The 71860-nt window shown below is 44.1% G+C and overlaps 1 protein-coding gene across 1 annotated transcript; it reads right to left on the reverse strand.

The window, feature by feature from the left end:
* Nucleotides 1-10835: 10835 nt before the first annotated feature.
* Nucleotides 10836-35768, reverse strand: RAD21 (RAD21 cohesin complex component). The gene is made up of 14 exons (XM_084507837.1): nucleotides 35634-35768; nucleotides 27233-27406; nucleotides 25275-25404; nucleotides 22948-23047; nucleotides 21891-21997; nucleotides 20761-20964; nucleotides 20030-20155; nucleotides 19710-19832; nucleotides 18237-18460; nucleotides 17760-17925; nucleotides 17260-17411; nucleotides 15725-15874; nucleotides 14776-14859; nucleotides 10836-12662 (listed from the first exon to the last, which is right to left on the reverse strand). The coding sequence occupies exons 2-14, from the start codon at nucleotides 27374-27376 to the stop codon at nucleotides 12471-12473; spliced, it is 1902 nt and encodes a 633-aa protein (XP_084363963.1). The 5' UTR covers nucleotides 27377-27406; nucleotides 35634-35768; the 3' UTR covers nucleotides 10836-12470.
* Nucleotides 35769-71860: the final 36092 nt, after the last annotated feature.

The following is a 71860-nucleotide window of genomic DNA, read 5'->3' on the forward strand; positions in this document are numbered from 1 at the left end:
TAAAAAATAAAAAGAAATAGAGGAAGACAGAGCAACAGCCGAGGAAGCTAGGAGATGTGAAACGAGAAACTCCCGTGGAGATGGGGTATTAGGAAGACAATAGGTAAGAGCTGCACGATGAATTTATCACCAGGCTGTTATTTTTTACAGAGTTGTGTCATCCATCACAGGGGTGTTTCCTCTACATGAGTGAAGTGTATGGCAAGCTCCTCTTACAGTTACAGGCATGGAGAGGAATGAAATACCTTGTCCTAATTTTCACAAGAACTTTCTGAATTTCCTAAGAATGCAATTAGACCTTTTTTTTTTTTTTTCTTTTTTTCTTTTTTTTTTTTCTCTAGGAACATTGTACTGTAGGAACATTTTCCCCCACTTTACAATAACCCCGCTGTGAAGGTGGGACATCAATTGGATTCATTGTACTTCATTTATCAGGTTTGCAGTGATACACAGAAGATATCCCTCGAGGGATAGGAAGTTCTGATACGCACAGAAATAAAATTTAATATCTACTTTGCTGGTGTAATGGAAAATTTTATTACTTTCAGAAATATATTTCAAGCTGGGAGACAAAGGTTTTAGGCAGATCTTTTGGAGAAAATTGTGTTTTATTGAAAATGGATATAAAAGTAGATTAAGCCTCTTCCCATACACTAATGCAACATTCTTTGGGCTGCTTGAAGAAGTCTGGCCAGCTGGTGAGAAATCTGAGCTTGTATAACTGACAGTCACGTTTATCAGGAGACATCCTACAGGTAAGCTCAATATTTACATTAAAGCATCCTGAACCCTGGGAAGCATCTGTAATGCCAGACAAAAGAAAATAAAACTAAACAATTAGAAAATCCGTAGTAACTGAAAAAAAAATGCGTATGACAGACATCTGGGCAAACACTCAACTGCTGGAAAATAATGTAGCAGCAGTAACGTCAGCAGACAGAGTGGAGCTGGCGTCTTGGATACATAATCACAGTCTTGTCTTCTGCTCTTCTGGCAACACCTCAATAGTCATTTAGGACTTGATACCACTGCCTGAAAGTTAGTTAATGTCTCAGACCAAAATGTCAGCCACGGGTGTTAATGTTCTGACTTGGCAGTAGGCTTGTAAGGCAGAGGGCAAAACGTGCTTAGATGGGACTCTTGCCACCAAGAGTAGTCTGAGATACCAATCTCAGTATCACAAAGGATGCAAAGGTAGGTATGCAGCAGAACCCTGTGGTGGACTGTAACTGGCACCACTGCTAGGCAGGCTGGCCGCCCTGGGAGAGTGACAAGGCATGTCAGGCCTGCTTCAGCCTCCAGTAACAAACAGGTCGGGAGATGACAGCCTCCAGGAGAAGAAAAGAAAATAATTTATATCTGAAGGAAATAAGGATAGATTGTTAGCCTGATGCCATAAAGGAAACAAAAAGGAGAAGAGAAGAAAAAAAAAAAAGAAGAAAAAAAAAGAAAAAAGGAAAGAAAATAAAACCAAAAGAAATTAAAGGAAAAAAAATAAAAAAGGAAAAGGATAAAAAGGAAAAGGAAAAGGAAAAGGAAAAGGAAAAGGAAAAGGAAAAGGAAAAGGAAAAGGAAAAGGAAAAGGAAAAGGAAAAGGAAAAGGAAAAGGAAAAGGAAAAGGAAAAGGAAAAGGAAAAGGAGTGGAAGTGGGAGAGGGAAAGCCTATGAAGCTCCTTGGCTATAGGTAACCTGTTGTTCCTCCCCAAAATTCTCCTGAACAACCCTTTTTTGCCACTTGCTGCCAATACCTACCAATATGAACTCCTCTGTACAATTCTGTCAAACCCTGTTGTGTGTCAGCAACACTGTCTTTGTCGCCACCCTTCAGGTGCATCCCACATTTGATGCATCGACAGCACGAACAGCTCCCTGTGCAGGAGGTGTCCCACAACAGCTGCCTTGCAGTGAGCCATCTTCCTTCCTAACGCTTCTCTTAGGACCTTGGTACCCACCAGCTTCTCCCATATGTCCTGGAGCTCCAGCCACTGGGCAGTCCTTGTAGCAGGCAACAGGCCCTGCAAGCACCTAGATGTAGCACTCATGTACACTTTCAACTTGATGGACAATCTGAGCAGATTCTGGAAAAGTGGGATGTCATTTATATGCTGCCTCCACTGCATCTACAGGAGAAAATTGGAAATAAAGTGATTTATATGGGGAAAATGCAGGAGGGAACTCTTCTGTGCTATTGGAACTGAATTTGTGATACTTTGCTAAGCTGAGCATTGCTGTTGATAGCAGATCTGTGCCAGAAGTGCCCTGGGACGGGAATTTATGGTAGTGGAGAGAGAGCGACTGCCAGAAAGGGTGGGAAAAACAGTCCTCCAAGGATTTTCTTGTAAAGAACATTCCCTGCTGGGCGGTTTCCTAACTGGAGAATTTTAAACGAGATTTTAAATTCTCTGTCTAGGATATTTAGCTTTTATGGGTTGTTTTAGCAGTTGAGGAGTCTGGGTGACTCCCTTTGCCAGCTGTGATTATCTCTGGGGCAGCTTTTTGGCCTTTCCTGGGAGGCTGTGCCCCAGCACTGACCTTCAGCCACCTCCTGAAACCCCCGACACCTCCCCTTGCTCAGGAGCTGTCCTTTTCTGGCCCACCTGGCTGTAAATGCCACCCTGAGAACCACAGCTTCTTCAGGAACAAGCTGGTTACTTTCATCACCAGTGGCTGCTCAAACACATTTTGAGTATGCAGATGACCTTGGCTTTTGAGATTTCAAATGAAGGCTCCAAGAAAAGCTGGTTAACCTAAATCCAAGTCAAGAAGGAAGTGGGCAATTCCTTTCAAAGTTCCGCCACATATCTAAGTTATGTGGGAGCACTTTTAAGATGTGGTCTGGTCCTAACTAGCAGGATGAATGGGCCCACAAAGCCTTTTCTGCATAGAAGACCGCTCAGATTTGAGGGGAGAGGACGAAGGGAATAGAAAGAGTCTCAAAATCTGTTTTCCATACAGCTAAACTTCTCCATGGCAAAGAAAGCATATGGTATGAATGCAGAAACTCATTAGCGCAGACCTTTGGGAGACACCACGATTAAACAAAACAGAGCCAGATGAACATTTGAGAGAAACAACAAATTGCCAGTGCTGGAGAAAAATAACTGAGCGCCAAATGACTACAGTTGCAAACTCATGAAAAGAATATTTAGGAATGTGATTTCTGAGAAAGATGATTTCTGAGGAAGGTTTCTGATCTGTGAGACCAACCCAGGCACAGAAGGAATAGGTTAGGTGCCTCAGAGGTAATGGGAGCTGATATTTGGGCTGAAAGCAGGTAGCTGATCACAGTTTTTTATAGATAGTCTCCATCTCATACTACCTTAAATGTTTCAAGAAGTTAAGATCCTTCCACGGATCACTTAGATTCTTGGTTCTTCTTTTACACCGGGGTCCCCTGAAATTAAAACAGCAGCACGGAAATGCCATGAAGACAAGTTCCCTTCTCCTTCCAGGAGGAAATACAGAGTTGTGATGGAAGATAAATATGTGACCTCATACACAACCTTCAGTCAGCAGGAAATTAACTCCTTTAAATCTTAATTTCTTGGCCTTTTGCCCACCATTACTTGGCTTTCATCAAGCACTCATACCTGCCAGACTATATAGTGCTTCGAAACCATAAGCCTGAAAAAAAAAAAAAAGATCTAATTTAGCTGATTGGGGGAAAAAACATAGAAATTGTAGTTTGCAAGGGGTTGGTTTAAATACTAGCTACTTCTGCTACATTTAACTGAGACCTAGAAGCTCCTTGTAGGAGGACATTTTCAACATGCCGACTATGTATTGTACTGATGACTTGTCAAATTATGAGCCAATTAGTTATGCAAGCAAACTTCATAACCGTAACGCCTCATTGCTACCTGTACTTTTTGGTTAAACTGGATTTCTCTACCCTATTTAGAACAGAATGATTTTGGACAGCATTAATTGGAAACTGAAGCTTTCAAACAGTAGTCATTTTTTTTGTGACAGGCTGGTCCAATGACCTTAAAACCCTTTTTTTTTTTTTTTTTTTGTTTTGTTTTAAATATGAGTATCAAATTTACTGTAACATTTTAAGCTACCTCTTTGCATCTAAAACCTGGTACTGATTTGGTACCTGTTCACTGGAGTAGATGGAGGACATCTGCGTGATGTGCAGATGAAATTGACTGGCATCTTGCACCTCATTCCTCACTTCCAGCTCTGGCAGGTGAAGGGGAACAGAGTATTGCCTTCCCTCTGCAGCTGTGACGTGCTTGAGCTGATGAGACATAGGAGTGAAAGGGCAGAACACCTTCGTGGTGTTCTTCATGTGAGCTTCCCCTGGTTAGCCATAACCTGGCTTTCCAGTAGGACAGGCTGGGAAATTCTTTTACAGGAGAGGAATACCAGTGGGCATTTTGTGTTCCGGGTGAATTGCCAAGTGCAGTTCACAGAGGAGTATTTCCACATGTCCTTGCATAGTGCTTACCAAGAAGAATGTCAGTTCTTACAGAGCCGGCAAACCAAGGCTGTAAGGGAGCTCTTAGCAGCTCACAGGTAAGTACCAAATTTGAGGAATTTGAGGCTGTAGCATAAGAGCATCCATCTTCCATTTTGACAGAAGAAGAGTCAGACCAAACTTTTTCCCTGTGTACTCAGAAATTGTGTGTGAGGTGGTCATGACACTACAGGAATCTAACAGCTGTGATGTACCTCTCTAACAGTGCTGTCTCCTTCAGCCAGACACAGACATCGATACCATGTGCCCATTTCCTTCCCAGATGGCAATCACACACGCTGCACTGCCATGTGTCCAAACACATTGTAACCAAACTCTTCTTGCCATAAGGAAAAAGTGTTAGGTTAAAAATAAAAAATGTTGTTTAGTTGTTAACTAAAACCAGACATTACTACAAAAATGGAAGCACCGTGCTTAGTAGGTAGGAGCATGTAATCACCAGGATCTAAAAAGTTGTCTCCTTTTTCCTTCTAGTACAGTAAACATGTTTTGATTGGGGTTTTCCACTGATGAAGCCTTATTTTCTTGTGAGGTAAATGTGTGCGTTGCTTTCCAGTGCAGAATGATTTTCTTGGGAGTGAGCACATGGAGCCTTGGTTCCAGAAACCTGGTCCTTTGGGAGAAAAAGTCTTGGACCAAAAATTAAGCAGGAAACTTGCTGTTACAGCTGAAAAACTGGGCCCCAGGGATTGCAGAAACAGAGGGAGGCTTTGAGGAAAGACCACCGAGACAACACACATTAATGTTTGCACCTGTGAGTCTTTTGAACAGAGGGGGAACTTTGTCACATCCTGTCCCAGCCCCCGGGAATAATGTTCAGGTAGGTGTTGTGGCTGCAGAAGCAGCCACACTGCAGGCCCTGGCATTCCTCCTGCTGAATTTGTGACGAAAACCTGCAGTCCTCTCAATTTCAGACTAGCCCCAGGGCTTCAGAGTCCTACAGCTCATTTATATGTATGCTGGATGTGGTACCTGCTATATTTCCTGGTCGAGTTAATGTTCTGTATGTTTAAAAATACCTGAAGTGTGGGAGACAAAGGGATTTGGCCAACTTCTTTTCAGGGGCTTGTGGGGACAGGACAAGGGGCAATGGCCATAAAATGGAGCCCAGGAAGCTCCACACCAGCATGCGAAAGAACTTCTTCATGGTGAGGGTGACGGAGCACTGGGACAGGCTGCCCAGGGAGCTTGTGGGGTCTCCTCTGGAGATATTCAAGGCCCATCTGGACGCCTACCTGGGCAGCCTGCTAGGGAACCTGCTTTGGCAGGGGGGTTGGACTGATGATCTCTGGAGGTCTCTTCCAACCCCTGCAATTCTGTTTCTGTGAGCTGCTTCTCACACCAACCCAGAAGGGCCTTTCCATGACAGAACCCGTGCTGACTGAGTCATAAGAACAAAGCCTGCCATAACAGCAAAACAACTTTGGGTAGGGATACGCGTGTACCTATCTAGCCAGATCTAAAGCTCCCATCTGAGGTAGGCTCAGCCTCCTTCCCCCGGGCTCTGCATGTTGGGAGCAATCTGCATCTCCCCGCGAGGGAACAGCTCTTGGCAGCCAGGATGGGGCCTGCTGGCTCCCGGGATGAGCCGCACCAAAACTTCCTCCGCAGTCATGCACCAGAGGTTGAGCTGCTTGCTCAGCTGTGTCTCATCAAAGGAAGCTCATCGGTAATCATTAAGAACTGTCTAACATCTGCAGAGCTCTGATGATCCTATCTCTGCTGCCAAAGAGACAACACAAATGAGACAGGGGGATGGCAGTCGCTCCAGTACAGAGTAGCTAGGAATGGGTTAAGCATTCCCAAGACATTCCTCTCACGTACAGCAGGTATGCTGCTGGTTTTGGGTCTGATTTTAAACCTTTTTAAATAACAGGGCTCCCTCTTCAGCTCTGTACATAGCCACTGTGTAATTCCAGACTTGGGGGTGAAGGCGACAGAGATCCCAGCCCCAATTCACACCGCAGGGAGCTGACTGCCACAATTAACCAACTGGAACCACTTCTGACAGATGTGAAGATGAAACTTAGCACTGGAAGCACCCGGTGTCTTCCGCACTTATTTCAGTCTTGAGAAATGATCGAGAAAACCTGCAGCTTGTGTTGCTAAGTAGCTGCCACCATAACAAATCTTCTTGTTCCTTTTCTGGCTCGTTGCTGCCTCCCTCAGCTTCATCAAGACTATCCACAAGTTTGCATTCACATGATTACAGAACTCAAAGGCGGATATTTATTTTATTTTCCGGATCTCTCATCGGTTATTTGACCAATCAAAGAAACATTCCTATGCTAAGCATTGAATTTGGCTTTTGTATCCAAATGCTAAGCTTCCTCTATTTTTTTTTTTTCCCCTCACAACATTGACTGTGGTTTTTCATTCCTTAAACATCAGCATTTCTTTTGTTTTGGAGATTAGTCCTCTAGTCAAGGAACATGAGAAGCAGTTTAATTTGTACAATAACAGATTTAGCTGAACTTTTCTGTAAAAATGCTCAGCAAGGGAACGGTTTATGCTATCCCTATCCCTTCGTTTCAGAGTCAGCAATCCACTGTGATGTGTAATCCATACTGCCTGTAAAGCGCACGTTGACTCTAATTCTGGCTTACTCTGAATTAATGAGGACTGGATATATTAACTTTTATGAAATGAATAGGAAGCTAGTGCAGACATATTCTCTGGCGCAGGTTGGATTTGAACTCTGTCACAGAAATATCTGATTTGAAGGAGAACATTCAACTTCTGCCTCGAAAATGCAGAATATTAATAGTTGTCCGCAAGTTGATGAAAAACATGCCAATACACCACTTTTGGCCAGTGCTAGGACTCCTGAATTCAAACAGCATTATTATGAATAATTTTCTTAAACTAATATAACACACATGTAAAGTTGGCACACTCATCTAAAAAAGCAGTCCTCATCCCTTCCCTTCTCTATTCTCCTGCCTGGTGCTTCTTGTGTTATGCTGGCACAAGTTTTTGTAAGGCTGCCCAGTGAACAGGATGTAGGAATTGATCCAGCTGGAAAAAATAAATAAATTTGGTGGGTTTTACCCTGAATCATTTCCCACCATCCCCAAACTTAGATAACTAGTACAAATAATTGCCAGCAGTACCTATGCATTGCAAGACAGGGAAAGGGAAAGCATTCCAAGAAGGAAGCAGAGTAGTTTAATTTAGAGAGGAGTCCATTACATAAAGAACGCTACTGGCTTCAAAACCCCATCTGCTCAAGATGAATGTTAAGTGTCAGGAGCAAATTCAGTGTTTCTCATTGCATGCATTCTTGATCAATGTCAAACAACATTTATAAACATCCATGATTAAAGGTCAACCACATAGTCCTCAATTATTCAGCCTAAGTTTCAGGATACATTATGATGTTCAATATTTTTATTGAAAACAAAAGTTGGGCAAGCAAGAAAAGGGGGGATGGGGCGGGGGGGAAGAACATGTAGAGACCTAGCTCATGACAGCCAAACTACTTCTTGCATCCTTCCTGGCTGCTGGGAAATAGCTAGGGCCAAATGAAATTGGAGGGTGTGTTCTCCCAGAAAGTTTCTGGCACTTTACTTATAACACATTAACTTTAGCATTTGGCTAATACAAATATTTTCTCCTAGTTGCGTTTTTGGACTTTTTTGGACTCTATGCATAAAATGTTTTGAACTAAAACAAAAGTAAAAACAGCTCCTGAGAGAATAGCAGGGGAAAACTTTCCTTTTTTCTAGTTCCTGTTCTTGTCTTTCTGGTGGCTTCATTAGACTTTCAGAGTTTAGCAAGAAATGGAGAGAAACGTCTTTTTCCCCTTGAGATGGGACAATCAATTTCCTGGTCCTTCAGTTTTCCAACATACATCGCAGAAGTTCACAACGTATAATCTACCTATTTTTTTCCTATGTTGAATAAAAGAATTGTTAAAAAGCACAGGCAAGATCATCAGATGAACCTGAGGAATTATGCGCCACCAGGAGCAAACACTTGAGAAGTTCCCAAATAAAGACTTACCAGAACCCCTGCTCCCGCTCCCCCCCCCCCCAAGTCATCTCATGTACTGCCACACAGACACATCTGTGGCAATGGGATGACAACAGGGAGTGGAAAATAACCTTCTGAAATTTGACTTTATTTGCAGGTGTAGGAGTATGTTAGCTCAAAAGACCAAAGCTGAAAAGACAATCTAGTGAGCACTTAAAAAGATGGGCACAGCTCAACATACTTCAGGCTCCATGTGACCCTCCAAACAGTGCCTAAAGCAGAATTGCATGGGATGGTGGCCACTCAATAGGATTTCAAACCAACTTAATTAGCAACCTGTATGTGATTTCTAATTATACTTTCAGCCAATACTTTTAACTAAGTTAAAACTTGCCTCATAAGATGTCCTGCCAATTATGAAGTCCTCTATACATATCCTTCCCAGAAAGAAAGGGCTATTTAACCCTACAGATAACATTCCCTGCCTGGCTTCCTTCCTTCCACCCCAGCTAGAGTGATAGATAGCAGAGCTTTCCCAATTGGAGCAGTATGTCTTCAAGGTGGTCAGACACGCAGGGAGAGAATTAATTTCACAGCTGAATCCCCTTCCAGGAATGCTTTCCTCAGATTTACTAACTGCTTTCCCTTTCACCCACCAAGGAGGAACAATTTGGAAAGCAGTGCATGGATAGTAATCAGTGATGTAAATACTTCAGATTTGAAGACAGAACAAACCTGCTACTGATGATGATTGAGCAGTAACAGATTCACAGCAGTTTCTTCCCCTTGCTGGTGTACTATAACACTACAGCCAAACAAGCTGGAGACATTCCAGCCTCAGTGTTAAAGCAGCAAGGAACATCTTAAAGGAAAGGTATCAATCAAGTCTAAATCTCTCACAAGATTGGCTTCTGAGAAGTAGCTGTGTTACTATATTGCTAGGAAGGCAGCTTCTTAGCTAGTAAAAACTAACCAAATGCTTATGGCGAAATCTTTCAAAGTCACAGACATTTATTTGAAGAGTAACTATAATAAAATGCAATTTTTAAAAAAATGCTCCAATATCTGTGTGAAGAGCAGCAATCATAGGATAACAAAATAAATGCTGTGCAACAGATAGCCCTTCTGCACCTCATCATCTGTCAAAGCTAGGGAAATACACTTCTTGTAGGCATATGAAAGATACAGAGAGCAAGTTGTCTATCATCATTCCTTAGACCTTACTCAGTAGCTGATCAGTATATTACTGCAAAGCCTGCTTTCTAATAAACATTTCTCAGTACTACCTACAGGCCATGTTCAAAACTAGTAACAGATTCTGTACGTACAAAGCAGAGCTTGCATAGGTGTCATCAGGAGTATCTATTTGTGTAAAATCAATTTGTCATGAGTGCTGATCACAGCAGTGTAACAGAAAGCAACACTGGTGATAAGTGTCCTAGATCCATCTATATAAGATTTAAGACCCAGAAAAGTTATCTTTCACTGGTCTGAATGTCCCTGAGCAACCTGATCTAGTGGGTGGCATCCCTGCCTATGGCAGGGGTTTGGAACTAGATGGTCTTTAAGGTCCCTTCCAACCTGAGCCATTCTATGATTCTCTGATCTGTTTACAATGTGTTCCCATACTTCTTTCCTTACAGAGAGCTTTAACGAAAGAAATGAAAAACCAACTCCTCACTGTCCAGTGCAGATGAGCTGCACACACGTGCACACACACACAACCTAGCTCAGCACAGGCCAGCCTCAAAGTCTTGCAGCACAAACAAAAACAGCTGAGCTGTTTCCACAGGTAGCTCAAACTCCAGAGCAGCACAGTCACTTCTGTGTGGAGCCCAGATTAAGTTATTGGATCCAGGCTGGTTCTTCAATTTCCAAAGACAGCATGTGTCAAACAGAATTCATTACACTGGGCTCTGTACGAACTCTGCAGGTAACTTAAGTGACTCCATAGGATACCCACTGCTTCTACACACTTGGATCCAAGTGTCTGGATCTATGAGGAGCAGAAAACACTGGCATATCCAAAGAGGCAATTCTAGAAGCAAGAAAACAGCAGAGCTAAAAGAATTAAAGCTGGATATGTTCTGGCATTCAGAAGGGACTGGCATGGAGATGAATCACTTTATAGACAGTCTCCTCTAATTTTCCACACAGACATTCCTAGCATAGAATGCTTCAACAAAACCACAGTACGGCCGCTAAAGTAAATCTTCCTTCCTAATGGCAAGAAATCTATTTACACAGTCAGGCTTTAAATCTCTCAAACAGCTAAATCATTACACTTCCACTTTTAATACTCAAATAAGCAACCTGTAAATACTAGGTCCCTATTACATAAATAAAAGGTGTTCAAAGAAGATACGGAGCTAATACATAACAGCTTATAACACAACTTTTATTAGAAAAGTTATACATAACAGCATCAACTATTTTCAAGAATATTAACCTTGAAAAGCAACAAAAACAGACTAAAAATGTGTAACAAGAAACTAATGACCTTTTCTATAATTAAACATTCAAGTTATCTACAATGTCTCTTTTTACAAAGGGGAAAATCATGGTTTTACAGGCACATCATGTTGAAAATAAAGCTGCAGTAACTTTATACAATTAACTTTTTCAAGGGTTATTAAAACATGGTCATCATGTCATCTCAGATTTTTTTTTTAAACATTCACATAATTTTACACTTGAGTATACACTGAAATTTCAGTCCCAAAATTATATCACAAAAGTGCCAACATTAAAACCAGAACCTTCAGTGTGAATAATTTTGCCCTAAAAAAAAGTTAAGACAGGTTTCCATAATCAACATATTCACATAATTTCTGGTACTACCTGGTCTAACAGTAAAGCTTCATTCTTGATAGTTAAAATCAAATGGGACTTGTTTTTGCAAAAACTGATAAAATGTTTTCAACACAGGAGTGTGCATTATTGGAAAAATTGATACTAAAACCATAAATATATCCAAAGAGTCATTAATACGCTACACAATTAAGTGGAACTGTGCCCGTTCATACTGTATATTCAAGTTTGTTGCCCTTTCAGTACAGGTGGTATCTGAATTTAGCATCTTTACAAAGGCAATCTGTTCAACTTCTTTATTCTTATCTTCATATGCCTGCTTAATAAAAATCAGATAATTTACAATCTAGAAGTCTGTTTTAAAAAGTCTGGAGTTTATATACAGGTCTAACAAACCTAAAGCATTTTGATATCTTAAAAGGTTTAAATGAAATGAGTAGAGTTTTTATTCGATACTTATTAACAGTAATTAGCCATTATCAGTAGTGGACCATAATGAGGTGATAAGTGAAAAGGAATGTTTCATCTAAAATGCTTAACACATGTTCTGTCCTTTCATGTATGTAATAGTATCACTCACAGGAAGTGCTTTCCACAGACACCCGTTTCCCCTTAGCATCAAGGGCTACAAAAATCTGACTGCAAAAATGCAGTGACAAAGCAAGCTGACATATCAGGCACTACCTTTCATATTGGCAGCTGTAAGAGACCCACGGTATGCACAAAGATCTAGGGAAGGGGAAAAAACACTACTATGAGAAGCAGACTGAACATTTTGGACGAGTTTGGCAAAGTTTTCAATCAGACAATAGGTTGGCCATTCAGGTTTACTTGTACAGGTTAAAAATATCACCATTGAATCAACTAGTCAAATTATAGTAAGACATTTTCATTGATACTCAACATTACATGCACCAATATTGCACACATCTGCTCTGCGCTGTTAGAACAATCTTCACCTGGGTCCTTGAGCTGTCTGGTTCCTGCAGCTGGAACTCAAGCCACCCACCCCAGCAGTTTCACTAAAATTTTAAGTGGTAGATTTAAAATACAAAAACCAAAGTAACCCAAAAAGAAAACCAAGGACTTTATACAGACAATAAAATCTAAGTTTTTCTGCAATGGTCTTGTGGGCCCTACAGATGGGGCAATACACATACGCGCTAGTGAAACAAACACTAGGTCTGCTGTATCTAACCATTCAAATAATGTGAAATCTGGGACCAGGTGTTGCGATGATGTCACTGTAAGGCTCCTCCTGTGTCAGCTCTATAGCTTGCTGTTTTTTAAGTACCAGGAAACTGTAGAATTTTGCAGCTGCTTGTTTTCTATTCGTATTCCTGCACAGCTCAAGCAAACTGATAGATTCTGCTCCAGTCTTAGCAAGAGCTCTCTGAAAAACACAAACATCAATACCACAAGTTAAAAAGTTACATGCACACATGAACATCAACTGGCAAGTCTGTCACCCCCAAGACACTGTGAAAGACTGGGAAGGACTCAACACTGGATGGGGACATTATAACACGCCCATAAAAATTCTGCATGGGTCTTATCTAAATGGAACGAAGTAGGTTTCCCAGGAATGTATGAAAAAATTGATCCTGAGGTTTGTCCAAGTTAAGTTACATATTCCAGAAACTCCAAAAATAATCATTATTTATTTAAAAAATCAAGAGCTCAGGTTCTTTAACGAGGCATAATTTTCCCAAGGTGAAAGCCTGTTTATTTCTAAAAATCTTGTTTGTCTGAAACTAAGTACCCAAAAGTTGCTTATGTTTTTTCAGTCTTGGCCAGAATATTAAAAAAAAAAAAAAAAAAATCAGGAAAATACATCTGTTTGCTGGCTAGAGCAACTACTGACGTCTTCAATTTAAAACAGAACCGTCTGCTCTGGAATATCTACGAGATGAAAAGATATTAGGCTGGCCAAACCAAATTACTTTATATTAAACAGATCTTAACTTTGAATCTCATTACAGATTTAATGTTTCTGTTATCCAAGTCTGACCCTTTTTGGGCACATGGAAGAAAGAATCAAAAAGATAGACATGGCCCAAAGAGAATTCTGAAGCTCTTTTCAGAAAATCCATGATGAAACAGAAAAAGAACACATCAGGCAACATTACCAACTAAACATCTGTACAATTTAAAAATAATTTCTAAGTGACAATCACACTGGTTTTAGCTGGGCAGAATTAATTTTCTTCTTAGCAGCTCATCTGGTGTCATGCTTTGAATTTGTGATCCAAACCCTGTTGATAACACACCAATGTTTTAGCTGTTGCTGAGCAGTGCTTGCACAGCACCAAGGCCATCTCTGTTTCTTGTGCTGTCGCACCAGTGAGTAGGCTGAGCAATGAAAAAGAAGCTGGGAAGGGACCCAGACAAAACAGCTGACCCCACTTGCTCCAAGGGATATTCCATACCATATGATGTTGTGCTCAGCAATAAAAGCTGGGGGATAATAGGAATGGGAGGGGGCATAGGACATGTCTTCAGAGTTAGTGTTACTTTCCTGGAAAACGGCTAAACATCTGCTGGCTGATGGGAAGTAGTGAATGAATTCCTTATTCTGCAGTGCCAGTGTGCACAGTTATGCTCCATTTATTACACTGTTTTTACATCAACCCACGAGTTTTCTCACTTTTAAGTTTTCAATATTGTCCCCCATCCTACTGAGAGGAAGGAGGGAGTGACTGTGTGGTGCCTACTGGGGTTAACCCACATGAACACTTTAAAACAACCTTAACACTGGCAGAACTCTTGAAGACATGCAAAAGAACGGACTGACTTCATTCACATTAGCCTTCAATTTAACATATTAGTGTTCCACAATTTTAAAGCTTTTGCTTGATCTTAGAGACATGGGATTGACCCTTCTCAAGATTTGCCAAAACAATTAAGGGGGAGAATGGGGTAGAAACCACAAACCAGACTGAAGAGACTATAGACCTCTATATGTAAGTAGAGGCAAGTTTGCACTTAAGTTTAAGGATATACTACAGGTTTTCAAATTTCTTATCAGAAAAAAATGCCAAGGACATATTCCCACAGTTGTTGCAGATTCAGCTTATCATAGCACAGAGAAGTTTTCAAACCAGCCTATCCAGGAGCAAACATCCTGTGAAATAGTTTTATCCCCAGACCTCAGTGATGTTTTGCCTAGTCTTATAGAATGCAAAGTCAGTGGCCCGATGGTTTCATTACAAGAACACAACCAAACTCCATTATTTTAGAGTTTGCATTTCTGGGAATCTTACTTGCCCACAAAGTGTGTCTGGAAAATACTTCCTAAGTGAAAAGTTTTGCTTCAAATATTCCTTGGAAAAGAGTGGCAATTATATTATGATTTATTCAATTAAACTATTTTTTCCTTCCCTAAGAAAACACTTATTTTAAGTCTAACATCTCCTGACAATAAAGCTCTTAAACTTTTAACTCTGGTTGAAAGCATCAGTGGGCACACTCAAAAGCTACCTTAACAGAAAGTAAATTATGTGTACCTGAAGCCCATGAAGCATTTGTTGAGTCCTCTTATTCCATCTCCGTTCTTCTTGATCCTGATCACCCCCTGTGCCATCTTCTTCCTGCAAGCAGCCAAAACTCACATTTACAAAAACACCAGAAGATCTCATCCACTGAGTTACAAAAGAGATATCTAGATATTTCTAAATATCACTGCAGTTTTTTCATCATGACAGACATGATTTAGCCAGGTTTAGACAACCTGATTCACAGGATACAGCTAGGAGAGGTAGGAAATGGGGTGCAGAGGAAGACACACACAAGCTAATGGATCTTAGTAAAGGTTGCATGCCACTATGGTTATACCTCAGAATGTTATGCTGTCAAGTAGTAAAACAAAGTTGTTCAGTCACGATGGCTGAAAATATCAGTCTACTCTAGGACTGTTAGCATTGAGCATAATATCAATGCTTTTATTTTGTAAACAATAAACACAGCTCTCATTTCACCGTGTAAATCACTTCTTAAAAAGCTAATTTACTATTGTGTATTTTCGGTGTAAATAAAAATGTAAATAAAGTTTGTTTTGATATCCACAAAATACTAAATATTGTGGCTAAGTGGCTAAGAAACAACTTAATTAGATATTGGAAAAAAATAAATTGTAAAGGTGGAATGAACTAGTTAAGTAAGATGAAAACACAGGAGTTCAAAACTTCTTGTGTAAGGCATCAAAACTATAAAGGGTAGTTTAATCAAACTATACCTGAGAAATGAAGCACCCTCTAGTTTTAAGGTGAATGCATATGTGACTTGTGAAGTGGTGATGCAGCAACTTTAAAAATCTCTATTTCCAAAGTTTATCACTTCCCAAGTAAGGAGTAAAGATTTAGTTCTTATGAATCTACTAAATTCAAAGTCAAAACAGTGCCAGAGAACACACAAACCCTTTCTGCATAGCTTGCTTTTAAAGAGCTCAGATCTTACCTCCTCTTCTTCTTCCTCCTCCTTCTCCTTTTCCTTCTCCTTCTCTTTTTCTGGCAGAAGTTCCAGCTCTGGTATTAGCTGGCAGATGTTTTGGGGCTCCTCTGGAGGCATTTCTACAGGTGGTATTTCCAACTGTTGTGATGGTGGATGCTTTAAGAATACACAGTACAGGTGAGCACAGACCATCAGCTTATTGATGCTTTTACCATAGAATACTGATGCTACTTTTTTGTTTTGCTCCCCCCGTACCTGTAATCCTCTAGGTTCTACTCAAACCAGAATTATGGTATTACTACTTTACGAGGGAAAAGACTTTCCAGCAACACCTTTTAGTTAATCACCCAAGCTACCAATCTTATTTCTTGGATCGGCACGTGCAGCTTTAAAACCCCACATAACCAGATGCAGTGCTACATGAACACACTTACTGGAACATGACATATCCAGAGTGTCAAAATACCTTCCTTTGCAATATAAGCAGGAAGGATATATATGTTAGTAGGCACTTTGAGAAGTTTCTGAATATATTGAGTGATTCTGATGCTAGATTTTCAAAGATATTTTTATCAACAGGAAAATCCAGAAAAATGGTTTTAAAAGGTTTATATAGTCCTTTCTAATGAAAAATATACAGTATTCTCCCTTCCCTCCACCCCCCCCCCCCAACTATACACAGTTAAATGTTTGCCTGTAAAGTTATTTCTGCACCAGAAACTGGGGTATATGCATACCCCAAATTAGGTCAAAATAACTTTAATTTGAGCATCATACTGCAGGTATTTTTACAGCTCCATCTGGCTGGCACAATCCAAGATTTCCCAACACACATTGTTTACGTCAGCACAAAGTACAAGCAACTGGTGCAAATTTCATCCAGCGTCTCCCTTTTTGTAAGGCAATTCAGCATTTAGTAGTTTCATTCAACAGGAACCCATTACTCATGAAACACCACATTGGATAAAAAAATTGTACAAATATGAGAAAGACTGCACAATCCAGGACTGTTCTTTCTCACCAGATTAGTATTCAGAAAGAATACACCTTCATTTACCATTGTTCCTCTCCCCCTTGACAAATATGGTTTCATTTCACACTGTATCACATCTTTTACAGAAGGGGAAGATATGAAATAGTTTCCGCGTCCACCAATAACCCATCAAAAAAAGCCTTTCAGAGTTTTTGTTTGAACCCTTAAACCCTTCTTTTCTGAAGGGCAGTCCCAGCGGTCCACTTACACAGCTTGCACTATCCTTTCTGATAGTGAAAGCTGTTCATATACACTTGCCACAACAAGAGATCTTTATATAATTTTCTCCTTGATGACTTCTTTTGGATGGAACAATGACACATCCCTATCCTACTTGACTTCAGGGAAACGCTTAATCATTTAAGAAAAACACCATACAGACTACCCACATAAAAAGAATCTGCTATTCCAGCTTATCTCAGCACGACAAAGACTACCTCAAATATACATCACTTCCTGCTCAAAGACACCTCCCACTTCTAGAGTATATAAGAAAAATCTTACTCACAGGTATCACTGGTTCTGGTTCCACTTGCTGCAGTTTGCGTTTAACACCAGTCTGAGGTGGTGGTGGTGGCATGACAGATTCATCTAGGTTGGTTCTGCTGCCTTCCATCATTGATTCTTGCAAACGACTTGGTTCTTCCAGAATAGGTTCATCTATATTCCATAATAAAACCAGTTTTAGATATGTCAGCAAAGTTTGAAATTACATTTCAAAGTCCAATCTGTTATTTAGAATGAAGCACTCTAACAGTTTGCATAGTTTCTGCAGTGACTTACGGTGCAGATGTGCATACAAACCAATACAATACCTATTTAATCCACTGGATCAAAACAAATTTCTGGTCTTCTGTTTCTAGACAAAAAGCTATTTTAAGTCAGGGACTGTATAGAAAGCTAAGCAAACAAAGTCCTTTGCTTCATTATCTTTGGTGACTTAATATAAAGCACAGAGGAAAACAAAAGCTCTGAGGGAAAGCAGAGCATCCTGGACAAGAAACAAACCAATGACTTCTCGCTGCTGTTGTTGCTGCTGCTGTTGTTGCTCCTCTCTGGGAACCTCTGGGTTTTCAAAGTCTTTAAGGAACTCATCAAGGTTGTCAGCTTCGCCACCTTTCCTCCTCTTTCTTAAGTCTTCTGGTACCAGGGGTGTCAGACAGCGAGTAAAGAGCTATAATGGAAAAGGTTATATTATTCACTATTGTAGCTCAGTGTCCTCGTAATACAGATCAAATAATCATAGGTCATCTTCCCTTCCCATTTTTAAGCTCCTCTCCAAGAGCAACATTAAAAAAAAAGATCAAATGTTCATTCATTTCCATAACTGATAAATATTTAATTAAAATAATTAAAAACAACACTAAACACCAGTACTTATGAATACTCCTATCACTATATTGCTATTCAAATAGTGATGTTTACTATCTGAGGCACAAATCTGAACGAAGCCCATTTAGAAATAAACCTGTACAAAGACATTACCTTCAGTAGCCTGTTATTCCACAAAGGCTGTGCAGGCAGAGAGAAAAGCTTTTCAACTCCTCCAGTTTCTTTCCACATCATCAGTTTCTTTGTAGGAGGTGCCAAGTCCAAAGTAGTAACAATATCAGAGTAGTCACTTAATTGCGCTCGAATGGTCTTGCTGTCCAGTTCTTTCACACTGTCCACAATCAGCTTTCTCTTCCTCTTTGCTTTGGTTTCCTTGACTGTTGAGATTTTTAGAAATTAATGAAGGTTAGCTCAACCAGATATCACACTGTAGTAGGAATCTTATGGGGTCTCTATAGGTCTTCCTTGCCCATGCACAAATCAGCCTCCAGAATAAGGCCATGTTAACAATGGAAGGAATGAAAGCCTTCAAGCACTATCAAAGGCCAAACACTATGAATGCTGTCCCACAGCCTACAAATTCTTCTGTGTACACTCACAGTCCAACTGAATCTCCCTAAGCATCATCAATATCCTCAGCTGTGTATGCCTCCCTCCCTCATGGCTTGCTCATTAGGCTGATGTTCTTCATGAGCAAACCTGAGATGTAAGGTCCCTCTGGCCAAAAAGTCAAAGTACCACATCAATTTTTTTTCCCTTAAGCCCTATCTTAACCTCAGTAATGTTAACATGGGTTGTTATCTTACCTGTGCCTCTCATCCTGCTCTAGAATGACTTTACTGTAAACTGTTAACAGCCTGGCCCTCTGCAGCAGACCCTGAAGCTCTGGCAAACGCTGTCTTTGCTGGTCCCACCTGATCAGCTAGGACCTCTGTTGCTAGCTTGCCACCAGAGGGCAGTGTTAGGGCTTTCTAACTGGCCAAGCAGTAAATCAGAGCCTGGAGTTGAGTCTGAAAATACAGGACAAACTACATTTTTTTCTAGATCTTTTTCTTTTTAAATAAAGCAGGGAACTGTTTCTATTGAGCCAAATACAGTACAAGTTAGAATACAGTGCCTTGCATTAGTGAAATTCCTCATCTTTATTTACAACTTCAATACAAAGACTTACCTGCTGGATTCAGCACTTCACAGAAGTCATGAATTACTAAGAAGTAACACTCATTCTACAGGCAACATTCACAGTGTGAACAGGCACACTTGGCCACCAAAAATACTACACTGAGATCGCTGCTGCACTACAGGCACTGCATTAGAATTGAAGACATGAGGAGGTCTACTCCAATTCATTGTATTTTAACACACACTTTGCTTAAAAGCTACAGAACCATGCTGCTATTCATTTTAGCTGCAAAACCTACAAACCAGTACTGCCCAAGACTATAGAAGCTAGTTACCCTTTTGGAAAGCACTGGAAGGCCACATTAGAATAAAAGGAATTCAGCAGCCAAGTTCTTGGTTTTTCTCTCAGCTGAAGCAGTCAGTAGAAGCACTAGACATTCATCTCCATCCATCAATCTAAGGTAGCCTCTTTTGACCCAAGTAAAATATTCCCAGTTTACTCACCAGTAATGTCAATAGGCTCCAGAGCAAAAGCTTCCTCTTCATTGGGAACGAGCGTTGTCTGATCAGTCATAGTTGGTAATGGCTCTACTGGGTCTACTGAATCTGGGCTATCTGGTCCACCCACTGCCAATAAGAACAAGTATCATGCACTGTACATCGGAACGAACAAACTCTGCTACCATTCCCATCCCCTCCTCCACACCTTAAAGTAGACAACCACATTTCATACTTTTCAGTTCAATGTGCTCCAAAGTAATTAGATTCTTAATCAAATTAATTAAAAACAAGTAATTCTAGACCTAGTCCTAGATCACACTCACTTGAGACATTGTCATCATCATCCATATCATCATGGGGAGGTTGCTCTGGCATCATTACTCCACTTTCTGAGAGTGCAGGTGGATCATCAAAAATGCCACCATCATTATTACTGAGAAGTTTATCATCTGAAAAGATAATATGAAAACATTAATTTTGCATCTACAAATTCATGAAATCTGTACAAGCAAGTTTATGAAGTACAGAAATTTATGACAAGATAGATAAAGACTGTGCAAAAGTTAGTGAAGCCTATACTTTCAATGCTGACATGAAAGCCATCAGGCAAATTTTTCCAAGATGCATTTCAGCTCAAGTTTTGAGCATACACATAACCTTTATTACAATAACATTTGCCACATGTTTGCATCTTGCTAGGTTTCTTAGTACTTCAAAAAGAAACATTCAATAAAAGTCGCAATGTATTAATGAAACCCCACGAGGGGTCAAACAAGCAGCAGAATTGCACATTGATTTTTCTCTAAAGAACGTTATGTACACAAAGGAAAAGCTCTGGATGATTTAGTTTTACTTCATTTAAAAATAAGCAGCACTTAATATGGTACACATCAATGCTGCTGTAGCACTCAAAAAAACAGAATTCCACTCCTGAATGCACAACCTAGAGAGGTGTCTCAGCTACAAAGGAAACAGCCCCTTCCCATCTCCTCCCCAAGAACTAATTATTAAGGCATAACGTAGGAGAGGAAAAAAGTTAATTTCTCAAACATACCCAATATTCCACCATCATTTCCTTCTCCAAAATTATCATCTTTGTATTGGTCTTCATATTCCAGGTGATTAGCTTTCTCATTAAGGTGACTGGTGCTCTGTTCAGGTTCCAGCAGGAGATTGGAAGCACTGGTGCTCACTAGCATGTCATCCTCAAATGCACTACCTTCTCTCATCATCTCACGATCATCCATCCCAAAGTCACCTGGAAGAATATGATTTCATCTCTATAAATGCAAATGAACCAGTATGTGAGAGACCTAGCTCATCAATCAAGAAAGACCCGATTGCAAGACCAAACTTCTTTATTGTTTTAATCTTGCAATTTTTCATGAATTACAAATACCTCTATTGAAACAAATCTTTTCATAGTTATTGATTGCAGAGTTAATGACAAAACAGAAGAAATAATGCCCAGCAATACTACAGCAAATATACTGTCCAATTACAAAAAATAACTATCTCTGCTCCTTAAATCATTTTTATTATAACCTACTTGAAACTGATTTTAGCAAGATCCTATAACCACAGACTACTCTAAAAAAGTTACATTTTATGCCTCAAGGTTGGGCTGCATGTGCAGAGACTGGACCAATAACAAAATCAACAACCTAATCAATACCTAGATTACATTTCCAGTAAGATTTCTAAATTATAGATATTATACTTTGGAAATTATTTATCTTTGGATATTCAAACAACTGCTTTCAGGCTTTGATTCAGATCTTAGAACACTGTCCTTGAACAGATACTGGAAGCAGCAGTAAACCAATCATCACTAACTGCTCCAACTTTAGAAATCTCGTAACAGTACTGAAAATATGCCTAAAACTGAAGTGGCAGCTGATTATTCATACCATATTTTAAGAAGTAATATTGATACCGTATTTCACTAATTCACCTGACTGAATGTTCTTCGGCTTTATATGGGCAGCTAGAAGCTTGCTGAATACTAGAAGACAGACTTCCTGGAAAAACTCAACAATATAAGAATTAAATATATGGAAACACACCACATTTGACTGAATTTGTTTTTAGTACTTAATAATGGGAATTCCATTCCAGAAGCACAAGATTACAGCTTCACAGTTATCAAAATTAACTTAGTAACAACATAACACAAGATTTTACCGAAGTCATTATCCTGGAGGATACTGATGTTGCCTACTTCTTCTCTCATGGTAATTTCTTCCACTCTACTCTGGTTCAAACTGAACTGCTGGGCCACATCAATATCACTTAAACAAACAGAAGGCAATTATTAAAATCTCCATAAGAAGAAGTAACAGATAAAGCCTTAGATAAATGTGACATTAATTCCTAAATAGTACACTATATATATAGTAAGTTAATGAAAAAGTTGACGGTGAACACTGAATAGTAAGCACTACTTGTAACAGTAAGACTATTAAAGGTTAAAATCTAAAATTCAAATTGCGTTAGCTTCTAGAAAACATATCAATAACCTCTCTTACTCCTTGTTATGCTGGGTCACTAACTTAAAGGCCAATTTGGTAAGAACAGCCTCTCCCCTCTTTCAACTCCAAAAGCTATTAATACAATTTATCTAAAAGCATAACTAGTACCAAGTTAATTTCTTAGCAGTGTGTTATCTTAGAAAAGCATTTTTTTTTTTTGCAGTTAAAAATTAGTACATAATCCAAACAAGTATAAACTAAACAGAGCACTGATTAAAGCAAACTGGATCCCACAGATTTCCTTATGAATAATCCCCAAAATGGTAACATCAACTTCTTACAAGTTAAGAACCATTAAAGCTGCATATCATCAGCATGTTTACAGGCAACTCAGCGTTAGGAAGTTTTAAGAAAATGCCACTACATGAGCTTGACTAGGACATTTCCGTAAAACTAATCTTGTCTAATTTGAGGAAGTAAATGTAATGTCAGTTAAAGAAGAAAAACACAAAATAAAGAAACCAGAGTTTTTCCAAAAGTTATGATAATAACAGTTTTAACTTTGGTTAACATCACAGGCTACTATGAACTTAAAATCCCTACAAAGATGACTGCATACTTGCTTGGTGTATTTAAAAGCCTCAGAAGTTATCTGCTGCCCTTTTCTCTTTATGTAACGTGGCAATGACGCTGCTGTTTAAAACCAGATCCTTCTCACATAAAACCAAACAGCATTTGCATAAAAAAAGAAAAAAAAATCATCAACTTACTCCAGGTCAGGAAGTGGTTGATCAAAATCATGAAATTCCTCAGGTAAGGTAATAGCATTGTAAGCAGCCTCTCTGTTTTCCTCAGGCAAATCGACAACCCCTGCAGAGAAGAACACTCAGACATGAGTTCCCATTCCTAAAGGATAGCATTTTTCCCTGTGCTTCCACTGAAGCTGTACCTTCAGCATTACTCTATCTGCATAAACTTGTTGTCTTTAAATTGTTGTGTTGACCTGATGCTAGATATCTATGAAGAAACCTTAGATAATGTCAGTATCGGGAATTCAGCCTAAAATCAAAATACCTACCTCTTAAGCCACTGTACAGCATCGTATAACCCTGCAAGAACCACAAGCCTTCACTCACTAAATAATGTTTGTGTGGCACAATGCTGAGCCATGTGGCTACTACAGGCATTTTATGTCATCACATCACTGTACAGGCATCCAGCAGTGCAGGTACCTGCTAGGAAATAATTTTATCAAGATGCTCCAGATGAGCTAGTTAGTCCTATATTTTGGTTTGGGTACAGCACCAGCAACACAATCACTACACAGCTTCTGCTCATTTAGCCAGCTCAACCAAGCCCTCAAGTCCCAGCACAGTACTGACTGTACTTGGGCCACACATCCAAATCTTCCACTTCAGCATTTAAAATACCTCGATTATCTAAACCACATACATATACATATATATTTAAATCCTCCTGAAACACTTAATCTGTTATTCAATGGGCATCCTCAGAGTAGGACTATCAGATTAGCTATCACACAAAAACAGTGCCAGGTACCTGTTTTATTCAAAAGCTTAAAGGTCAGGACACTCGAAAGTACACAGGAAATGCAAGTTCAGTTCCTGCTGTAACTTGCAGGAGATCTGAGCTTTATGTTCTGCCTCCTGACCCACACAACACAGGCCGTTCTGAGGTACTGATACTTCAGAAGCACTGCCTGCTGTGCTTTCCTCTGCAATGGATAATCAAAGAACCACTGCCCAGAGAGACCACGAACAAGCACAAGTCTGCATTTTACTCATGTTGGTCCTTGGCTAGGAATGAAGAAGCTTAGTCCTCCTTTCAAAGCTATCCAGTCTTTTTACCTGCTAGCTGCTTAAAACAAAATATGTAAACGATCCTCAGAGCAGACATAAACAAGACAGTGCCCAAGCCACAAATGTAGTATCTGTTCTCAGTTTACAAGTGCCTCAACTTGCTTCAGGCCAGCATGCTGCTTTTTCTAAGTCTCATTTTAAGGTCCTTCACCTTCTGCAAGCACTCTGGTGGGAGCAGGAAAACTGGGAAAAAAATTACCTTGTGAAAGTATATGAATTTTTGACATCACCAAAAATTGGGAGCTTTCAGAAATCTACTGCTGAAAACTAAACAGTTTAAAAAGCTGAAAACTAGGAAGTTTAAAACCTTGATCACAATGTGAAGATCAAGAAACAAAAATAAGAACGTTATACCCAGATTGGGAAACGAAGATAAAAACATTATATGCATTAATTATTCTCAAATTTATTGGTGCATTGGCTTTAAAAAGCCGCCTTTTATAAGAGGCTTCCTGAAGTTCAGCTCTACAATCTATTACACTCACACAAAACTAAAGAGGTGATTAAGCAGCTGTGAGTATCCTGCAGTGTCAAAGCAACAGCTACGATCCATCTGCAGAAAATGTTTCCCAGGATAAGGATCTATCAACTAAAAACTATCAACTGTGTGTATAACCCAAGAAATTCCTTGTTGGACAGACTGTCATTTTCAGTATTAATACAGCTCCCCTCCATCTTTATTGTAAGAACTTAACAATAGGGGGAAAAGCTATGTATTGCACCTACAAAAGTGAAAATACCTTTGTTCCGCTGCAGTTCACACTTCTTCCAAAAACTAAAATGCTGAAGAGTCAGAAAAACATACAGCCTATTTCCATTTTCTTTTGTACCTCACAGCAAGACAATCTTTCTCCCTACGGAAAAAAAAGCTCCCTTCTATTCAATACATGCAAATACAACTGGCATTTTTCAGACTTGTGACAGAAGGTAAAAGCCATACAGTATATTCCCATTTAGCACCATATACCAACAACAGAAAGTCATATTTGAGATCATTTTACTGAATCAGCCCTAATGTGAAAAGCTTTGGTTCAGAATTTAATCAAGAGATTTTTCAGCACACAACTCAGTCACATAGCCAGCCTGAAGTTCACACTAACGAAAATAGCTTCTACTGTAATTACCCTAAATAGAAGAACTGCATAAATTTGTAAAGACAAGACAGTAGAATTCTGTATCTGCTTAATACATGTTGTTATAGAACTTAAGACAGGTACCTGGACGAAAAGCCATCTTAATCTTAATGAAGGCCTCATTACAGTCTGCAAGAAGATATTTTGCTTTCCTGTGGTAGATCCTAACAACGCCTAGTAAGAGATGTCCTGAGGTTCGAAGTGCCATCTTCACCTAAAAGCACAGTGTACAACCAGTGAGTTAGATGAAGCCTTACTTTTTTCCTCCCATCAAGTTTCAGTCAGCTTCATATGAGTTTTGCAGTAACATCAAATATCCAAAACATGTATAAAAAACAGTAGAAAACTCTAAACAAAGAAAGAATGCAAACTCTGCAGTTTTAGATGATACTTTATGGATAACTTGCGTAGGAGATGGAAAAACATTAGTAAATTAATAGGAATTTCACTCAAGGAATTTTATAAACACTGCTATGTCTACTAGGAAAAAAAAAGATGACAAGACAAAATTCATTTTACCACATCCTTTCCTGACACATTTTTTAATTCAATTAAAATAACAAAGAATAAAAAAGGACAGCCAGAAATTATGATTTGGTTAAGCAAAAAGTCTAGTTAAAACCAGTATCTTGCTACCTCTCTATCATCCATCCCTCTGTTAAGGAAAGCATAAAAGAACAGCAGAAGATACAGGGTATTCATAAACAGGCACTGTCACATTAAAATAAGCTTCCATTCCCCTCCTCTTTAGCCTCACTGCTTTGCTATGTAATTGAGTACTTCACTAACTGTGGGAACAGAAAACCAATAAAAACAATTTCCAGGGAAGGACTCAAATATTTTATTCCAAAAAGAGCATGAGACTTATGTTGAAGAATATATGGAATAATTAGCTCCTACAAAGATTAAACCATACAGGGTCTAACCTTAAGCTTTGAGAATTCAAAATGACGCATGATGTGTCGTATTTCAGGTAACTGACGAACATCTTACAGAGAATTAAATACATGAAAGAGTGCCTAGCAGTTCCTCCTTTCTCTACAAGTACCCTGCAGCTCATTAGTGAGTCCATGAACATTATCTTCTCTCTAAATCCTTCCAGAGCTGACACTGAAGGAAATCACCCAGTTCTGGAACAGTAAGCATATCTATGATTGTATTATACATACTTTGCTTACAAACAGCAGTTCTTCCAAAATCCATAGCAACACTATTGAAACGCTGTATTGGTTTCAACCAAATAAAAGATAAAAATAAGTCATTTCTTTTTAACATAGTGGCTTTTCTTATACAATATTCAAACATCTGCTAAATGACAAAGTTTACAATGAAATCAGTCCACTAGCTCTTGAATAAGAAGCTTCAGTTTTATAAGTGGTGGTCATAATGTGTGTTTTTTTTCCTCCACTAAGTTCCTCAAATTTTCCCCTTGTTTCACAATAACCATGTACAAGTTTTATATTCTTTTTGTCCCTGTTTGCTTTCTATAAAACCAAGCAAACTAAAAGCTTCAAAAGCAAGGCTTTTACACTACAACATGGTATTTCTATTGCATGGAAAACTATATTCACACCATCAGTAACATTACAAGCTACTGTGATTCTTTGGTTCTTTTTGCTGTGGCTAAGAAGAAACCCGCTTTTACCTAAGTCACAAACATAAACAATTTTAAGTATTATTTCTACAGCTTCCAGTAACAACATCACCTCTGAAAGCCCATCATCATCGTAACGACTTTAGAAGTTACTTTGTAGGAAAGCCCAGGCTTTTTCTCTTCCAAACATTTGCTTCTAAATGATGCGTGATACATCAAGATACAAGTCCTCTATTTAAATAAAGCAAACCATTTTTTTTTTTTATTATAAATTGCGTGATACTGTTATTAGAAAATTGACAGCAAAATACTTTCTTGAATCAAACAGCCTGAACAGACCTTTTCACCCTTTAAAACATCAGCACCAAGCGACCCAAGTAGTAACTACTGAGGCATACACAATTTCTTTTCAGTACAAGATAACATTACATCAGTGTAAAACAGATACCTTTGGTGAAATGATACTCTCCACGCTGCTCTCCAGGTTACATTCAAAAACGTGGGCTTTGGTTAGCTTTTTATCCCAGTGGGCGGCCAGCCATATTTTGGCCAGTGGCCCACGCTTGCTGAGGACGAAGTGGGCATAGAACATGGTCCCAGATGTCTATAACAAAGTGCAAACCTGTAAACAGAAAGGCAAACATACATATATATTTAGAGAATTATTGATGGGTAACATCCTTGTAAACACACTCCTTATATCTGCTTCTCAATCGTTTAGATCAAACTATTGGTATAAGATATTTAAAGAAGCCAACACTTAGAGGTGGTGGGCACGTTATATATACATTTATTACGAAATATGAAGCAGGAAGATCAGTGACCAACCAATGCTCCTTTTACAGATTAAAACCATTTACATAACTTTAAATTGTTTACCATCCCACGAGGCAAAAACCCTTTAAGTATATTAAGCAAAGTTGATGATACTAAGCTGTCATAATGTAAACATACACACCTCTCTTTTCCCTCCCACAGCGGTCTTCTACCACTTCCATTTCTGTCTGCTCTAGCTTTTCCAGTAGCTACTACTATGCTATACCATTAAATATTCAGCACGGTTTCAGTAAACCATTAAGCATTTTAAAATACATAGCTGTAAACTTTTTGGACGGCTCCATGTTTTATTAAAGAGAAAGTACAACTCTCCTCACTTCCAAGCAGACTGCTCTGTTTCAGAATCCTCTTTGTAACACTCCATATATTTTATCCAAGCGTTGATTAAACTTACGAGAAAACTGACTGCATTGTCCCAAACTTCCTGAAGATTTCACTTCCTTCTTCCTCCTCCACTACCAAGCCAAACTTCCTTTGGCTAGTAGCTACCTGACTACCCTCTTACTGCTGGTAATGATGCCAACACAGAAAGCCCCAGGGAAGCAGGACACCATGCTGTCTTACAATCTAAAAAAGCCAATGCCATGCACGAGGTAAGCACGCGATTCAGTTCAACTACAAGTTGGAGATGTGTAATTTAAAGAGGTAGAAGATTGCCCACGTGCAGCTTTTTCTCCAGTAACATCCATAACCAGGGAAAAAGAAATGAGACAGAACAGGAGAGATGCAACAAGTGCATTGCAGTTTTTGCCTCCTCCTCTGTGCCCACAGAAACACTGCCAGAAGCACACCGCTGCAATGAGCAGGGCAATTTAATCTAGGCAGAACCAAGGCGGGGAGCATTAATTCCTAACCATAAAAAACATGTTTCCCAAGTGCATGCCAACACAATTTGCAAGCAAATAGGGATCACAGGGAAACACAAAGCCTTGGTAAACATGATAGCCAGAGAAAGATTCTCATGAAGCCAGTTTCTAAACCATTACAATTAACTTGCAATGGTAAATAGGTTTCAAGGCCACGAGTGGCAGATATTTATAGGGTAAGCTTCACAAAAAGTACATCGTTGGCTCAATGGAAGTGAAGTCAATGTCTACATACATGGATAACAAATGAAAAATCCCCAGAAGTAAATGCCAACAATTTGTTGTTGTTAAGTAATAAATGGATATTGATGGATAACAAAGCAAAGGGAAAAATAACCTTTGTAGTGTTACCATGCTCCATACTTGCACCCACTCACATGTACTGTTCAACACACAAGATCAAAGCTTTGAAATTTCTGCTGCATTAAATACAGAATCTGTTCTGTTGTCCAAACAGTTCTTAAACCCGTTGGTCTAACAACAGGCTGGCCACTGATTCTGGCCATAACCCAGAATGGACACACTACACAAGATTTAAAGAAAACAAAGGCAATGTAAACAAAGGCCATGTTCAGTTTGAACTAATACAGTAGATATCAAGCATTAACACTACTGTTAGGACTTCAGTAGACAGGTGTAAGTCATAACAGAACTGCAAATTAAAAATTAAAATAACATTTTTATGGTGCTGAAAACGTGTAGAGCTAAGAGCAGCACTGCACAATGCTGGAAATGAGCAAGCTTTCCTAGGAAGCAAAAGAAGAAAAAAAAAAGTGAAAATCTCCTTGATGAATAAAAGTATTTTTCCCCAGAGGTTTTTAAAAAGCTTCACGCTGTCCCAAAGGCTACCAGACAATTCAGTCCTTCCCACATTTTCAAAGGCCTCACAGTATTTGTGTATACACAGACACCTAACTTTGCAGCACAGCATTTTGGTATGCGGAATTGCTAACACAACCTTCCACTGCCCTGGTGGCAGCAGGCCTGTAGGTGACCCAGAAACATGAAGAGTATGAGCAAGGGAAGACAAGCACATGATGAACAAAACCACTTGCATTACTTTGTTAAAACCTTCCAAGAGTTTCAAAAGAATGTGCTTTGATTCGTGGAGTTTGGCACGATCATTCACTAATGTTTACAATCATTAAAATACATAGCATGGGCTTCACATGATTTCAAACATATTGTTAACTGTAAGCCTGAAAATATAGTGAAGATTTCCTGTTAAATGTGGAACATACTATCCAGGCAACTCAGAAGGAATAACTTTCCACTGCTTTCCAGGATTTAAAGGGATAATGCGAACATAAAACAAATGGCTGAGATATCTAAGAGGAAGCAAGTTTCCTCCCAAAATTGAGATGTCAGGATCACAAGGCCGATTATATCAGCGTTAAGGGTTTTTTTGTTTGTTTTGACTTAAAAAAAAAAAAAAAAAAAAAAAAAAAGCAGACATCACTAATAACTTGTCTTCCAAAGAAGTGCCAATACAAGCCAAAATATTCCCTGTGAAGGGAGCTCACACATGGAAATGGGTTTCAAAACATCTGTTCCATCAGCAATTAAATCAAAGAATAGAGGCTGAAAACTGTTACACCACAGAAACTGTGAATAGTCATCTGCAAGCCTAGTGAGAAGAGCACACTGCATGTGGATGGTACTTAGAAACTTTTGTAGCAAAGGAGAACCAAACATAACTGACTTCTGACAGAGGTTGTCTGTTTCTCTTCAGCCATTAATGAAATCTAGTCTGATAGTCAACACTGTGGCAATAGATCATTTAAAGCGCTTTAATCTGAACTATTGTTAGCAGGTAATGCTTCTGTTCATCCAAGCACCAGCTTCCTATGTCACAACAGGAGTCTCTGCCACTTCCAAATTCCATCAAGAGATGTGCTGTACAGTAATACCTGGACTTTACTTGGGCCAGTGCACAAAGCAGACCCCGTTGGTTGCTCTTATTTTCTTGACATTTTCCTTCTTTCTTTTCAGATAATCCCTTTCCTTCTTCCAGGGTTTTTGCCTGATCATTTATTCATAGGGAGTACGCTGTTGCAGGGGCATAAAAGGAGAAATACATTTTCTGGCATAATTCAAGACTGGGATGAATGTTAAAGGAACTAAAGAGTGTTTTGGAGTGGCAGAGTGCTCATGCAGGCACAAGGATATGTCCTTGGCTGCAAAAGCAACTCCATAAGAACCCTTAAAAGCAAATGGGTAGCTGATGGTTCTTAACAGGCTTATACAGCAAAATCGAATTGCTAATTTTTGAGATTGACTGCTTGTGAACCAGGCCCTTCAAACCTGTTCGAAGAGCTTCAAAAACATGAGGCAAAAAACTGTACGTGCTCGCACAAGACCAACTGATACCAAATCCTGACCCTGCCCAATTGTGCTTTTAAGAGCTTTATTTTAATTAACTTTGAATTTGCTTCAATGTGCTGTTATTGTCCTCGTGTTCCTCTGCCTACATATGTGCCCAGGAATGGCATGGTTTTATTTTTTTATCATTTTTCTTTTTGCAGAAGTATTAAAAATTACCAATTTTATAACACAAAGTAACCAAACATGTAGAGTGACACTAATACAATACTGATAGTATTTCATTTTCCTTCCTGAGGATCTGGTTACTAAGCCTCCCAAAGAAACAACAAGAAAACTGGGCAGATGCTACCCATGAAACTTTCTCTTAACCATCAATTCAAAAATATGAAGTTTTAAAATCCTTCTGCATGTTAGAAGTGTATACACTCTGAAAAGCAACCTCTCATGGCCTTAGTACTGCCTGTCAACACATTCAGAAAGCTTTATGAAACAACAGCTGACAACAACATTGCAGACAACAGATACAATACTCAGCTGTGGCAAGTTTTAATCTGACCACAGTTCATTTAAAGCAACCACCTTTTAAAAGAAATTTCAGGAGATGAGAATTCCTCCACTCTAGCCCATGAAATCCACATCTACTACCCTACTAGGCCATGTTATTGTTATATATGGAGTGGTAATTGGTGTCAAGAAGATGGTTGATATTAATAAAGAAAGGGGAGATGTGGCAGTGTGGCCATGGGGGTCGGCAAGCCCCGTGGTTGATGATAACATCAGACTCTTAACGATGAGGCCATCAGGAATGTAAAAGAGCTTAGAGGGAACAAAGAAGGGTGATTCAGGAGACTCCATGCGCAACTGCTTACCAGCAAGGGGCAGTTGTGTGCACGGGTCAGCTTCTCTTGGCTTGAGCTTGTTCCCAGCTCCGGTGCACCCATTTCCAGTGACTTTCAGTACGAGCCTCTCTGAGCAGTTTGCTGAGTTTGGCCGAACCCATCTTCATGAGGCAATCAGTATGCCTGTTCCCATCCTGGTCTCCATTCTGCTAGTCTGCTCCTTTTCATTCCTTCTTTCTACTTCTTTATTGATGACATAACTTCATCGTGTTGCCTTTTTTTTTTAATCTTGAGGGCAGGCTCCCCTCTTATACCCTTCACCCCACAGCAGTTCTTTTCAAAACAACTTGTCATTGGTCAAACAACTTTGCAAATAACAGCAACAGCAAACACCCAAAAACTTCCGTGCCTTAATGGCTGGAGAACAAGCAACCCGAGACTGCATGGAGTCTCCTGAATCACCCTTCTTTGTTCCCTCTAAGCTCTTTTACATTCCTGATGGCCTCATCGTTAAGAGTCTGATGTTATCATCAACCACGGGGCTTGCCGACCCCCATGGCCACACTGCCACATCTCCCCCTTCTTTATTAATATCAACCATCTTCTCAACACGAATTACCACTCCATATGTAACACTTCGAAACAAAGACTGTCCTGGTAACCTTACAGCTTATCCTTATTAACAATCAGTTAGTTTATGATCCTGAAATATGGGACCAAATTGAGGTCAAGGTGTGGGACTCTGCAACTAAAAACGACATGATTGCAGTGGGATTGCTTGGCACCTGGCGAGCAATCTTTGAGGCCTTAAAGAACCATATGGGACCACAGTCAGAAACATTTGGTTTGCCAGACAGTGAGGGAGCTGCAGGCTCCTTTACTGATCTGACTGCTACGCCATTGGCCCCTCTGCTGCTACAGCCATCGAAGGCTTTTGCTGTTACGCCCCCTGGTGACCTGGACGTGCCTTTTGACCCAGGCCTCATTGGCCTTGAAAAGGAGATGGATATGCTTTTCTTCCATTTAGTAAGAATGGATACGTAAGGCCCAAAGGCTGAGTTGCTTGACAACTTAAAGCGAGACATATTGTTCAAAAGGAATGGAAAATGGAGACTGTTAAGTCATGGAACTTAAAGGATTATTTGATACCTTTTCTGATTGTACATATGTATAGGTGTACTCGGGTTTAGTATGTAAAAGCAATGTTCTGTATATTTAGAAATTTGATGTTCGTGTGCACATGTTGGTAGAGCATAGACTCCCTGTACACTCAGTGCTGTTTAGTTGCCTTTTATAAATATTACTAAATTCAGATTGAGTTGAGACTTCATTTATAACATTATGCATACACACACCAGTTCACAGGTCAAGTCTTAATCTGCTGTCACCTATTCCTGTTATAAAGTTATTTCAGAACCACGCTCATCCCCTGATAAGCAGATACTTCCCATATTAAAGTTTAAAATCAGCCAGTCATTTTAATTCTTTTGTCCTTATGCTATCCTTCCACTTCAGTTTCTCCTTTTCTCTGTTGTTCCCACACAGTTCCAGTTTTGCTAAGCTAAACAAGTCTTTGAGAAGAGTAAGCTGACCTTGTGCACCTGCAGCAGTCAGAGCTGGACCTTGGAAGTCCCACGGGACAGCACACTCCCCATGAAGCCTCACAACACTGTGACATCCATTCCTCCTCACCTTCACTAGCAAGGTGCGACTTGACTCACCCTGTGACACTTGTGTCTCCCTCACACATCACACCAGTGACCCACAAGCCTTCTGGATGTCAAGTTATTCACCTGTTTTTATCTACCTGTTCCCAAATCAATAAAAGTGTCATGAACTGTAGCACTCACTAATTCCCAGGTCCCTGACCCCGCACATGGGGTTCTTTGTTTTCACCTCATAGCCTGTCACCATGCAATTCTGTCTAAAACTTCCTCAGTGCAGGAACACCTACCAGTGCTGTTTTACTACACTAGCAACTTTCATTAGCACATATAACACCTGATGCCACTGAAAAAAAAAAAATCGATCACAGGATCAGCCTTTACAAACTCCACTAGCAACTCCTTACAGCTCCATGCCTGTTTTCAGCATCACATTATTTCCTCTCCTTTCTTCAACCGCCTTTATAATATCCTTCTTAAGCTGCATTTTTCTATAATTTAATAATTTCTTTGTGTCACCTTCAGCTTTAATGAACTTCAGTGACAAGTCACCTCAATTTCTTATGTCTACAAAATCAATTATTGAAAAGACAAAATTGAACTAGTCCAACTTGACTGATAAATGCATACACAGCGCTTTTTATTTGCCTGCATGTCTTTATTTCTCCCATTACCTCTTATTCTAACATCCTATGGCCGAGGTTGCACTGCCAGGTCTGTACCTGCTCAAAACACACCTCTCATTTACAGGAACTGCATTCCGTGTTCTCCAGTTACAATACACTACACTTCTACATCATCACACTGCTGGAACCAGCATCCCACTAATTCAAAGGGCAGATCTTTCAGAATACCCCTATAGTTTGAGATTATTAAACCTCATGAAAAAGGTTTCTCTCACTCTGCCACCCTCCCCCCCCAACTCTACTTCAAAACCTAAACCTCAGCAAGTATCCTGCCGTTGCAGCCAGATTCAGCACATCCATTCGTCCAGTAGAAAAAATAATCTCACTATTCTTAGGTCTTATCTCAGCCATCCCGAACTGTTTTGTGAAATTGCAGTTCCAAGTCAAAACAGAGATGCATTTGCCACAAACCATGTACTAACACACTCCTTAAGGGTACAAAAGTTAAGAGGCTAGAAATACATCTATCAGACTTCTTTTTTTTTTTTCTCCCCAGCAGTTATTCCTCTGTGCTGTTCACCCAAAAAGCTGAATGTGAAAATACTCTGCAACATTTTGCCTCAAAGTGGAAAAGTTAACTGAACAACTATTCTCATTTCTGTGGGAAACCCCTAGAAGTACACTACCAGCAGCCCCGATGGTAAGAAAACAATAGTTTGGGTGGTGATTTAAATTTACTGTAGGTCTCACTAACTTTCTGCTCTTCCCTTTTATTCCCCCCCCCCCGCCCCAACGCCTTCTCTGCAGTTTTTGATATTTTAGATCGCTGCGGCCACTGTTGCCAAGTTTCACAGAACGTCAAATATTTACAAATGAACCTTTTAAAAATAAGACTCAAGCCCAAAACTACGAAAGCTTTGATGTTTCCACACTTTTGACATAACTCGTTTTACGGAGGAATAGGTCAATGAAACAGTATGCTTAATGCAAACATTCACACAATGGGGGCCTAAATGGTAACTTGTATAAATTTACAGTTTTTTTTTTTTTTTTTTTTTTTTTTTTTTTTGCCGCGGATCTAAACTTAAGCGAAAGCCATTTTCACTTCAGCAGTGCCGTGCCAATGAACCACAGTGACCCCAACTTCCTTTGTTACCGATACAAACACAACACCTTGCTGTACACTTCGCAAAAGCCTTTCATTCAGAATCAGGCAGAAACCATGGGAAGACCGGGAAGGTTTACGCAAGATCGGCCAGCGATACTGAAGAAAGACCTGCGTTTTCCCCAAAAGTAAACATTTTTTAAAGGGGCCTTTTGCCGGCCAACACCCCCAGCTGCCAGCTCACACGCTATTAGGCAGAACCACGAGCACACTCCACGCTCTGCCGTTGCCCAACCGAAAGCTTACATTACACCCGCAAATAAAGGGCCGGGAGACAAAACTCTGCTCCTCCCCACGTCCCCCTGAGCACGAAACAACCCCGCGGACGCCCCCTTTACAACCCGGGGCCGCTCCGTTACCGGGACCAAACCACGGTTTCTCTCGGCGTGCCCCGGCCTGGCAGCGGGCAGACCCCGGTGCTGGGCGCCGGGCAGGCCGCAGAGGCGGAGCTGAAGGGCCCGACCCCTTCAGCGAAGCTGCCCAACGGCCGAGCAGCCACCGCGGCTCCTTCAGCGGCTGCTCCTTACCCGGGTCGGGGGCAGGCTGGCGAGGCCGGGCTGCGAACCCGCTCCGCTCCCTCCTCCTCCTCCTCTCGTCCCGTCCCCCGCGAGGCGCTCCCTCAGCCGACCAAGATGGCGGCCGCGGCCCTTCCTGCCGCCCAAAGCGCCCGTTCAAATCGGCAGGATGTTTACGGTTAAACTGCCCCCCGCCGCCGCCCGCCCGCCGCGCATGCGCAGCGCGCCCGCCGGCTCCCTCCGGGGAAAGGGGCGAAGTGAGGAGAGGGGCAGCGCATGCGCGGTTCGCAGGGATCCGCCTCCAGGGAGGGGCGGGAGGCGGAAGTGTGTGGGGGGGGTGGTTGCCATGGCAACGGTTCGGCTGCAGAGCCTGGTGTGGACGGCCTCGCCCCGCGCTGCTGGGGTGTCGGGGGCTCGGCCTCACTGCCCTGCTGCAACCCCGCAGCCTTTACGGCCACTAAGCCGTAGAGTCATACACTCATAGAATCAATAAGCTTCGAAAAGCCTTCCAAGATCATCTGGTCCAACCATCCCCTACCACCAATGTCACCACCAAACCATGTCCCCAAGCACCACGTCCAACCTTTCCTTGAACACCCCCAGGGACGGGGACTCCACCACCTCCCTGGGCAACCCGTCCCAATGCCTGACTATAGCTATACTCCTGAACACAACATTAAATTTCTAGTTAACTTGTAAAAAATGACTCTCCTTTAAAATAAATGGCCCTTTTTACAGCCTCCTTCCTTAAGGAGGTCAATGCGCTTGAGGTGTTGTTTCTGAGCTCTGCTGTGTACTCAAGCCATCTGGAGCACCGCAGGTGTTATTTTTGTGCTTTGTTGGGTACTTCAGGAACACCTGCACACACCATCATGCATTTTTATTTGTTTGGAGTAATTTGACTTCAGCAGGACTTAAGATGGTCTTCTTGTTTTGAATTTGACCACCAGTGATATAAGAGAGAATTGTGGCTACAACTGGGCTTAAACAGGAGTAGATGACTAGTAAATACAGAGGGCAAAGCAAGGAGACTCTTTTGGGGATTTTTTTTTTTTCTTCTGGTCTTCACTCCAAGACACCAGCAAATCTGAAGCTAAAAGTACATGCAATAAAACTCTAGGTCAACAAGAAACAGCTTTTAGCCCAAAGGAAACCAAAATACATTAAGGTTATTAAAATAGCCTTTAAGAAATAATTTGTTTTGTATGTGAGTTTGTAAACATGGCATCAGTTCACACACACAAAAAACTGACATATTAGAATACCTAGAAAATCTTCCTACCAAGAATTTAAAAAGTTTTACTGCTATTGTGTATTTTAGTGGATGATAACGTCAATAAATAATGTGTAAAAATATGCAGGTTCAAATGTCTTGATCCTTTTTCCTCAAACACAGTTTTGTGGATTTCAATATTCATTTAATAATACCTCATTAGAAACTTTACTCAAAACACACATTGATTCTCCGTATGTTCCACATGGAGTTTGCTAGGTATTGTAATGTTTCAAAGTTTTTTTGTTTGTTTGTTTTTCTGCAAGAAAACATCTGGTGTACCACCACTATTTATTTGCTCCTTTTACTTCTGTATGAAGACACTGAACCAGCTAGTGTCTAGGTTATAGTCCAGTGGACCACAGATTAGAAATTCATAAATCAGTGTATCATTACTGATATACTGGATTGCATCAAATCAAGCATCCACCAGAAGTGTGGACTAGAAAAGATGCTAAATTTGCTGCTATAGGAAAGCAATCACTCACTGGAAAAACAAACAAACAAACAAACAAACATACCAGCAAAACCATATTTTTTTCTTAACAGTGTGACCAGCAGGGCTAGGGAGGTGATCGTCCCCCTGTACTCAGCTCTGGTGAGGCCGCACCTCGAGTACTGTGTTCAGTTTTGGGCCCCTCGCTACAAGAAGGACATCGAGGTGCTTGAGCGGGTGCAGAGAAGGGCGACGAAGCTGGTGAGGGGCCTGGAGAACAAGTCCTACGAGGAGCGGCTGAGGGAGCTGGGCTTGTTCAGCCTGGAGAAGAGGAGGCTCAGGGGTGACCTTATTGCTCTTTACAGATACCTTAAAGGAGGCTGTAGAGAGGTGGGGGTTGGCCTGTTCTCCCACGTGCCTGGTGACAGGACGAGGGGGAATGGGCTTAAGTTGAGCCAGGGGAGTTTTAGGTTAGATGTTAGGAAGAACTTCTTTACAGAAAGGGTTGTGAGGCATTGGAACAGGCTGCCCAGGGAAGTGGTGGAGTCACCATCCCTGGAAGTCTTCAAAAGACGCTTAGATGTACAGCTTAGGGATATGGTTTAGTGGAGGGCTGTTAGCGTTAGGTTGGAGGTTGGACTCGATGACCTTGAGGTCTCTTCCAACCTAGAAAATTCTGTGATTCTGTGATTCTGTGATTCTTGTTCAACTGTATCAATAATGGGGTTTCTTCAAGCACAACTGTGTGAGTTGGAAATGTAAACTCCTTGTACTCCAACTTACAATATTACTGAAAAGTCTATAGCATATCCTTGCTTTTGCTTATGTAATGCTGACTACTTGTTTCAGAGTTGTATGCATTTTAATAAGAAATATTTCTTTCTCTGTCTCAGCAGATACTGCTTGTTAGTAGTTTTTGGCGAAAATTACTTTTCTAGCCAGTATTGGGCACTGCCTGCTGCTTGGCTGGCCAGAAGAAAACATCAAAATTGCATTTAACTTATAACAGAAATTACCTGTGGGAAAGAATTTTATTTTTTTTAATCATCATTCCATTTCATTGACAATTACCCCTCTTTTTTTTTTTTTTTTTTTTTTTTTTTCATAAAGTACTTAAAAAGTCTCAGATTTTATTTATTTGTTTGTCTCACACTCTGAACTGTTGAAGCAAGCAGTTTCACATTCTTTATGTGAAAGACATCTTTTGTTAAAAAACAAATCTAGGATGTTTGACGTTACATGTTTGAGGGCTACAAGGATGGTGAAGAGTCTGGAGGGGAAAATGCTGAGGAACAGCTGAGATCCTTGGGTTTACTCAGCCCAGAGCAGAGCAGGCTGAGGGGAGGCCTCATGGCGGCCTGCAGCTCCCTCACGAGGGGAGCGGAGGGGCAGGCGCTGAGCTCTGCTCTCTGGGGACAGCGACAGGACCCGAGGGAACGGCATGGAGCTGGCACAGGGGAGGATCAGGCTGGGGGTTAGGGAAAGGTTCTGCACCCAGAGGTGGTCGGGTACTGGGACAGGCTCCCCTGGGCAGTGGTCACAGCACTGAGCCTGCTGGAGTTCAAGAAGTGTTTGGACAATGCTCTCAGACACAGGGTCTGATTTTTGGGAGATCCCTTGGGCACCCATGAATTTGACTCGATGGTCCTTGTGGGTCCCTTCCCTCTGATGATATTCTATGAGTCTATGACTCTATGTTAAGTTTTTGGCAGTACCTACCACCTAATTAAAAGCATAAACGTAGTGCATAGGTCCAGTCCTTTCCAGGTGACTCTCTGTAGACGGATCTTGCAGTTCTTCCAAAGTTTAGTTTCCAAGTTTCCAGTCTTTCCATACTTACTTATGATCAGGCTTTAAAAATGCGTACTTCAAAGGAGCAAGTATATGCAAATCCCAAAGAGTTTATGGTCTAAATTTGGCTCAATTTAAATCTGAAGTATTTGAATTGTTATCACATCTGTTTCTCATGGCAGTATGTGACTACTGTGAAGATCAGTCTATAATCTTGTCCTCTAGTTTATTCTGAAATGTATTATAAAAAGGTGTCAGTCTAATTTAATGTGGCTTATTTTTTCCAAGTTGTTTTAGTAGGTACTTTTCTGCTTCTATTATCAGGAATGCTTCCCTTCCATCAAAATGAAAATCAAGACAGTCTCTGTGCATGGTCCAAAGCTAAGGTTAATTGCCCAACATAAAAATGTTTCATTTTTTATCGTGGAGATGAATGGACTTCACAAGCAAGTCAATTATTTTAAACTTGTACATATTTTTCAGGTATTCTACTAAAAATGAAAATAATATAGTACATTAAACAAGAAAGACTAAAATACAGTGCATTGGGACTCATGTCCGTTGAGTTCCATCTACTGACCTATCAGTTTTAAAGAACATAAGTTCTCTTCATAGTTGATTATATATTGAATTAGTGCATGACTGATTCAAAATGTTTATGATAAAGTACATTATTTTTCAAATTTTTTTGCACTTTAGTTCTCAGGAAGATCAATTCTTTGGAAAAGCAATTTTTCTCCATTACAAATGTTTGTTCACAGCTTTCTTTTCACCCAGATTAGAAAGTGCCTGAATGTCCTGACCTCGAACAGATCATGTAACTCATCTTTCTGCTCCCCAACTTTTTTTTTTTTCCCTAAAAAAAAAAAAAAAAAAAAAAAAAAAAAAAAAAAAAAGCATGCTGTTTGATTATATGCTGCACTGAGTACTTTGCTGATTTTTTCCTCTGGCTCTGCTCAGCCACATGCATTCCAGATGGTACTTTAAAAAGCAAACTTGTGACTGTTATGTACACTCTTGCTGGCATATAGCAAACCACATTATGCAGTGACATTTAGATAGAAACTGAGGCAAAAAGCCTGTTTCATTGCTAGCTTCAGCCAAGTGTATCTATCAGGCAACACACCCATAATTTTAAAGTTCATAACAGCTTAGTTCATATATAAATAATTTTTTCTTCACAGAGGGGACAACATGTTGTAATTCATTTTGAATAACTGAAGTAATCATTTTTCCTTGGTAAACACTGGAACTTGAGATCCAGTTTATAAGTCACATACCCATACTCCAGTTCCTTCCAATCTTAGCTATTTTGCTGAATCACTACAAATTACTAGCAACACGTTTGCCGATAAACTGCTTTTTTGACCCATCAAATAAGAAAATCGTGACAGTCACAGTCATACTTAACATAAAGTTATAGAACAGTTTAGGCTGGAAGGAATCTTAAAGATCATCTAATTCCAACCACCTTGCCATGGGCAGGGACACCTTCCACTAAACCAGGTTGCCCAAAGCCCCATCCAGCCTGGCCTTGAGCACCTCCAGGGATGGGGCATCCACAGCTTCTCTGGGCAACCTGGTCCACTGCCTCACCACCCCCGGAGTAAAGAATTTCTTCCAAATATCCAATCTAAACCTACTGTCTTTTAGTTTAAAGCTATTACTCCTTGTCCTATCCCTACACTCCCTGATAAAGAGTCCCTCCCCAGATTTCCTGTAGGCCCCCTTTAGGTATTAGAAGGCCACTGTAAGGTCTCACTGGAGCCTTCTTGCCTCCAGGCTGAACAAAACTTTCTTTTTTTCCCTTTTTAAAAACGGGGGTTATGTTTCCTCTCCTCCAGTCAGTGGGAACTTCACTGGACTGCTGTGACTTCTGGCTTAGCAACTTCATCTGCCAGTTCCCTCAGGGTCTGAGGATGCATCTCATCAGGTCCCATGGACTTGTGCACCTTCAGCTTTCTTAGCTGGTCTCAAATCTGATCTTCTCCTACAGTGGGCTGTTCTTCATTCTCTTGGTCCAAGATTTTTCCTTCTGGAACTTGTTAGTGTGGCTAGAGCACTTGTACTTGATGGTGAAAACCGAAGCAAGAATGTCTTTGAGTACCTCAGCCTTCTTCATATCCTGATTAACCAGGTCACAATCCTTTGCTAGTACCTCCAGGCAGAGAGGTCTTACATTTGTTGGGTATTCTTCACATGACAAATCAGAGATGTTTCCTACCACCTTATTTCTTTATGGGAACACAAAGAGATATAACTGAGGGAAAAAAAAAAAATCTAGATTTTTGAAATGACAATATGATGATGGAAATTCAGCTCTTGATGTTTGCTAATACTGGATAGGTAGAATGATGCTAGAAAGATCTGACACAGCAAATCATATACCAAATAATCAATACAAATAAATTTGTCTCTGTTGAGGTTTTCAGTGTCTCCTTATTTTATTTATTTATTTATTTATTTATTTTCCTTAGAATTAAAATGGCATTTTTTCCAGGAGAAATGGTATAAGAATTTCAAATTTTCTATAGGCTCAGCATTCTTGCACCATCCTTTTCATTCAAATGTAGCTATCACCCCACTTCTGCTGAATATTTTTAAAAGATTTAAAAGTTTTGTTTTGTTTTGTTTTTTAATGGAAAACTTTATCCTCCCTTTGTCTTCCCAATACATTTTATTTCCAGCCAACTGTATGCATTTAGCCAACTGTAATTTAATTATCTGGAAAGTGTCTTCCTTTAAGCAGCAGCTTATCAGATGCAGTTTCTCTTATGTACTGGGGATTAATGTATTTTAATTTTAACCAATTAACACCAGTAATGGTCTCTTGGTCCTGAAGGTTTCAAATGGCTGCTCAGTTTCAGTCTTCTCTCCTATCTTCCCACACACCTCTGCCTTTCTCCTCCAAACCTGTGAGTTGTAATTTGTGGTCATTTTTATCTTTAAAATTGATCAGAATGGTGAAACCAAGGAACTTGACTGGTAGTGGATGGACCAGGGAAAAGAGTGCAGGGACAGCGCTGTGGTGGAAGCATTAGAAATACAAAATAAATATTGATTTTTAAATAGATTTTCAATCAAATCCACAAAATTTACACATATCTTGAGTGCTGATACTGTATAGCATTTTGGTTGAGAGCAGTCTTACATTAATATAAACTTTGTAGTAATGACAGTATATATCAGACTCCATCAGCATGATGATATTCATGTGTATTGGGTTTAAGTGGCGAGGTTTTGGTAGTGGGGGCTGCAGGGGTGGCCTCTGTGAGAAGAGTCCAGCAGCTGCCCCATGTTAGATAATGTATGTAGCTAAAACTATTTAGGATTTTTTAAGTCTTTTGAATTAAAGTTGTCCAAGAAAACAAATCATAAGCTTTGGAAAATATATACCTGTAGGCTTTACAAATTATGCTTTCCTGCTTTCCACCATTTGCTCAGACTCGTAGCCATGGTACAGGCAATGACTATAAAATGATCTTTCTGGTGATGTACACCAGGATGTGGCCAAACTATTAATAATTTCCTGCAGAACGATGTGCCCTAAAACATGTGGTATCTATTAAATAATAGCACCTGTCTTCATCACAAGATTTATGAGTGAGCTCTGTGCCTCGTTGTAACTTACCAGAAGCAATGTGGACTGCTGAGCTTTCAGAGGAAAATAGCCACAAGTTTCAGCAGATGGAAAAAAGCCTTTACGCTGTACTGCCACTGAGGCAGGCTCTGCACAGATCACCAGGAAAGTACCCATTTTCTTTCTGGTTAGATTACAGCTACAAAGCCAATTGTAGCTAATGTGTCTCTATCTAGCAGCATGTTTCACAAGGCTGGAAAAAGTTTTGCACTCTCTGTCTCTGGCAGTACAGTGGCAAGATATAGCTGCTGTCCTGACAACCAGACAATGGCTGTGTCTGTCCTGCAAAGGTGCAGTTATTCAGTGGTGACAACTAGCAAAGTATTGTGGAAGAATCTTTTGAAAGAGTATGGAAAGTTATATCAGGGTTTTACTTTTATAAAGTTATAACTAATGTTTGCAAACAAATCCTGCCCCTTTAAAATTGATTCCATTCCCAAAACGACATTGACTTGACTTCCCACCTACCTGGTTTCTGTTAGTTATCCTTCAGGTCTTTGTAGATTCTGTTCCACAATACGTTGTGTTTGAAAGGGGAGTTTGAGAGCTCATTGAGCATGGATGAAGCATCCCTGTTAGAGTGACATGACTATAATGAATATTCTTATTGCAAGGTAACCTTCTGGTAGGCAAGGCTGAAGTCTTAAGAAAAAATGTGGAATAGAGATTCTGAGTTGAACTATGTGACATTAATGGATGTTGGGCAAGATTGCCCAGTGGCATAAATCAGACTATCAATACATCAAGTACTGAAAGTTAGTAGAGATACACTATTTCATATCAGGTGAGTATCAGGTCTTGAAATCTTTTACTTTCAGGAACAAAAATGCAGTCTTCTCACTGAATGACCTTTTTCTTTAGCTATGGACTTTCCATTTGTGAGTTCTTACATTTCACATTTCCTGTTTGTGTTACTTTACAGTTCAAAGTGGTCATATTTTTCAGTACAAATGTATGGAACTATCATTTACAAATTTTCTCCTCGGTATTTGATGATTGTATATAGGTATGGCTATATTTGTTTCTCCAATAAAGTAGAACAATTAATTAAAACACTTTGGTAGACTAAGTGATTTACAGAGAATTATAAGTTAGAGCAATGTGGTAGATCAAAATAGCTATTAATTAAAGAATGAAGCCAAGCACTATTCAGCCATGAAAAATTACATATTGCCAATACAGTATAATAGCTATACTATCCTATTTCTAGTACTGCTGGTCATGTCCACATAGTTTCTCTGTCTTTATAAACAAGAATGATTCTTATTGGGTACCATAATTCCATTCTGCTAATAATAAAGATCCTTTTCATATAATGCAACCCCCTAAACAATAAATTTCTGTAGATGAATGAATCATACTTTATATGAAGGGTACATTTATAAATACTTCATGTGGAATTAATAGATGATCAATAAATGTTACAAGTTATATTACAGCTACATATAAAATAAGATGAGGGTGACTGGAAGCATATAAGTGGATGATGCTAGAGATTTTTATATACCAAGATCATAAGCAACCTACAGACGTATTGGCTGTTGCGGCAGTTTTGAAGATTGACCATGATACAGTTTGATGTACATTGGTAGACCGATGAACCAGAAGAGTCTCCTCTGGTTGTCACTCTCCTGGGAACAAATGGAATGACCTGAAAGAGACCAAGGATAACTATGGGAAGGTGGGAGAAGCTTTGGAAATGGATCTCTCTCCATTTAGCCTCTACTCATTTAGCCTCCATTTATCTTCTCCATTTACCCTCTATTCAACACAGATGAGGTCACATCTCAAGCACATCATAAAGGCTGGGATCTGCCCTGTATGAGAGAGATGTGTACAGACTGACGAGGACTAGTAAAACATCTGGTGAGAGAGTTTGAGCATATGGTGTAGAAGGATAGGTAAAGGGAACCAGACTTCTTTAGAGTAGAGAAGAGAAGGTTCAGTTGGGATCTAAGATCTGCCACTTTCTAAAAGTGACTTTAGGAAAGAGAGGGTCAGCACAGTGAAATGACAAGAGAAAGCTTTACCACAAATGTAATTAAGTCCTTGAACAAATTGCCCAAGTGACTGTGGATCTATGCCCTTGGAAGTTTTAAAAAATCAACTGGATGCATAGGAAATAACATTGCAACACTTTTAACAAATCCATATAAAATTCTGTGGGTGTTAGGACCCTGAGTGCACATATAAGCCTTAAGTGGCCTGACCAGCCTCACCTGGGACCCCCTGGGACACCAGCTGGGGACCCATTTCTGTTCAGGCTGGGCCACCTTGTGCTGCTTGAGCTGTGCTGTCAGTAAACCTTTGACCATCCCTGTGCTGGTGTGCTCAGGAGGCTTCCTGAGCTGGTCTTCTACCTCATCCATCACTTTGTGTTCACTGGATGGCCACACAAAAGAAAGATACAAAATAAGAGCAACCAGCACAGATATGAAACTGGATGTTTCAGTAAGAACAGGAAAATAATGATTAGGATTAATTTTTATAAAGTATAAAATATGCAGAAATAAATAACTGGCAATCCATTCTTCAGGAAAAAAAAATGTTAAAGGGAGTATAGAATTACGCTCCTCACTTTGGTTAGGAATAGCTGTGATAGCATTTATCACAGACTCACAGAATCACAGAACTGTAGGGGTTGGAAGGGACCTCGAAAGATCATCAGGTCCAACCCCCCTGCCAAGGCAGGTTCCTCAGAGCAGGCTGCCCAGGTAGGTGTCCAGACAGGCCTTGAATGTCTCCAGAGAAGGAGACTCCACAACATCCCTGGGCAGCCTGTTACAATGCCCCGACACCCTCACCGTGAAGGAAGTTCCTTCGCATGTCAGTGCGGAACTTCCTGTGCTCTAACTTGCAGCCATTGCCCCTTGTCCTATCCCCACAAACCACTGAAAAGAGGTTGGCTACATCCTTCTGTCCCCCACCCCTCAGATATTTATATACACTGAGGAGATCCCCTCTGAGGGACACCGCGGGGGTAGGTGGCACCGTGGGTGTCAGGAGCAGCCGTCTCTTTCTGTTCCAAGCCAAGACAAGGGTCCAGCCCCTTGTCTCTTGCAGACAGTCTAGCACTCTGTTCTGCATGTGTTCAACGGGGGCAGCCTCTACTCCTTGTTGGGACATAGGAGAGGGCTGCCAAGCAACAGCAGGGGCGGGGAGACCCCTCCTATCAATCACCCTCAGAGACTCCCTCAGGCTGCGAATATCTCGCTGCAGCCAAGCCACTTGCTCGAGGAGTCCCTGAAGCAGGGCACACCTGTACCCGTGACAGCGCTCTCCTCCATCATGGCCCAGATGGGCCTCCAAATTCCGGAGTTCCCCGCAGTCACCTGTCTGGACTGCCATCTCCCCCCTCAGGGGATCCACCTAGGTGCCCATGTGAGCCCACAGTGGCAGCGTCTCCTCCGTTTGGGTTGCTGCCTCGGACAGACTGCTGCGACGGGTGCCCACCATGGCGAGGTCTAGGTTCTACTCCCTACCCCGCTTGAACTACCCCGCACAAACTGCCTGCGCTAACTGCCAAGACAGTCCTGTTAGCGCGTCCTGTTTATGGCGCTCCTGAAGAGGGGAGAAGAACAAATTGAAAATCTAGAAGACGCCATCGATGTTCTGTGCTCCTTCTCCACCCAGACAGGGACACCTCCGTGGTAAGCTCTGCACCTTCACCTTCACTTTGGTGAGGAATACCTGCGATAGCATTTCTATGTTTATAAACGTATTAACTGCCTAGAGGGTGAGTGGCATAGCTTCATTTTAGCTGCCTGTTGGGTCAGTGGCATAGACCCACAAGAAAGAAGAGAACCCCTTGTCATTAAGACCTCGGGGTTCTCCAATTTGGCTGCATCTGTTCAAAAACCAGCCTGCATACAAGCGATGCAGGAGAAGGATCTGTTACGGAGATCCCCAGAGCTAGCCCTGGTGGATCTGGCAACGTTAACTCCCCCTTATCTGTGGCTTCCCAGACAGCATAAAGACACATGTAGCTAGTGTCCAAGACCACATCCAAACTGCCTGTGCTATGAACGCTGCCCTGGATGCCACACGGCTTCCACACAAGCAGGTCCCTCTAACCAACTCACACAAGCAGGTCCCTCTAAGCAACTCAAGAGAGTTTGTGCAAGATCTAGGGAATTAGGGGTCTTCTATGGGCTGGCTGGGAATCGACCACTGGGAAACCACCCAAGCCTCCCCAGCGGGTTTTCCAGCTCCACACCACGGAGCCCAACCCAGAGTTCAAACCAAAACTCCACAAGGAATGTAACGAGCTGGGGTGTACAGCCTCGGCTACAACAGGGTCTCAAACACCATATCTCCCACAACATCTTTTCTGGTTCATGAACAGCAGGTCTGGTGAGGCATGCCCCCAGTAGGCTCACAAACCAGCAGAGTCAGGAAGCTGTCTTCCACACACTCCAGGAACCTCCTAGACTGCTTCCTCGGGGCTGCACCAAATTTCCAGCACACGTCTGGAAAGTTGACGTCACCCACAAGAAGTGCTGGCGATTCTGCGACTTCCATCAGCTGCTTATAGAATCACAGAATAGTAGGGGTTGAAAGGGAGCTCCAGAGATCAGCGGGTCCAACCCACTAAAAAGTAGGTTCCCTAGAACAGATTGCACAGGTAGGCATCTAGAAGGCTCTTCAATGTCTCCAGAGAAGGAGACTGCACAACCTCCCTGGGCAGCCTGTTCCAGTGCTACATCACTCTGACTGTGAAGAAGTTCCTTGGCATAAAGGTGTGGAAATCCCTGTGCCAAATTTTATGTCTGTTGAACCTTGTCATTTGGCTAATTGATTTTTGACCGAATTGGGAATTCTGTGCATGCCCAGTAGCTACCCGTTCCTCCTCCCAGGCATACTTTGTGAAGGTTTTGGCCTCTCCCCGAGAGAGAGTGACTTGTGCATTTGGTCCGCAGATCCCTTCAGGCTAGGTACCCGAGAACATTAGCCAATTTTGGAGCGAGGTACCTGCCTGGGTACCTTCGTCTACCTTCGCTGATCATGATTTCCTACACTTCTGGACTAGCTCCAGATGCAGAATTGCTTCTCAAGACCAGCTGATTACTGCTCCGCGTTCACTATCTCCCAGTTTTGGCTCTCCTTTGCAGGTAGCTGCATGCCTGCTAGCTACCATTGCTTCCTCCAGGGAAGCTTCTGCAAAGGTTTGGGCTTCTCTCTAAGAGAGATTTAGCTCTGGGTAGCAGCTGCAAAGACCTTCGGGGAGGGACCCCACAAGTCTGGCCAAGTTTACTGGTAAGTGTATGCCTGGTAGCTACCCTTTCCTTCTCACCTCGGCATGCTTCAAGAAAAGCTTAGGCTTCCTATAAGAGAGACAGTTTCTCTGTGGATCCTATAGTCGGAAAACTCTAAGCTAGGTCAGGGAGAATTTTGGCTACTTTGCAGGTTGCTACCTGCCCGGTATCTGCTTTGGCCTCTGGCAGATTGGACTTAGGAGAAGGTTTCCGTACCGGCCTTAGTTCTGCACAAAAGCAGCGTAGCCATCTGGGGTAGCCACCTGACTTTTGTCCGAATTGGGAATTCTGTGCATGCCCAGTAGCTACCCGTTCCTCCTCCCAGGCATACTTTGTGAAGGTTTTGGCCTCTCCCCGAGAGAGAGTGACTTGTGCATTTGGTCCGCAGATCCCTTCAGGCTAGGTACCCGAGAACATTAGCCAATTTTGGAGCGAGGTACCTGCCTGGGTACCTTCGTCTAGCTTCGCTGATCATGATTTCCTACACTTCTGGACTAGCTCCAGATGCAGAATTGCTTCTCAAGACCAGCTGATTACCGCTCCACGTTCACTATCTCCCAGTTTTGGCTCTCCTTTGCAGGTAGCTGCATGCCTGCTAGCTACCATTGCTTCCTCCAGGGAAGCTTCTGCAAAGGTTTGGGCTTCTCTCTAAGAGAGATCTAGCTCTGGGTAGCAGCTGCAAAGACCTTCGGGGAGGGACCCCACAAGTCTGGCCAAGTTTACTGGTAAGTGTATGCCTGGTAGCTACCCTTTCCTTCTAACCTCGGCATGCTTCAAGAAAAGCTTAGGCTTCCTATAAGAGAGACTGTTCCTCTGTGGATCCTATAGTCGGAAAACTCTAAGCTAGGTCAGGGAGAATTTTGGCTACTTTGCAGGTTGCTACCTGCCCGGTATCTCCTTTGGCCTCTGGCAGATTGGACTTAGGAGAAGGTTTCCGTACCGGCCTTAGTTCTGCACAAAAGCAGCATAGCCATCTGGGGTAGCTACCTGACTTTTGTCCGAATTGGGAATTCTGTGCATGCCCAGTAGCTACCCGTTCCTCCTCCCAGGCATAATTTGTGAAGGTTTTGGCCTCTCTCCGAGAGAGAGTGACTTGTGCATTTGGTCCGCAGATCCCTTCAGGCTAGCTACCCGAGAACATTAGCCAATTTTGGAGCGAGGTACCTGCCTGGGTACCTTCGTCTACCTTCGCTGATCATGATTTCCTACACTTCTGGACTAGCTCCAGATGCAGAATTGCTTCTCAAGACCAGCTGATTACCGCTCCGCGTTCACTATCTCCCAGTTTTGGCTCTCCTTTGCAGGTAGCTGCATGCCTGTTGCTACCATTGCTTCCTCCAGGGAAGCTTTTGCAAAGGTTTGGGCTTCTCTCTAAGAGAGATTTAGCTCTGGGTAGCAGCTGCAAAGACCTTCGCGGAGGGACCCCACAAGTCTGGCCAAGTTTACTGGTAAGTGTATGCCTGGTAGCTACCCTTTCCTTCTCACCTCGGCATGCTTCAAGAAAAGCTTAGGCTTCCTATAAGAGAGACTGTTCCTCTGTGGATCCTATAGTCGGAAAACTCTAAGCTAGGTCAGGGAGAATTTTGGCTACTTTGCAGGTTGCTACCTGCCCGGTATCTGCTTTGGCCTCTGGCAGATTGGACTTAGGAGAAGGTTTCCGTACCGGCCTTAGTTCTGCACAAAAGCAGCGTAGCCATCTGGGGTAGCCACCTGACTTTTGTCCGAATTGGGAATTCTGTGCATGCCCAGTAGCTACCCGTTCCTCCTCCCAGGCATACTTTGTGAAGGTTTTGGCCTCTCCCCGAGAGAGAGTGACTTGTGCATTTGGTCCGCAGATCCCTTCAGGCTAGCTACCCGAGAACATTAGCCAATTTTGGAGCGAGGTACCTGCCTGGGTACCTTCCTCTAGCTTCGCTGATCATGATTTCCTACACTTCTGGACTAGCTCCAGATGCAGAATTGCTTCTCAAGACCAGCTGATTACCGCTCCACGTTCACTATCTCCCAGTTTTGGCTCTCCTTTGCAGGTAGCTGCATGCCTGCTAGCTACCATTGCTTCCTCCAGGGAAGCTTCTGCAAAGGTTTGGGCTTCTCTCTAAGAGAGATCTAGCTCTGGGTAGCAGCTGCAAAGACCTTCGGGGAGGGACCCCACAAGTCTGGCCAAGTTTACTGGTAAGTGTATGCCTGGTAGCTACCCTTTCCTTCTCACCTCGGCATGCTTCAAGAAAAGCTTAGGCTTCCTATAAGAGAGACTGTTCCTCTGTGGATCCTATAGTCGGAAAACTCTAAGCTAGGTCAGGGAGAATTTTGGCTACTTTGCAGGTTGCTACCTGCCCGGTATCTCCTTTGGCCTCTGGCAGATTGGACTTAGGAGAAGGTTTCCGTACCGGCCTTAGTTCTGCACAAAAGCAGCATAGCCATCTGGGGTAGCTACCTGACTTTTTTCCGAATTGGGAATTCTGTGCATGCCCAGTAGCTACCCGTTCCTCCTCCCAGGCATAATTTGTGAAGGTTTTGGCCTCTCTCCGAGAGAGAGTGACTTGTGCATTTGGTCCGCAGATCCCTTCAGGCTAGGTACCCGAGAACATTAGCCAATTTTGGAGCGAGGTACCTGCCTGGGTACCTTCGTCTACCTTCGCTGATCATGATTTCCTACACTTCTGGACTAGCTCCAGATGCAGAATTGCTTCTCAAGACCAGCTGATTACCGCTCCGCGTTCACTATCTCCCAGTTTTGGCTCTCCTTTGCAGGTAGCTGCATGCCTGCTAGCTACCATTGCTTCCTCCAGGGAAGCTTCTGCAAAGGTTTGGGCTTCTCTCTAAGAGAGATTTAGCTCTGGGTAGCAGCTGCAAAGACCTTCGGGGAGGGACCCCACAAGTCTGGCCAAGTTTACTGGTAAGTGTATGCCTGGTAGCTACCCTTTCCTTCTCACCTCGGCATGCTTCAAGAAAAGCTTAGGCTTCCTATAAGAGAGACTGTTCCTCTGTGGATCCTATAGTCGGAAAACTCTAAGCTAGGTCAAGGAGAATTTTGGCTACTTTGCAGGTTGCTACCTGCCCGGTATCTGCTTTGGCCTCTGGCAGATTGGACTTAGGAGAAGGTTTCCGTACCGGCCTTAGTTCTGCACAAAAGCAGCGTAGCCATCTGGGGTAGCCACCTGACTTTTGTCCGAATTGGGAATTCTGTGCATGCCCAGTAGCTACCCGTTCCTCCTCCCAGGCATACTTTGTGAAGGTTTTGGCCTCTCCCCGAGAGAGAGTGACTTGTGCATTTGGTCCGCAGATCCCTTCAGGCTAGGTACCCGAGAACAATAGCCAATTTTGGAGCGAGGTACCTGCCTGGGTACCTTCCTCTAGCTTCGCTGATCATGATTTCCTACACTTCTGGACTAGCTCCAGATGCAGAATTGCTTCTGAAGACCAGCTGATTACCGCTCCGCGTTCACTATCTCCCAGTTTTGGCTCTCCTTTGCAGGTAGCTGCATGCCTGCTAGCTACCATTGCTTCCTCCAGGGAAGCTTCTGCAAAGGTTTGGGCTTCTCTCTAAGAGAGATCTAGCTCTGGGTAGCAGCTGCAAAGACCTTCGGGGAGGGACCCCACAAGTCTGGCCAAGTTTACTGGTAAGTGTATGCCTGGTAGCTACCCTTTCCTTCTAACCTCGGCATGCTTCAAGAAAAGCTTAGGCTTCCTATAAGAGAGACTGTTCCTCTGTGGATCCTATAGTCGGAAAACTCTAAGCTAGGTCAGGGAGAATTTTGGCTACTTTGCAGGTTGCTACCTGCCCGGTATCTGCTTTGGCCTCTGGCAGATTGGACTTAGGAGAAGGTTTCCGTACCGGCCTTAGTTCTGCACAAAAGCAGCATAGCCATCTGGGGTAGCTACCTGACTTTTGTCCGAATTGGGAATTCTGTGCATGCCCAGTAGCTACCCGTTCCTCCTCCCAGGCATAATTTGTGAAGGTTTTGGCCTCTCTCCGAGAGAGAGTGACTTGTGCATTTGGTCCGCAGATCCCTTCAGGCTAGCTACCCGAGAACATTAGCCAATTTTGGAGCGAGGTACCTGCCTGGGTACCTTCGTCTACCTTCGCTGATCATGATTTCCTACACTTCTGGACTAGCTCCAGATGCAGAATTGCTTCTCAAGACCAGCTGATTACCGCTCCGCGTTCACTATCTCCCAGTTTTGGCTCTCCTTTGCAGGTAGCTGCATGCCTGCTAGCTACCATTGCTTCCTCCAGGGAAGCTTCTGCAAAGGTTTGGGCTTCTCTCTAAGAGAGATTTAGCTCTGGGTAGCAGGTGCAAAGACCTTCGGGGAGGGACCCCACAAGTCTGGCCAAGTTTACTGGTAAGTGTATGCCTGGTAACTACCCTGTCCTTCTCACCTCGGCATGCTTCAAGAAAAGCTTAGGCTTCCTATAAGAGAGACTGTTCCTCTGTGGATCCTATAGTCGGAAAACTCTAAGCTAAGTCAAGGAGAATTTTGGCTACTTTGCAGGTTGCTACCTGCCCGGTATCTGCTTTGGCCTCTGGCAGATTGGACTTAGGAGAAGGTTTCCGTACCGGCCTTAGTTCTGCACAAAAGCAGCGTAGCCATCTGGGGTAGCCACCTGACTTTTGTCCGAATTGGGAATTCTGTGCATGCCCAGTAGCTACCCGTTCCTCCTCCCAGGCATACTTTGTGAAGGTTTTGGCCTCTCCCCGAGAGAGAGTGACTTGTGCATTTGGTCCGCAGATCCCTTCAGGCTAGGTACCCGAGAACATTAGCCAATTTTGGAGCGAGGTACCTGCCTGGGTACCTTCCTCTAGCTTCGCTGATCATGATTTCCTACACTTCTGGACTAGCTCCAGATGCAGAATTGCTTCTGAAGACCAGCTGATTACCGCTCCGCGTTCACTATCTCCCAGTTTTGGCTCTCCTTTGCAGGTAGCTGCATGCCTGCTAGCTACCATTGCTTCCTCCAGGGAAGCTTCTGCAAAGGTTTGGGCTTCTCTCTAAGAGAGATCTAGCTCTGGGTAGCAGCTGCAAAGACCTTCGGGGAGGGACCCCACAAGTCTGGCCAAGTTTACTGGTAAGTGTATGCCTGGTAGCTACCCTTTCCTTCTCACCTCGGCATGCTTCAAGAAAAGCTTAGGCTTCCTATAAGAGAGACAGTTTCTCTGTGGATCCTATAGTCGGAAACCCCTAAGCTAGGTCAAGGAGAATTTTGGCTACTTTGCAGGTTGCTACCTGCCCGGTATCTGCTTTGGCCTCTGGCAGATTGGACTTAGGAGAAGGTTTCCATACCGGCCTTAGTTCTGCACAAAAGCAGCGTAGCTATCTGGGGTAGCTACCTGACTTTTGTCCGAATTGGGAATTCTGTGCATGCCCAGTAGCTACCCGTTCCTCCTCCCAGGCATACTTTGTGAAGGTTTTGGCCTCTCCCCGAGAGAGAGTGACTTGTGCATTTGGTCCGCAGATCCCTTCAGGCTAGGTACCCGAGAACATTAGCCAATTTTGGAGCGAGGTACCTGCCTGGGTACCTTCCTCTAGCTTCGCTGATCATGATTTCCTACACTTCTGGACTAGCTCCAGATGCAGAATTGCTTCTCAAGAGCAGCTGATTACCGCTCCGCGTTCACTATCTCCCAGTTTTGGCTCTCCTTTGCAGGTAGCTGCATGCCTGCTAGCTACCATTGCTTCCTCCAGGGAAGCTTCTGCAAAGGTTTGGGCTTCTCTCTAAGAGAGATTTAGCTCTGGGTAGCAGGTGCAAAGACCTTCGGGGAGGGACCCCACAAGTCTGGCCAAGTTTACTGGTAAGTGTATGCCTGGTAGCTACCCTTTCCTTCTCACCTCGGCATGCTTCAAGAAAAGCTTAGGCTTCCTATAAGAGAGACTGTTCCTCTGTGGATCCTATAGTCGGAAAACTCTAAGCTAGGTCAGGGAGAATTTTGGCTACTTTGCAGGTTGCTACCTGCCCGGTATCTGCTTTGGCCTCTGGCAGATTGGACTTAGGAGAAGGTTTCCGTACCGGCCTTAGTTCTGCACAAAAGCAGCGTAGCCATCTGGGGTAGCTACCTGACTTTTGTCCGAATTGGGAATTCTGTGCATGCCCAGTAGCTACCCGTTCCTCCTCCCAGGCATACTTTGTGAAGGTTTTGGCCTCTCTCCGAGAGAGAGTGACTTGTGCATTTGGTCCGCAGATCCCTTCAGGCTAGGTACCCGAGAACATTAGCCAATTTTGGAGCGAGGTACCTGCCTGGGTACCTTCCTCTAGCTTCGCTGATCATGATTTCCTACACTTCTGGACTAGCTCCAGATGCAGAATTGCTTCTGAAGACCAGCTGATTACCGCTCCGCGTTCACTATCTCCCAGTTTTGGCTCTCCTTTGCAGGTAGCTGCATGCCTGCTAGCTACCATTGCTTCCTCCAGGGAAGCTTCTGCAAAGGTTTGGGCTTCTCTCTAAGAGAGATCTAGCTCTGGGTAGCAGCTGCAAAGACCTTCGGGGAGGGACCCCACAAGTCTGGCCAAGTTTACTGGTAAGTGTATGCCTGGTAGCTACCCTTTCCTTCTCACCTCGGCATGCTTCAAGAAAAGCTTAGGCTTCCTATAAGAGAGACAGTTTCTCTGTGGATCCTATAGTCGGAAACCCCTAAGCTAGGTCAAGGAGAATTTTGGCTACTTTGCAGGTTGCTACCTGCCCGGTATCTGCTTTGGCCTCTGGCAGATTGGACTTAGGAGAAGGTTTCCGTACCGGCCTTAGTTCTGCACAAAAGCAGCATAGCCATCTGGGGTAGCTACCTGACTTTTGTCCGAATTGGGAATTCTGTGCATGCCCAGTAGCTACCAGTTCCTTCTCCCAGGCATACTTTGTGAAGGTTTTGGCCTCTCTCCGAGAGAGAGTGACTTGTGCATTTGGTCCGCAGATCCCTTCAGGCTAGCTACCCGAGAACATTAGCCAATTTTGGAGCGAGGTACCTGCCTGGGTACCTTCCTCTAGCTTCGCTGATCATGATTTCCTACACTTCTGGACTAGCTCCAGATGCAGAATTGCTTCTGAAGACCAGCTGATTACCGCTCCGCGTTCACTATCTCCCAGTTTTGGCTCTCCTTTGCAGGTAGCTGCATGCCTGCTAGCTACCATTGCTTCCTCCAGGGAAGCTTCTGCAAAGGTTTGGGCTTCTCTCGAAGAGAGATCTAGCTCTGGGTAGCAGCTGCAAAGACCTTCGGGGAGGGACCCCACAAGTCTGGCCAAGTTTACTGGTAAGTGTATGCCTGGTAGCTACCCTTTCCTTCTCACCTCGGCATGCTTCAAGAAAAGATTAGGCTTCCTATAAGAGAGACAGTTTCTCTGTGGATCCTATAGTCGGAAACCCCTAAGCTAGGTCAAGGAGAATTTTGGCTACTTTGCAGGTTGCTACCTGCCCGGTATCTGCTTTGGCCTCTGGCAGATTGGACTTAGGAGAAGGTTTCCATACCGGCCTTAGTTCTGCACAAAAGCAGCGTAGCCATCTGGGGTAGCTACCTGACTTTTGTCCGAATTGGGAATTCTGTGCATGCCCAGTAGCTACCCGTTCCTCCTCCCAGGCATACTTTGTGAAGGTTTTGGCCTCTCCCCGAGAGAGAGTGACTTGTGCATTTGGTCCGCAGATCCCTTCAGGCTAGCTACCCGAGAACATTAGCCAATTTTGGAGCGAGGTACCTGCCTGGGTACCTTCCTCTAGCTTCGCTGATCATGATTTCCTACACTTCTGGACTAGCTCCAGATGCAGAATTGCTTCTGAAGACCAGCTGATTACCGCTCCGCGTTCACTATCTCCCAGTTTTGGCTCTCCTTTGCAGGTAGCTGCATGCCTGCTAGCTACCATTGCTTCCTCCAGGGAAGCTTTTGCAAAGGTTTGGGCTTCTCTCTAAGAGAGATTTAGCTCTGGGTAGCAGCTGCAAAGACCTTCGGGGAGGGACCCCACAAGTCTGTCCAAGTTTACTGGTAAGTGTATGCCTGGTAGCTACCCTTTCCTTCTCACCTCGGCATGCTTCAAGAAAAGCTTAGGCTTCCTATAAGAGAGACTGTTCCTCTGTGGATCCTATAGTCGGAAAACTCTAAGCTAGGTCAGGGAGAATTTTGGCTACTTTGCAGGTTGCTACCTGCCCGGTATCTGCTTTGGCCTCTGGCAGATTGGAATTAGGAGAAGGTTTCCGTACCGGCCTTAGTTCTGCACAAAAGCAGCGTAGCCATCTGGGGTAGCCACCTGATTTTTGTCCGAATTGGGAATTCTGTGCATGCCCAGTAGCTACCAGTTCCTTCTCCCAGGCATACTTTGTGAAGGTTTTGGCCTCTCTCCGAGAGAGAGTGACTTGTGCATTTGGTCCGCAGATCCCTTCAGGCTAGGTACCCGAGAACATTAGCCAATTTTGGAGCGAGGTACCTGCCTGGGTACCTTCCTCTAGCTTCGCTGATCATGATTTCCTACACTTCTGGACTAGCTCCAGATGCAGAATTGCTTCTCAAGACCAGCTGATTACCGCTCCGCGTTCACTATCTCCCAGTTTTGGCTCTCCTTTGCAGGTAGCTGCATGCCTGCTAGCTACCATTGCTTCCTCCAGGGAAGCTTCTGCAAAGGTTTGGGCTTCTCTCTAAGAGAGATCTAGCTCTGGGTAGCAGCTGCAAAGACCTTTGGGGAGGGACCCCACAAGTCTGGCCAAGTTTACTGGTAAGTGTATGCCTGGTAGCTACCCTTTCCTTCTCACCTCGGCATGCTTCAAGAAAAGCTTAGGCTTCCTATAAGAGAGACAGTTTCTCTGTGGATCCTATAGTCGGAAACCCCTAAGCTAGGTCAAGGAGAATTTTGGCTACTTTGCAGGTTGCTACCTGCCCGGTATCTGCTTTGGCCTCTGGCAGATTGGACTTAGGAGAAGGTTTCCATACCGGCCTTAGTTCTGCACAAAAGCAGCGTAGCTATCTGGGGTAGCTACCTGACTTTTGTCCGAATTGGGAATTCTGTGCATGCCCAGTAGCTACCCGTTCCTCCTCCCAGGCATACTTTGTGAAGGTTTTGGCCTCTCCCCGAGAGAGAGTGACTTGTGCATTTGGTCCGCAGATCCCTTCAGGCTAGGTACCCGAGAACATTAGCCAATTTTGGAGCGAGGTACCTGCCTGGGTACCTTCGTCTACCTTCGCTGATCATGATTTCCTACACTTCTGGACTAGCTCCAGATGCAGAATTGCTTCTCAAGAGCAGCTGATTACCGCTCCGCGTTCACTATCTCCCAGTTTTGGCTCTCCTTTGCAGGTAGCTGCATGCCTGCTAGCTACCATTGCTTCCTCCAGGGAGGCTTCTGCAAAGGTTTGGGCTTCTCTCTAAGAGAGATTTAGCTCTGGGTAGCAGGTGCAAAGACCTTCGGGGAGGGACCCCACAAGTCTGGCCAAGTTTACTGGTAAGTGTATGCCTGGTAGCTACCCTTTCCTTCTCACCTCGGCATGCTTCAAGAAAAGCTTAGGCTTCCTATAAGAGAGACTGTTCCTCTGTGGATCCTATAGTCGGAAAACTCTAAGCTAGGTCAGGGAGAATTTTGGCTACTTTGCAGGTTGCTACCTGCCCGGTATCTGCTTTGGCCTCTGGCAGATTGGAATTAGGAGAAGGTTTCCGTACCGGCCTTAGTTCTGCACAAAAGCAGCGTAGCCATCTGGGGTAGCCACCTGATTTTTGTCCGAATTGGGAATTCTGTGCATGCCCAGTAGCTACCAGTTCCTTCTCCCAGGCATACTTTGTGAAGGTTTTGGCCTCTCTCCGAGAGAGAGTGACTTGTGCATTTGGTCCGCAGATCCCTTCAGGCTAGGTACCCGAGAACATTAGCCAATTTTGGAGCGAGGTACCTGCCTGGGTACCTTCCTCTAGCTTCGCTGATCATGATTTCCTACACTTCTGGACTAGCTCCAGATGCAGAATTGCTTCTCAAGACCAGCTGATTACCGCTCCGCGTTCACTATCTCCCAGTTTTGGCTCTCCTTTGCAGGTAGCTGCATGCCTGCTAGCTACCATTGCTTCCTCCAGGGAAGCTTCTGCAAAGGTTTGGGCTTCTCTCTAAGAGAGATCTAGCTCTGGGTAGCAGCTGCAAAGACCTTTGGGGAGGGACCCCACAAGTCTGGCCAAGTTTACTGGTAAGTGTATGCCTGGTAGCTACCCTTTCCTTCTCACCTCGGCATGCTTCAAGAAAAGCTTAGGCTTCCTATAAGAGAGACAGTTTCTCTGTGGATCCTATAGTCGGAAACCCCTAAGCTAGGTCAAGGAGAATTTTGGCTACTTTGCAGGTTGCTACCTGCCCGGTATCTGCTTTGGCCTCTGGCAGATTGGACTTAGGAGAAGGTTTCCATACCGGCCTTAGTTCTGCACAAAAGCAGCGTAGCTATCTGGGGTAGCCACCTGACTTTTGTCCGAATTGGGAATTCTGTGCATGCCCAGTAGCTACCCGTTCCTCCTCCCAGGCATACTTTGTGAAGGTTTTGGCCTCTCCCCGAGAGAGAGTGACTTGTGCATTTGGTCCGCAGATCCCTTCAGGCTAGGTACCCGAGAACATTAGCCAATTTTGGAGCGAGGTACCTGCCTGGGTACCTTCGTCTACCTTCGCTGATCATGATTTCCTACACTTCTGGACTAGCTCCAGATGCAGAATTGCTTCTCAAGACCAGCTGATTACCGCTCCGCGTTCACTATCTCCCAGTTTTGGCTCTCCTTTGCAGGTAGCTGCATGCCTGCTAGCTACCATTGCTTCCTCCAGGGAAGCTTCTGCAAAGGTTTGGGCTTCTCTCTAAGAGAGATTTAGCTCTGGGTAGCAGCTGCAAAGACCTTCGGGGAGGGACCCCACAAGTCTGGCCAAGTTTACTGGTAAGTGTATGCCTGGTAGCTACCCTTTCCTTCTCACCTCGGCATGCTTCAAGAAAAGCTTAGGCTTCCTATAAGAGAGACTGTTCCTCTGTGGATCCTATAGTCGGAAAACTCTAAGCTAGGTCAGGGAGAATTTTGGCTACTTTGCAGGTTGCTACCTGCCCGGTATCTGCTTTGGCCTCTGGCAGATTGGACTTAGGAGAAGGTTTCCGTACCGGCCTTAGTTCTGCACAAAAGCAGCATAGCCATCTGGGGTAGCTACCTGACTTTTGTCCGAATTGGGAATTCTGTGCATGCCCAGTAGCTACCCGTTCCTCCTCCCAGGCATACTTTGTGAAGGTTTTGGCCTCTCTCCGAGAGAGAGTGACTTGTGCATTTGGTCCGCAGATCCCTTCAGGCTAGGTACCCGAGAACATTAGCCAATTTTGGAGCGAGGTACCTGCCTGGATACCTTCCTCTAGCTTCGCTGATCATGATTTCCTACACTTCTGGACTAGCTCCAGATGCAGAATTGCTTCTGAAGACCAGCTGATTACCGCTCCGCGTTCACTATCTCCCAGTTTTGGCTCTCCTTTGCAGGTAGCTGCATGCCTGCTAGCTACCATTGCTTCCTCCAGGGAAGCTTCTGCAAAGGTTTGGGCTTCTCTCTAAGAGAGATCTAGCTCTGGGTAGCAGCTGCAAAGACCTTCGGGGAGGGACCCCACAAGTCTGGCCAAGTTTACTGGTAAGTGTATGCCTGGTAGCTACCCTTTCCTTCTCACCTCGGCATGCTTCAAGAAAAGCTTAGGCTTCCTATAAGAGAGACAGTTTCTCTGTGGATCCTATAGTCGGAAACCCCTAACCTAGGTCAAGGAGAATTTTGGCTACTTTGCAGGTTGCTACCTGCCCGGTATCTGCTTTGGCCTCTGGCAGATTGGACTTAGGAGAAGGTTTCCATACCGGCCTTAGTGCTGCACAAAAGCAGCGTAGCCATCTGGGGTAGCTACCTGACTTTTGTCCGAATTGGGAATTCTGTGCATGCCCAGTAGCTACCCGTTCCTCCTCCCAGGCATACTTTGTGAAGGTTTTGGCCTCTCCCCGAGAGAGAGTGACTTGTGCATTTGGTCCGCAGATCCCTTCAGGCTAGCTACCCGAGAACATTAGCCAATTTTAGAGCGAGGTACCTGCCTGGGTACCTTCGTCTACCTTCGCTGATCATGATTTCCTACACTTCTGGACTAGCTCCAGATGCAGAATTGCTTCTCAAGACCAGCTGATTACCGCTCCGCGTTCACTATCTCCCAGTTTTGGCTCTCCTTTGCAGGTAGCTGCATGCCTGTTGCTACCATTGCTTCCTCCAGGGAAGCTTTTGCAAAGGTTTGGGCTTCTCTCTAAGAGAGATTTAGCTCTGGGTAGCAGCTGCAAAGACCTTTGGGGAGGGACCCCACAAGTCTGGCCAAGTTTACTGGTAAGTGTATGCCTGGTAGCTACCCTTTCCTTCTCACCTCGGCATGCTTCAAGAAAAGCTTAGGCTTCCTATAAGAGAGACTGTTTCTCTGTGGATCCTATAGTCGGAAAACTCTAAGCTAGGTCAAGGAGAATTTTGGCTACTTTGCAGGTTGCTACCTGCCCGGTATCTGCTTTGGCCTTGGCACATTGGACTTAGGAGAAGGTTTCCGTACCGGCCTTAGTTCTGCACAAAAGCAGCGTAGCCATCTGGGGTAGCTACCTGACTTTTGTCCGAATTGGGAATTCTGTGCATGCCCAGTAGCTACCCGTTCCTCCTCCCAGGCATACTTTGTGAAGGTTTTGGCCTCTCCCCGAGAGAGAGTGACTTGTGCATTTGGTCCGCAGATCCCTTCAGGCTAGCTACCCGAGAACATTAGCCAATTTTAGAGCGAGGTACCTGCCTGGGTACCTTCCTCTAGCTTCGCTGATCATGATTTCCTACACTTCTGGACTAGCTCCAGATGCAGAATTGCTTCTCAAGACCAGCTGATTACCGCTCCGCGTTCACTATCTCCCAGTTTTGGCTCTCCTTTGCAGGTAGCTGCATGCCTGCTAGCTACCATTGCTTCCTCCAGGGAGGCTTCTGCAAAGGTTTGGGCTTCTCTCTAAGAGAGATTTAGCTCTGGGTAGCAGCTGCAAAGACCTTTGGGGAGGGACCCCACAAGTCTGGCCAAGTTTACTGGTAAGTGTATGCCTGGTAGCTACCCTTTCCTTCTCACCTCGGCATGCTTCAAGAAAAGCTTAGGCTTCCTATAAGAGAGACTGTTCCTCTGTGGATCCTATAGTCGGAAAACTCTAAGCTAGGTCAGGGAGAATTTTGGCTACTTTGCAGGTTGCTACCTGCCCGGTATCTGCTTTGGCCTCTGGCAGATTGGACTTAGGAGAAGGTTTCCGTACCGGCCTTAGTTCTGCACAAAAGCAGCGTAGCCATCTGGGGTAGCTACCTGACTTTTGTCCGAATTGGGAATTCTGTGCATGCCCAGTAGCTACCCGTTCCTCCTCCCAGGCATACTTTGTGAAGGTTTTGGCCTCTCCCCGAGAGAGAGTGACTTGTGCATTTGGTCCGCAGATCCCTTCAGGCTAGCTACCCGAGAACATTAGCCAATTTTAGAGCGAGGTACCTGCCTGGGTACCTTCCTCTAGCTTCGCTGATCATGATTTCCTACACTTCTGGACTAGCTCCAGATGCAGAATTGCTTCTCAAGACCAGCTGATTACCGCTCCGCGTTCACTATCTCCCAGTTTTGGCTCTCCTTTGCAGGTAGCTGCATGCCTGCTAGCTACCATTGCTTCCTCCAGGGAGGCTTCTGCAAAGGTTTGGGCTTCTCTCTAAGAGAGATTTAGCTCTGGGTAGCAGCTGCAAAGACCTTTGGGGAGGGACCCCACAAGTCTGGCCAAGTTTACTGGTAAGTGTATGCCTGGTAGCTACCCTTTCCTTCTCACCTCGGCATGCTTCAAGAAAAGCTTAGGCTTCCTATAAGAGAGACTGTTCCTCTGTGGATCCTATAGTCGGAAAACTCTAAGCTAGGTCAGGGAGAATTTTGGCTACTTTGCAGGTTGCTACCTGCCCGGTATCTGCTTTGGCCTCTGGCAGATTGGACTTAGGAGAAGGTTTCCGTACCGGCCTTAGTTCTGCACAAAAGCAGCGTAGCCATCTGGGGTAGCTACCTGACTTTTGTCCGAATTGGGAATTCTGTGCATGCCCAGTAGCTACCCGTTCCTCCTCCCAGGCATACTTTGTGAAGGTTTTGGCCTCTCCCCGAGAGAGAGTGACTTGTGCATTTGGTCCGCAGATCCCTTCAGGCTAGCTACCCGAGAACATTAGCCAATTTTAGAGCGAGGTACCTGCCTGGGTACCTTCGTCTACCTTCGCTGATCATGATTTCCTACACTTCTGGACTAGCTCCAGATGCAGAATTGCTTCTCAAGACCAGCTGATTACCGCTCCGCGTTCACTATCTCCCAGTTTTGGCTCTCCTTTGCAGGTAGCTGCATGCCTGTTGCTACCATTGCTTCCTCCAGGGAAGCTTTTGCAAAGGTTTGGGCTTCTCTCTAAGAGAGATTTAGCTCTGGGTAGCAGCTGCAAAGACCTTTGGGGAGGGACCCCACAAGTCTGGCCAAATTTACTGGTAAGTGTATGCCTGGTAGCTACCCTTTCCTTCTCACCTCGGCATGCTTCAAGAAAAGCTTAGGCTTCCTATAAGAGAGACTGTTTCTCTGTGGATCCTATAGTCGGAAAACTCTAAGCTAGGTCAAGGAGAATTTTGGCTACTTTGCAGGTTGCTACCTGCCCGGTATCTGCTTTGGCCTTGGCACATTGGACTTAGGAGAAGGTTTCCGTACCGGCCTTAGTTCTGCACAAAAGCAGCGTAGCCATCTGGGGTAGCTACCTGACTTTTGTCCGAATTGGGAATTCTGTGCATGCCCAGTAGCTACCCGTTCCTCCTCCCAGGCATACTTTGTGAAGGTTTTGGCCTCTCCCCGAGAGAGAGTGACTTGTGCATTTGGTCCGCAGATCCCTTCAGGCTAGCTACCCGAGAACATTAGCCAATTTTAGAGCGAGGTACCTGCCTGGGTACCTTCCTCTAGCTTCGCTGATCATGATTTCCTACACTTCTGGACTAGCTCCAGATGCAGAATTGCTTCTCAAGACCAGCTGATTACCGCTCCGCGTTCACTATCTCCCAGTTTTGGCTCTCCTTTGCAGGTAGCTGCATGCCTGCTAGCTACCATTGCTTCCTCCAGGGAAGCTTCTGCAAAGGTTTGGGCTTCTCTCTAAGAGAGATTTAGCTCTGGGTAGCAGCTGCAAAGACCTTTGGGGAGGGACCCCACAAGTCTGGCCAAGTTTACTGGTAAGTGTATGCCTGGTAGCTACCCTTTCCTTCTCACCTCGGCATGCTTCAAGAAAAGCTTAGGCTTCCTATAAGAGAGACTGTTCCTCTGTGGATCCTATAGTCGGAAAACTCTAAGCTAGGTCAGGGAGAATTTTGGCTACTTTGCAGGTTGCTACCTGCCCGGTATCTGCTTTGGCCTCTGGCAGATTGGACTTAGGAGAAGGTTTCCGTACCGGCCTTAGTTCTGCACAAAAGCAGCGTAGCCATCTGGGGTAGCTACCTGACTTTTGTCCGAATTGGGAATTCTGTGCATGCCCAGTAGCTACCCGTTCCTCCTCCCAGGCATACTTTGTGAAGGTTTTGGCCTCTCCCCGAGAGAGAGTGACTTGTGCATTTGGTCCGCAGATCCCTTCAGGCTAGCTACCCGAGAACATTAGCCAATTTTGGAGCGAGGTACCTGCCTGGGTACCTTCCTCTAGCTTCGCTGATCATGATTTCCTACACTTCTGGACTAGCTCCAGATGCAGAATTGCTTCTGAAGACCAGCTGATTACCGCTCCGCGTTCACTATCTCCCAGTTTTGGCTCTCCTTTGCAGGTAGCTGCATGCCTGCTAGCTACCATTGCTTCCTCCAGGGAAGCTTTTGCAAAGGTTTGGGCTTCTCTCTAAGAGAGATTTAGCTCTGGGTAGCAGCTGCAAAGACCTTCGGGGAGGGACCCCACAAGTCTGTCCAAGTTTACTGGTAAGTGTATGCCTGGTAGCTACCCTTTCCTTCTCACCTCGGCATGCTTCAAGAAAAGCTTAGGCTTCCTATAAGAGAGACTGTTCCTCTGTGGATCCTATAGTCGGAAAACTCTAAGCTAGGTCAGGGAGAATTTTGGCTACTTTGCAGGTTGCTACCTGCCCGGTATCTGCTTTGGCCTCTGGCAGATTGGAATTAGGAGAAGGTTTCCGTACCGGCCTTAGTTCTGCACAAAAGCAGCGTAGCCATCTGGGGTAGCTACCTGACTTTTGTCCGAATTGGGAATTCTGTGCATGCCCAGTAGCTACCCGTTCCTCCTCCCAGGCATACTTTGTGAAGGTTTTGGCCTCTCCCCGAGAGAGAGTGACTTGTGCATTTGGTCCGCAGATCCCTTCAGGCTAGCTACCCGAGAACATTAGCCAATTTTAGAGCGAGGTACCTGCCTGGGTACCTTCCTCTAGCTTCGCTGATCATGATTTCCTACACTTCTGGACTAGCTCCAGATGCAGAATTGCTTCTCAAGACCAGCTGATTACCGCTCCGCGTTCACTATCTCCCAGTTTTGGCTCTCCTTTGCAGGTAGCTGCATGCCTGCTAGCTACCATTGCTTCCTCCAGGGAAGCTTCTGCAAAGGTTTGGGCTTCTCTCTAAGAGAGATTTAGCTCTGGGTAGCAGCTGCAAAGACCTTTGGGGAGGGACCCCACAAGTCTGGCCAAGTTTACTGGTAAGTGTATGCCTGGTAGCTACCCTTTCCTTCTCACCTCGGCATGCTTCAAGAAAAGCTTAGGCTTCCTATAAGAGAGACTGTTCCTCTGTGGATCCTATAGTCGGAAAACTCTAAGCTAGGTCAGGGAGAATTTTGGCTACTTTGCAGGTTGCTACCTGCCCGGTATCTGCTTTGGCCTCTGGCAGATTGGACTTAGGAGAAGGTTTCCGTACCGGCCTTAGTTCTGCACAAAAGCAGCGTAGCCATCTGGGGTAGCTACCTGACTTTTGTCCGAATTGGGAATTCTGTGCATGCCCAGTAGCTACCCGTTCCTCCTCCCAGGCATACTTTGTGAAGGTTTTGGCCTCTCCCCGAGAGAGAGTGACTTGTGCATTTGGTCCGCAGATCCCTTCAGGCTAGCTACCCGAGAACATTAGCCAATTTTGGAGCGAGGTACCTGCCTGGGTACCTTCCTCTAGCTTCGCTGATCATGATTTCCTACACTTCTGGACTAGCTCCAGATGCAGAATTGCTTCTCAAGACCAGCTGATTACCGCTCCGCGTTCACTATCTCCCAGTTTTGGCTCTCCTTTGCAGGTAGCTGCATGCCTGCTAGCTACCATTGCTTCCTCCAGGGAAGCTTCTGCAAAGGTTTGGGCTTCTCTCTAAGAGAGATCTAGCTCTGGGTAGCAGCTGCAAAGACCTTTGGGGAGGGACCCCACAAGTCTGGCCAAGTTTACTGGTAAGTGTATGCCTGGTAGCTACCCTTTCCTTCTCACCTCGGCATGCTTCAAGAAAAGCTTAGGCTTCCTATAAGAGAGACAGTTTCTCTGTGGATCCTATAGTCGGAAACCCCTAAGCTAGGTCAAGGAGAATTTTGGCTACTTTGCAGGTTGCTACCTGCCCGGTATCTGCTTTGGCCTCTGGCAGATTGGACTTAGGAGAAGGTTTCCATACCGGCCTTAGTTCTGCACAAAAGCAGCGTAGCTATCTGGGGTAGCTACCTGACTTTTGTCCGAATTGGGAATTCTGTGCATGCCCAGTAGCTACCCGTTCCTCCTCCCAGGCATACTTTGTGAAGGTTTTGGCCTCTCCCCGAGAGAGAGTGACTTGTGCATTTGGTCCGCAGATCCCTTCAGGCTAGCTACCCGAGAACATTAGCCAATTTTGGAGCGAGGTACCTGCCTGGGTACCTTCGTCTACCTTCGCTGATCATGATTTCCTACACTTCTGGACTAGCTCCAGATGCAGAATTGCTTCTCAAGAGCAGCTGATTACCGCTCCGCGTTCACTATCTCCCAGTTTTGGCTCTCCTTTGCAGGTAGCTGCATGCCTGCTAGCTACCATTGCTTCCTCCAGGGAGGCTTCTGCAAAGGTTTGGGCTTCTCTCTAAGAGAGATTTAGCTCTGGGTAGCAGGTGCAAAGACCTTCGGGGAGGGACCCCACAAGTCTGGCCAAGTTTACTGGTAAGTGTATGCCTGGTAGCTACCCTTTCCTTCTCACCTCGGCATGCTTCAAGAAAAGCTTAGGCTTCCTATAAGAGAGACTGTTCCTCTGTGGATCCTATAGTCGGAAAACTCTAAGCTAGGTCAGGGAGAATTTTGGCTACTTTGCAGGTTGCTACCTGCCCGGTATCTGCTTTGGCCTCTGGCAGATTGGAATTAGGAGAAGGTTTCCGTACCGGCCTTAGTTCTGCACAAAAGCAGCGTAGCCATCTGGGGTAGCCACCTGATTTTTGTCCGAATTGGGAATTCTGTGCATGCCCAGTAGCTACCAGTTCCTTCTCCCAGGCATACTTTGTGAAGGTTTTGGCCTCTCTCCGAGAGAGAGTGACTTGTGCATTTGGTCCGCAGATCCCTTCAGGCTAGGTACCCGAGAACATTAGCCAATTTTGGAGCGAGGTACCTGCCTGGGTACCTTCGTCTACCTTCGCTGATCATGATTTCCTACACTTCTGGACTAGCTCCAGATGCAGAATTGCTTCTCAAGACCAGCTGATTACCGCTCCGCGTTCACTATCTCCCAGTTTTGGCTCTCCTTTGCAGGTAGCTGCATGCCTGCTAGCTACCATTGCTTCCTCCAGGGAAGCTTCTGCAAAGGTTTGGGCTTCTCTCTAAGAGAGATCTAGCTCTGGGTAGCAGCTGCAAAGACCTTTGGGGAGGGACCCCACAAGTCTGGCCAAGTTTACTGGTAAGTGTATGCCTGGTAGCTACCCTTTCCTTCTCACCTCGGCATGCTTCAAGAAAAGCTTAGGCTTCCTATAAGAGAGACAGTTTCTCTGTGGATCCTATAGTCGGAAACCCCTAAGCTAGGTCAAGGAGAATTTTGGCTACTTTGCAGGTTGCTACCTGCCCGGTATCTGCTTTGGCCTCTGGCAGATTGGACTTAGGAGAAGGTTTCCATACCGGCCTTAGTTCTGCACAAAAGCAGCGTAGCTATCTGGGGTAGCTACCTGACTTTTGTCCGAATTGGGAATTCTGTGCATGCCCAGTAGCTACCCGTTCCTCCTCCCAGGCATACTTTGTGAAGGTTTTGGCCTCTCCCCGAGAGAGAGTGACTTGTGCATTTGGTCCGCAGATCCCTTCAGGCTAGCTACCCGAGAACATTAGCCAATTTTGGAGCGAGGTACCTGCCTGGGTACCTTCGTCTACCTTCGCTGATCATGATTTCCTACACTTCTGGACTAGCTCCAGATGCAGAATTGCTTCTCAAGACCAGCTGATTACCGCTCCGCGTTCACTATCTCCCAGTTTTGGCTCTCCTTTGCAGGTAGCTGCATGCCTGCTAGCTACCATTGCTTCCTCCAGGGAAGCTTCTGCAAAGGTTTGGGCTTCTCTCTAAGAGAGATTTAGCTCTGGGTAGCAGCTGCAAAGACCTTCGGGGAGGGACCCCACAAGTCTGGCCAAGTTTACTGGTAAGTGTATGCCTGGTAGCTACCCTTTCCTTCTCACCTCGGCATGCTTCAAGAAAAGCTTAGGCTTCCTATAAGAGAGACTGTTCCTCTGTGGATCCTATAGTCGGAAAACTCTAAGCTAGGTCAGGGAGAATTTTGGCTACTTTGCAGGTTGCTACCTGCCCGGTATCTGCTTTGGCCTCTGGCAGATTGGACTTAGGAGAAGGTTTCCGTACCGGCCTTAGTTCTGCACAAAAGCAGCATAGCCATCTGGGGTAGCTACCTGACTTTTGTCCGAATTGGGAATTCTGTGCATGCCCAGTAGCTACCCGTTCCTCCTCCCAGGCATACTTTGTGAAGGTTTTGGCCTCTCTCCGAGAGAGAGTGACTTGTGCATTTGGTCCGCAGATCCCTTCAGGCTAGGTACCCGAGAACATTAGCCAATTTTGGAGCGAGGTACCTGCCTGGATACCTTCCTCTAGCTTCGCTGATCATGATTTCCTACACTTCTGGACTAGCTCCAGATGCAGAATTGCTTCTGAAGACCAGCTGATTACCGCTCCGCGTTCACTATCTCCCAGTTTTGGCTCTCCTTTGCAGGTAGCTGCATGCCTGCTAGCTACCATTGCTTCCTCCAGGGAAGCTTCTGCAAAGGTTTGGGCTTCTCTCGAAGAGAGATCTAGCTCTGGGTAGCAGCTGCAAAGACCTTCGGGGAGGGACCCCACAAGTCTGGCCAAGTTTACTGGTAAGTGTATGCCTGGTAGCTACCCTTTCCTTCTCACCTCGGCATGCTTCAAGAAAAGCTTAGGCTTCCTATAAGAGAGACAGTTTCTCTGTGGATCCTATAGTCGGAAACCCCTAACCTAGGTCAAGGAGAATTTTGGCTACTTTGCAGGTTGCTACCTGCCCGGTATCTGCTTTGGCCTCTGGCAGATTGGACTTAGGAGAAGGTTTCCATACCGGCCTTAGTGCTGCACAAAAGCAGCGTAGCCATCTGGGGTAGCTACCTGACTTTTGTCCGAATTGGGAATTCTGTGCATGCCCAGTAGCTACCCGTTCCTCCTCCCAGGCATACTTTGTGAAGGTTTTGGCCTCTCCCCGAGAGAGAGTGACTTGTGCATTTGGTCCGCAGATCCCTTCAGGCTAGCTACCCGAGAACATTAGCCAATTTTAGAGCGAGGTACCTGCCTGGGTACCTTCGTCTACCTTCGCTGATCATGATTTCCTACACTTCTGGACTAGCTCCAGATGCAGAATTGCTTCTCAAGACCAGCTGATTACCGCTCCGCGTTCACTATCTCCCAGTTTTGGCTCTCCTTTGCAGGTAGCTGCATGCCTGTTGCTACCATTGCTTCCTCCAGGGAAGCTTTTGCAAAGGTTTGGGCTTCTCTCTAAGAGAGATTTAGCTCTGGGTAGCAGCTGCAAAGACCTTTGGGGAGGGACCCCACAAGTCTGGCCAAGTTTACTGGTAAGTGTATGCCTGGTAGCTACCCTTTCCTTCTCACCTCGGCATGCTTCAAGAAAAGCTTAGGCTTCCTATAAGAGAGACTGTTTCTCTGTGGATCCTATAGTCGGAAAACTCTAAGCTAGGTCAAGGAGAATTTTGGCTACTTTGCAGGTTGCTACCTGCCCGGTATCTGCTTTGGCCTTGGCACATTGGACTTAGGAGAAGGTTTCCGTACCGGCCTTAGTTCTGCACAAAAGCAGCGTAGCCATCTGGGGTAGCTACCTGACTTTTGTCCGAATTGGGAATTCTGTGCATGCCCAGTAGCTACCCGTTCCTCCTCCCAGGCATACTTTGTGAAGGTTTTGGCCTCTCCCCGAGAGAGAGTGACTTGTGCATTTGGTCCGCAGATCCCTTCAGGCTAGCTACCCGAGAACATTAGCCAATTTTAGAGCGAGGTACCTGCCTGGGTACCTTCCTCTAGCTTCGCTGATCATGATTTCCTACACTTCTGGACTAGCTCCAGATGCAGAATTGCTTCTCAAGACCAGCTGATTACCGCTCCGCGTTCACTATCTCCCAGTTTTGGCTCTCCTTTGCAGGTAGCTGCATGCCTGCTAGCTACCATTGCTTCCTCCAGGGAGGCTTCTGCAAAGGTTTGGGCTTCTCTCTAAGAGAGATTTAGCTCTGGGTAGCAGCTGCAAAGACCTTTGGGGAGGGACCCCACAAGTCTGGCCAAGTTTACTGGTAAGTGTATGCCTGGTAGCTACCCTTTCCTTCTCACCTCGGCATGCTTCAAGAAAAGCTTAGGCTTCCTATAAGAGAGACTGTTCCTCTGTGGATCCTATAGTCGGAAAACTCTAAGCTAGGTCAGGGAGAATTTTGGCTACTTTGCAGGTTGCTACCTGCCCGGTATCTGCTTTGGCCTCTGGCAGATTGGACTTAGGAGAAGGTTTCCGTACCGGCCTTAGTTCTGCACAAAAGCAGCGTAGCCATCTGGGGTAGCTACCTGACTTTTGTCCGAATTGGGAATTCTGTGCATGCCCAGTAGCTACCCGTTCCTCCTCCCAGGCATACTTTGTGAAGGTTTTGGCCTCTCCCCGAGAGAGAGTGACTTGTGCATTTGGTCCGCAGATCCCTTCAGGCTAGCTACCCGAGAACATTAGCCAATTTTAGAGCGAGGTACCTGCCTGGGTACCTTCCTCTAGCTTCGCTGATCATGATTTCCTACACTTCTGGACTAGCTCCAGATGCAGAATTGCTTCTCAAGACCAGCTGATTACCGCTCCGCGTTCACTATCTCCCAGTTTTGGCTCTCCTTTGCAGGTAGCTGCATGCCTGCTAGCTACCATTGCTTCCTCCAGGGAGGCTTCTGCAAAGGTTTGGGCTTCTCTCTAAGAGAGATTTAGCTCTGGGTAGCAGCTGCAAAGACCTTTGGGGAGGGACCCCACAAGTCTGGCCAAGTTTACTGGTAAGTGTATGCCTGGTAGCTACCCTTTCCTTCTCACCTCGGCATGCTTCAAGAAAAGCTTAGGCTTCCTATAAGAGAGACTGTTCCTCTGTGGATCCTATAGTCGGAAAACTCTAAGCTAGGTCAGGGAGAATTTTGGCTACTTTGCAGGTTGCTACCTGCCCGGTATCTGCTTTGGCCTCTGGCAGATTGGACTTAGGAGAAGGTTTCCGTACCGGCCTTAGTTCTGCACAAAAGCAGCGTAGCCATCTGGGGTAGCTACCTGACTTTTGTCCGAATTGGGAATTCTGTGCATGCCCAGTAGCTACCCGTTCCTCCTCCCAGGCATACTTTGTGAAGGTTTTGGCCTCTCCCCGAGAGAGAGTGACTTGTGCATTTGGTCCGCAGATCCCTTCAGGCTAGCTACCCGAGAACATTAGCCAATTTTAGAGCGAGGTACCTGCCTGGGTACCTTCGTCTACCTTCGCTGATCATGATTTCCTACACTTCTGGACTAGCTCCAGATGCAGAATTGCTTCTCAAGACCAGCTGATTACCGCTCCGCGTTCACTATCTCCCAGTTTTGGCTCTCCTTTGCAGGTAGCTGCATGCCTGTTGCTACCATTGCTTCCTCCAGGGAAGCTTTTGCAAAGGTTTGGGCTTCTCTCTAAGAGAGATTTAGCTCTGGGTAGCAGCTGCAAAGACCTTTGGGGAGGGACCCCACAAGTCTGGCCAAATTTACTGGTAAGTGTATGCCTGGTAGCTACCCTTTCCTTCTCACCTCGGCATGCTTCAAGAAAAGCTTAGGCTTCCTATAAGAGAGACTGTTTCTCTGTGGATCCTATAGTCGGAAAACTCTAAGCTAGGTCAAGGAGAATTTTGGCTACTTTGCAGGTTGCTACCTGCCCGGTATCTGCTTTGGCCTTGGCACATTGGACTTAGGAGAAGGTTTCCGTACCGGCCTTAGTTCTGCACAAAAGCAGCGTAGCCATCTGGGGTAGCTACCTGACTTTTGTCCGAATTGGGAATTCTGTGCATGCCCAGTAGCTACCCGTTCCTCCTCCCAGGCATACTTTGTGAAGGTTTTGGCCTCTCCCCGAGAGAGAGTGACTTGTGCATTTGGTCCGCAGATCCCTTCAGGCTAGCTACCCGAGAACATTAGCCAATTTTAGAGCGAGGTACCTGCCTGGGTACCTTCCTCTAGCTTCGCTGATCATGATTTCCTACACTTCTGGACTAGCTCCAGATGCAGAATTGCTTCTCAAGACCAGCTGATTACCGCTCCGCGTTCACTATCTCCCAGTTTTGGCTCTCCTTTGCAGGTAGCTGCATGCCTGCTAGCTACCATTGCTTCCTCCAGGGAAGCTTCTGCAAAGGTTTGGGCTTCTCTCTAAGAGAGATTTAGCTCTGGGTAGCAGCTGCAAAGA

Source organism: Aythya ferina (genome assembly GCF_964211825.1).
Source record: "Aythya ferina genome assembly, chromosome: 2".
NCBI classification, from domain to species: domain Eukaryota; kingdom Metazoa; phylum Chordata; class Aves; order Anseriformes; family Anatidae; genus Aythya; species Aythya ferina.

Excerpts from the sequence above, each read along its gene's own strand:
- RAD21 (XM_084507837.1), bottom strand. The coding sequence starts at position 27,376 with ATGTTCTATGCCCACTTCGTCCTCAGCAAGCGTGGGCCACTGGCCAAA. Across the intron at positions 23,048-25,274 it reads TAAGATGGCTTTTCGTCCAG|GGGTTGTCGATTTGCCTGAG; the intron begins GTACCTGTCTTA and ends TCTTCTCTGCAG. Across the intron at positions 20,156-20,760 it reads AAATGATGGTGGAATATTGG|ATGATAAACTTCTCAGTAAT; the intron begins GTATGTTTGAGA and ends TTATCTTTTCAG.